This window comes from Stegostoma tigrinum, unplaced genomic scaffold, assembly GCF_030684315.1.
Source record: "Stegostoma tigrinum isolate sSteTig4 unplaced genomic scaffold, sSteTig4.hap1 scaffold_172, whole genome shotgun sequence".
In the NCBI taxonomy this organism is placed as follows: Eukaryota; Metazoa; Chordata; class Chondrichthyes; order Orectolobiformes; family Stegostomatidae; genus Stegostoma; species Stegostoma tigrinum.
Genome location: NW_026728113.1, coordinates 218,169 through 290,257, shown reverse-complemented (window position 1 = coordinate 290,257; position 72,089 = coordinate 218,169).

The window sequence follows — 72,089 nt, the reverse complement described above, 5'->3', positions numbered from 1 at the left end:
TACTCTCCATCTTCGGTCCGCCTCCCCCTCTCTCCCTGTTTATTCCAGTTCCCTCTCCCCATCCCCCTTTCTGATGAAGGGTCTAGGCCCGAAACGTCAGCTTTTGTGCTCCTGAGATGCTGCTTGGCCTGCTGTGTTCATCCAGCCTCACATTTTATTATCTTGGAATTCTCCAGCATCTGCAGTTCCCATTATCTCAGCTCTCTCTCCCCTTCCCCACCCCGGATTATTGCAAATAAAAAGGACAACACAAAATTCTCCTTGCTGTCCTCCCCCGAGAGCCTGGTGGCTGCACTAAGTACACAGCGGCGATGCCATGGTTCTTCAGTCCGTCCTCACCCCCATCGCGTTTCGCAGCCGCTGCCTCACGCTCTCTCTCTCTCTCTCCACAAGAGCTGAGATCTGCTTTCAATGCTCCTACCCTGCCGCATGGCGGAGGAAGATTGTACAGGAGCCAAATCATCACATCCCTCTCATACCAAATAGGACAGAACCTGGGCCAAGGCAGGTTTATTTCTGGAAGCGCTCTTAAAGGAAACCCCTACCAAAGAGTGCGTGTTGCGGGGGGGGTGGGGTGGGAAAGGGGTGGAACTAATCCTTTTAAAATCTCTGGTTTGTAACCATTTTCTGAAAATAACACCGCTTTGCTTTCTAACATCCCGCTAATCCTTCCCACCATTGCAATATCTGTATTTATTGGTCGATAGACAAGAATTGAACAGGTGAAACTGCACATTTAAACATTATGCTCGTCACAATATTAACTGATGGAAATGGATGCTGTAACTTCAACTTGGCCGGGACTGTTCCAAACTCTCTATCATCCTGGATTAAGAACTGCAAGGTGATGCAGCGTTGGTACCTGGTCCCTTTTCACTGGGGGTTGCCAACCTGCTGTCTCAGGAGTCAGCATAACATTTGGCGATTGCAATTTTACGCTGCAAATAGCGCCAATTTGAAAATAATACCGGCGTCTCCGGAAGTGAATTAAACTTGGACAAGAAGCAAATGTGGCTTCCATCAATCATTCCACCCGCCACCACAGCCCTCTCCCACTTCTTACGCCCCTTCAATTATACTTAACACACAAATACAGCTCAATTCCGATTAGCACGTCTCGTTATTTTTTCACTCCCTTCCCCGCCATGTTAACCAGTTATCATTGAGCACCCTGGCTGGTTCCTTATCTGGTCAATCCATAATTGTACATCCCATCTATGGTCTGGGATCAAGCTAGTTATTTGGGAATTATCTCCACACCTGTCTGAAAGGCAGTGTCTTGTTCTCCCTGGGTTATTTTTAATCTGGAAGCAATGCTAATGATGCTGTCTGACTTGGGGTCATGCTTGTCATCAAGATTTGTATGTGCACTCTGCGCAGGGTGGCAATTAACTCGGAAATGTTTTCACCTAGCGGCTGAATGGCTCTAAGTGTCTGCACCCCTCTCACGTGCGTAAATTATCACCGACATGTAAATCTCTGATGGTTCTAATTTGGGATACCACATTATCAATGAGTTATTTTCCGTGTCTTAAGATCCAATAACGTCAGTAGCCACTTGCCCACATCATTTGGATGCTTGAGATAGTCGCAGGTAACAGAGAAGGTTGAAAAGAACAAAGATGCTGTTGTGCTGTGCATGGGCTATCCAAAAGCATTTTGTACAATTTTTGAAGAAAATCTCAGAATGAAAGGGATCCAAAATTGTCTGAGGGATAAGAAAGAGAGTGTAATATAACAAAGTGTGTAGCTGGATGAACACAGCAGGCCAAGCAGCATCTCAGGAGCACCAAAGCTGACGTCAGCTGCTGTGCTCCTGAGATGCTGCTCAGCCTGCTGTGTTCATCCAGCTACACACTTTGTTATCCTGGATTCTCCAGCATCTGCAGTTCCCATTATCTCTGATCACAAGAAAGAGAGTGTGATGGGTGTTTTTCTGATTGAGAGGATGTTTGTTGTGGAGTTCCCCTGAGGCTGGTATTGAGACCCTTGCTTTCCTGATACGGACATAAATGATCTAGGCTTGGGTGTGCAGGGGACAACATTGTACTGTGCAGATGACACAAAACTCCAATGTACTGCGACCTGTTATGAGACATAGAGTCATAGAAATGTACAGCACAGTCGTTGGTCCATTTCATGGGCGCCATTAGACTTTCATTCCCGGGTGTTGTTTTTAAATTGAAATTGGATTCAAACATGCGTCATGGTGAAAGTTGATTCTGATTACCTGAATCTCCGGATTACTAGTCCAGTGATGTTGTCACAACGCCTCCATTTATGAGAATGATTCTCAGGGATGAGAAACTCAGTTATGAGGATTTTTTCAAGGTACTGGGACTGCTTTCCTTGGAAACTTGATAGAAACTTTCCAAAACCATGAGTGCTCAGGAGAAAGCAGATAGGAATAAAATGCTTCAGAGATAGTAGGAACTGCAGATGCTGGGGAATCTGAGATAACAAGGTGCTGAGCTGGATGAACGCAGCAGGCCCAGCAGCATCAGAGGAGCAGGAAGGCTGACATTTCAGGCCTAGACCCTTCTTCATTTTTCTGACGAAAGTTCAGAAAGCTCTTCATCCAGTTCTACACCTTGTTATCTAGGAATAAAATGTTCCCACTCCTAAAATGAATCTAGAACCAGAGGGCACAGTTTCAAAGATGCTAACAAAAGAAGCAAATGGGCAGTGAGAAAAAATACTTTATTCAGCCAGTGAGTGATCTGGGCCTGGAATCCACTGCCCGGAAATGTGGTGGTGGCAGATTCAGCGAAGGCACGCAAGAGGGATGGTTACTTAAACAGAAAAAAAAATACATGCAGGGTTTTTGGAAAAAGGTAGAAGATTGGCCTTAAATTAGAGTGCTCAGAGAGCTTGGCAAGTATGATGGGCTGAATGTCTTCCTTCTGCGTTGTAGCAATTCTGCGTTTCTGCCAGGTTCACTCTTCTGTTGTGGGCAGTGATGGATGGCATTTTTGCAGGCAATCACGTAGGTGCTGGATTTTGTACATGACGGGTAGAATTTAACACCCCTCTCTTTATGCGGGGTTTGAGCTGGAGAGTGTAAGTACGGACCTGACTGTCTTTCAAGTTTTACCCTGATGCAGTCTCGATTGGGAAGGCTGGTAAATGGTCTTTACTCCCCTGAGTGGGCAATTAATAACTTAGGCTGAACAAATATCACACAGAAAGTTTGAGAAGTAAAACTCTTAATTATAGAATCCCTACAGTGTACAATCAGACCCTTTGACCCAACATTGACCTTTGCAGCATTCCACCCACACCCATTCCACTATAACCCACCTAACCCACACATACCTGGACACTCTTAGCAACTTAGCATGGCCAAGCCATCTAACCTGCACATCTTTGGACTGTGGGAGGAAACTGGAGCACCCAGAGGAAACCCATGCAGACATATACAGAATGTGCAAACTCCACACAGACAGTCACCTGAGGTTGGAATTGAACCTGGGTCCCTGGAGCTGTGAGGCAGCAGTGCTAACCATTGATCCGCCATGCCATATTAGTAGCGATGGCAAACAGATAGCACCTGACTACCTTTTCTTACAACCTCCTGATTCCCTGGCCAGAAAACCTCTCCCACGACCCCAATTTGTTCATGACTCACTAATAGCATTGGATTAATTGCAGTACCAGCATCAGCCACCCTTCCTGGTGGCACCACCTGCAATGGCGAGGCACTAGTCTCTGTTTGGCCAGCATCTCTCAGTGAGTGGGGTTTTAGCCACAGACTGCCCCCGAATGGTAAGTGCTCGGTTGGCACTTCATTCACTGGAACTTTCCTGACAAGGTAACCTGGGGTTTCTGTCAGTTCTCCAAGTGCTAGGTATAATCCCTGTCATCTGATTCACATTCTGATGGAAGTATGCGTAATGCTGCTTGGATGCTAATGGTATATGTTTTGACCTCAGTATTCCAGTTACAATCCTCTCTTAATCCAGTGCAGTGAGGATAGAGATATCACCAACTACTTACAGGTTAGATGCAAGTGGATTTCCGCTGACTCTTGTAAAAGTGTTTAGTGGTTTTCAGAGCTGTTTAAGCCAACTGAAATCTCTCAGGAATGGGGAAGCATTCCCTGACTGTGAGGATACTGCACAAGTCAACAACAGGGCTACAGTAGTGGCTATCCCCTCAGACAAGCATGACTGAGAGAATGGACAGAAATCACACAGAGCAGGACAGGTGACTGGAATAAGGTGAATGATGAAGGAGACAACGATTCTCAGTGGGATACCTGAATCTCCAGAGTCTGAATGGAGCCATTTTTCCCGTCGTGAAGAACTGTGCATGAGCTTTCACCTTGGTACAGACATCCTCACTGGAATTGATCACTTCTGAAACTGTAACTACAACCTCCAAGCAGGGTCACAAGGTCATGGCCAGAGGATGGGAAGATTCCAGGCTGGCCCAAAGATTACTTGCAAAATTTTCCAGCTTGTCATTTTTCCTGTTCCCATAAGGACCTGTAATGGGAATCAAAATTACATGAAAATCAAGTACATTTCAGTTTTCCTTGTCAGAGAGCAGCAGGATACTGAACAGAAGACTTTGTAATAATTCTTCAATATTCTGCCCTGCCATCCTCATTTGAACAACTTGAAGTAATGAGGAGGTGACAAGAGCCTTTGTTTGATGACGTGGTCCATATGGGAGTGTGTATTACACACTCAGAGGGGCTGCATAAAGTACCACAGGAAATGTAATGGTGCAGACCACTGGAGTCGTTCAATGTTGTTTCTGCTGCCTGGAGAACTCTGGGGCAGTCCTGCAGTACAGAGAAGGGCCGGTGTCGTCATGATTCTTGATAGTCTCCAACCTTGGCATCATGAGGGTACGCTGTCGCTGCCAGTGATCGGGCACCAGCTGAGAAAGAGGAGGAGTTGGAAGCAGTGAGGAGGTAACCATTGCAGCTTTTTTGTTGCCAGACTTTCTGTGATCCACTCGACCAACTGTAATACAGGTAAATGTAAGCTCAAATTCCACTAACAAGGCTGAACCTTCCCTCTCCTTGGCTGTTGACTACCACTGCACCACTTGTCTACAAACAACAGTAAATGCCATCACAATATCGATATTTCAAAACAATAATGTTGAACAATCTATGCCATAATGCATGCAAATATCAACTGCCCTCATTTATTTCCTTCATACCAGTATTATAGGTGCCTTTTTCTTGCTTAATGCTCCCACAGAGTGCGATCCCTGTGACTGTGGCACTGCAGGTGAAAGCTGATGATTTTTATTGTGTTTATCCTGAGTAACTCGAGCTCCAGAAGGGCCCACCCACGACTGTACCACAACAGCTTCTGCTTTTTCTGGAGCAGAGATACCAATCATGACTCAATCTGTAACTGTTCCCATCAGGTTGGCCACAACTCAGTGCTGGAGTGGATGGGTTCCAAACACTGCGCCAGATTGAAGCCAGAGTCTTTCATGCTCCGTGACATTAATGGCAGGCTTTCTAACCTGCCAATGCACCAATCCTTCTTCTGTCGGCCACCCCATCCCCATTGCAGTTCTCATCTGAATCCCCTGTAGCTGAAATGGAGTGTGACTTCATCCTCTGGTGAACTGGCACCAATTCCTTGAGACCTCACTGCAGGTCACTCATGCTCAGTGTACGAAATGAGGAATAACTGGTTGAGGGACAGAGTGGTTGAGGAAAGAAATTCCAGTGTTAGTACCTTGGCAGCTCACAGCAATGCCACCTGTGAGCTAACTACAACTGGAAATGTTCAGGAATGAGTTAGTGTAATACTGTAGATAGCTCTGAAAACTAGGAGACTGGAGGGGATTACAGAGATTAGGGGAGGGATTCAAGACCGTGGAGGGATTTGAAACCGAAACTAGAGTTTATTAATTAATATTAAAATTGAGGATTTGCTGAACTTGGAATTGATGCAGGTCAAGGGGCACAGGATGTGCTATGAACGGTTAACATAAACAGCAGAAGACCCTGATTTTATCGAGAATAGAAAGCGGGAGGTGCGCAGGGTGCATTGGAATAATTAAGTGCAAAGGGACCAATAGCAAGAAAGTCTGTTTCAGCAACAAATAAACTGGGATTGGAACAAAGTAAGATGTTACAACAGCATTCGTTTGATCGTTCTTTGTGAAAGGGGTGGGGAGCGGTTGTGAGGAAAGAAGGGGTGAGGGCAGGACATTTCCATAATTCTTCTTTCTTTCAATTAGAGTTTCTTTATTTAGTTTTACTGTCTTCTGTCCCTGTAGAGTGCACTGGGTTAATGGCAGGAAATGTACAAGGAGAAGTCCCCTCAGTGACAGCCAACTGTGTGAGAGCTATTAAAAGAGGAATTACTAAATAATGTTTACTAAATCTGGAGAACTATGATTTTGTTTACTAATGAGATTTATCAGCTCTGGTTTCTTTCAGTTGACAGCAAGAGGTTTGTTGATGAATCTCTAACATTCACAGCTTTGACTTTCAACCAACTTTCCACAAGGGGTGGGGGGGGTGGGGTTCGTGAATGGAAGGAGCTGCCAACAGATGTGGTCGAGGCAGATAAAATTGCTGTATTTAAAAGACATTTGGACAGGTACACAATTAGGAAAGGTTTAGACGGATACCAAACACAGGCAAATGGGACCGGTTAAGTTTGGGACACCTGATCAGTACAGATGATTGGGACTGAAGGTCCTCATTCTGTGCTGTATGACTCTATGAATCTATGATTGAAGAGCTAACTAGGTGTGTGCATGAGGGCAATGCATTTGATACAGTCTACTTGGGCATCAGCAAAGCTTTTGACAAGATCCCCCATTTGGAGACTGTTCGAACAGGAAACAGTCCATGGGATCCGAGGACACATGTGCACAGGAAATCATAACTCATGTAATTTGATTGAGTTTTTTAAAGTAGTAATCAAGAGCATTGACGAAGGCAGAAAGATGGACGCATACGGGCTTCAGTAAGGCGTTCAAGGTGGTTCCTCACGGTACTCCAAGAGGGAAGTTAAATCACACGGAGCACAGGGAGAGCTAGCCATAGAACATAGAACATTACAGCACAGTACAGGCCCTTCGGCCCTCGATCTTGTGCCGACCTGTCATGCCGATCTCAAGCCCATCTAACCTGCACTATTCCATGTACGCCCATATGCTTATCCAATGGCGACTTAAATATACCTAAAGTTGGCAAATCTACGACCGTTGCAGGCAAAGCGTTCCATTCCCTTACTACTCTCTGAGTAAACAAACTACCTCTGACACCTGTCCTATATCTTTCACCCCTCAATTTAAAGCTATGCCCCCTCGTGTTCGCCGTCACCATCCGAGGAAAAAGGCTCTCCCTATCCACCCTATCTAACCCTCTGATTATTTTATATGTCTCAATTAAGTCACCTCTCAACCTTCTTCTCTCGAATGAAAACAGCCTCAAGTCCCTCAGCCATTCATTCTAAGACCTTCCCTCTATACCAGGCAACATCCCAGTAAATCTCCTCTGCACCCTTTTCAAAGCTTCCACATCCTTCTTATAATGCGGTGACCAGAACTGTACGCAATACTCCAAGTGCGGCCGCACCAGAGTTTTGTACAGCTTCACCATAACCTCTTGGTTCCGGAACTCGATCCCTCTATTAATCAAAGCTAAAACACTGTATGCCTTCTTAACAGCCCTGTCACCCTGGGTGGCAACTTTCAAGGATCTGTGTTCATGGACACCAAGATCTCTCTGCTCATCTATACTACTAAGCATCTTACCATTAGCCCTGTACTTTGCCTTCTGGTTACTCCTACCAAAGTGCATCACCTCACACTTGTCTGCATTAAACTCCATTTGTCACCTCTCAGACCAGCTCTGCAGCTTATCTATGTCCCTCTGCAACCAATCCTTTGTCACTATCCACAACTCCACCGATCTTAGTGTCGTCTGCAAATTTACTAACCCATCCTTCTACGCCCTCATCCAGGTCATTTATAAAAATGACAAACAGCAGTGGACCCAACACCCACCCTTGCGGTGCACCACCAGTAACTGGTCTCCAGGATGAACGTTTCCCATCAACTACCACCCTCTGTCTTCTTTCAGCAAGCTAATTTCCGATCCAAACTGCTATATCTCCCACAATTCCATTCCTCTGCATTTTGTACAATAGTCTGTTATGGGGAACCCTATCGAACGCCTTGCTGAAATCCATATACTCCACATCAACCGGTTTACTCTCATCTATCTGTTTGGTCACCTTCTCAAAGAACTCAATAAGGTTTGTGAAGCACGACCTTCCCTTCACAAAACCGTGCTGACTATCCCGAATCAATTTATTCTTTTCTAGATGATTGTAAATCCTATCCCTCAGAACCTTTTTCAACACTTTACCGACAACTGAGGTAAGGCTCACTGGCCGATAATTACCAGGGTTGTCTCTACTCCCCTTCTTGAACAGGGGAACCACAATTGCTATCCTCCAGTCATCTGGCACTATTCCTGTAGACAATGATGAGTTAAAGATCAATGCCAAAGGCTCGGCAATCTCCTCCCTGGATTCTCAGAGGATCCGAGGATAAATCCCATCCGGCCCAGGGGACATAGCTATCTTCACCCTCTGTAGGATTTCAAAAACCTCTTCCTTGTGAACCTCAATCCCACTTAGTCCAGTAGCCTGTATGTCTGTATTCTCCTCGACAACATTGTGGTTTTCTAGAGAGAATACTGTTGAAAAATATTCATTTAGCGCTTCCCCTATCTCATCTGACTCCACACACAACTTACCACTACTATCCTTGATTGGGCCTCATCTTACTTTTGTCATTCTTTTATTCCTTAAATACCGAGAGAAAGCCTGAGGGTTTACCCTGATCCTATCCGCCAACAACTTCTCATGTCTCCTCCTGGATCTTCTGAGCTCTCTCTTTCGGTCTTTCCTGGCTACCTTGTAACCCTCAATCACCCTAACTGAGCCTTCACATCTGAAAGTAACAGAAGCATTCTTCTTCCTCTTGACCAGAGATTCCACTTCCTTCGTAAACCACGGCTCCCGCACCCTACAGCTTACTCCCTGCCTGACAGGTACATACTTACCTAGGACACACAGGAGCTTTCCCTTGAATAAGCTCCACATTTCTATTGTGCCCATCCACTGCAGTTTCCTTCCCCATCCTATGCTCCCTAAATCTTGCATAATCTCTTCGTAATTGCCTTTCCGCCAGCTATAACTCTTGCACAGTGGTGTACACCTATCCCTTTCCATCACTGAAGTAAACATAACAGAATTGTGATCGCTATCACCAAGGTGATCAACGACTTTGAAATCTAACACCTGGCCAGGATCATCACCCAGTACTGATGTGGTCACTGCACCCCAATTCCATCAGTCACTGCATCCCATTTCACTCAGTCACTGTATCCCGTTTCTCACTGAGGCTGCATTCAATTTCCGTCAATCACTGCATCCCATTTCCGTCAGTCAAGGCATCCCATTTCCCATAGTCACTGCATCCCATTTCACTCAGTCACTGCATCTCCTTCACCATAGTCACTGCATTCCATTTCCATCAGTCACTGTTTCCCGTATCTCACAGGCGCTGCATTCAATTTCCCACACTCACTGCATCCCATTTCCCATAGTCACAGCATCTCCTTTCCCTCAGTCTCTGCATCGCATTTCACTCAGTCAATGCTTCCCATGTCCCACAGTCACTGCATCCCATTTCTCTCTGTCACTGCATCTCATTTCACTCAGTCACTGCATCCCATTTCCCTCAGTCACTGCATCTCATTTCACTCAGGCACTGTATCCCATTTCCCTCACTCACTGGACCCCAAGTCCGCTTGGGCACTGCATCCCCATGAACTCAGTCACTCCTTCCCAGTACCTCAGTCACTGCATCCCATTTCCATCAGGTACTGCATCACATTTCCATCAGACACTACAGCTCATGTCACTCTGTCACTGCATCCCATTTCCCTCAGTCACTGCATCTCCTTCACCACAGTCACTGCATCCCATTTCACGCAGTCACTGCATCACATTTCACTCAGTCACTGCATCGTATTTTACTCAGTCACTGCATCCCATTTCACTCAATCACTGCGTCTCCTTCACCACAGTCACTGCGTCCAATTTCCATCAGTCACTGTTTCCCGTATCTCACAGACGCTGCTTTCAATTTCACACCCTCACTGCATCCCATTTCCCATCGTCACAGCATCACCTTTCCCTCAGTCTTTGCATTGCAATTCACTCAGTGATTGCATCCCATTTCCCTCAGTCACTGCATCCCATTTCCGTCAGTCACTGCATTCCATTTCACTCAGCCACTGCATCGCATTTCACTCGGTGACTGCATCACAGTTTTCTCAGTGACTGAATCACAGTACACTCAGTGAGTGCATCATATTTCACTCAGTGATGGAATCACATTTCACTCAGTGACTGAATCACATTTCACTGAGTCACTGTGTCCCATTTCACGCAGTCACTGCATCCCATTTCACGCAGTCACTGCATCGCAGTTCATGCAGTCACTGCATCGCAATTCACGCAGTCACTGCATCACATTTCACTCAGTCACTGCATCCCAATTCACTCCATCACTGCATCTCCTTCACCACAGTCACAGCGTCCCATTTCCATCAGTCACTGGTTCCCGTATCTCACAGACGCTGCATTCAATTTCCGACACTCAATGTATCCCATTTCCCATAGACACAGCATCTCCTTTCCCACAGTCTCTGCATCTCATTTCAATCAGTGATTGCATCCTACTTCCCAAAAATAGTGCATCCCATTTTGCTCAGTCACTGCATCTCATTTCACTCGGTCACTGCATCCCATTTCCCTCAGTCACTGCATCCAATTTCCCTCAGTCACTGCATCTCATTTCACTCAGTCACTGCATCCCATTTCCATTAAACAATGCATCTCATTTCACTCAGTGACTGCAGCTCATGTCACTCTGTCACTGCATCCAATTTCCATCAGTCACAGCATCCCATTTCACTCAGTCACTGCATCCCATTTCACTCAGTCGCTGCATCCGATTTCACTCAGTCAGCGCGTCACATTTCACTCAGGCACTGTATCCCATTTCCCTCACTCACTGCACCCCAAGTCCGCTTGGGCACTGCATCCCCATGAACTCAGTCACTCCTTCCCTGTACCTCAGTCACCGCATCCCATTTCCCTCTGGTACTGCATCACATTTCCATCAGACACTGCAGCTCATGTCACTCTGTCACTGCATCCAATTTCCCTAAGTCACTGCATCTCATTTAACTCATTCACTGCATCAAATTTCCCTCAATCACTGCATCCCATTTCACTCAGTCACTTCATCCCATGTCCCTCAGTCACTGCATCCCATGTCCCTCAGTCACTGCATCCCATGTCCCTCAGTCACTGCATCCCATGTCCCTCAGTCACTGCGTCCCATTTCACTCAGTCACTGCATCCCATTTCACTCAGTCACTGCATCCCATTTCACACAATCACTGCATCTCCTTCACCACAGTCACTGCATCCCATTCCCCACAGACACGGCATCCCATTCACTTGAGTCTCAGAATCCCAGTTCACACAGCCACTGCATCCCATTTCACACAGTGACTGCATCCCATTTCACACAGCCAGTGCATCCCATTTCACACAGCCACTGCATCCCATTTCACACAGCCACTGCATCCCATTTCACACAGCCACTGCATCCCATTTCACTCAATGCTTCACTTTACACACAGTCAAGGCATCCCTTTCCATCAGTCACTGCGTCCCATTTCCTCAGTCACTGCATCTCCTTTCCACAGTCACGGCAATCCCATTTCACTCAGTCACTGCATCCCATTTCACAGAGTCACTGCATCTCCTTTCCATCAGTCACTGCGTCCCATTTCACTCAGTCACTGCGTCCCATTTCCATCAGTCACTGCATCCTATTTCACTCAGTAACTGCATCCCATTACCCTCAGTCACTGCATCCCATTTCACTCAGTCACTGCATTCCATTTCACTCAGTCACTGCATTCCATTTCACTCAGTCACTGCATCCCATTACCCTCAGTCACTGTATCCCATTAACTTCAGTCGCAGGATCCCATTTCAAACAGACACTGCATCCCATTTCCGTCAGTCACTGCATACCATTTCCATCAGTCACTGCATCCCAGTTCACTCAGTCTCGGCATCTCATTTCCCTCAGTCACTGCATCCCCTTTCCACAGTCACGGCAATCCCGTTTCACTCAATCACTGCATCCCATTTCACAGAGTCACTGCATCTCCTTTCCATCAGTCACTGCGTCCCATTTCACTCAGTCACTGCATCCCATTTCCCACTGTCACTGCATCCCATTTCCCAGTCACTGCATCCGATTTCCCTCAGTCACTGCATACCATTGCCCTCAGTCACTGCATCCCATTTCACTCAGTCACTGCATCCCATTACCCTCAGTCACTGCATCCCATTAACTTCAGTCGCGGGATCCAATTTCAAACAGACACTGCATCACATTTCCGTCAGTCACTGCATCCCATTTCCTTCATTCACTGCATGCCATTTACATCAGTCACTGCATCCCATTTCCCTCAGACACTGCATCCCATTTCCCTCAGTCACTGCCTCCCATTTCACTCAGTCACTGCATCCCATTACCCTCAGTCACTGCATCCCATTAACTTCAGTCGCAGGATCCAATTTCAAACAGACACTGCATCCCATTTCCGTCAGACACTGCATGCCATTTCCATCAGTCACTGCATCCCATTTCCCTCAGTCACTGCAACCCATTTCCCTCAGTCAATGTATCCCATTTGCATCAGTCACTGCATCCCATTTCACACAATCACTGCATCCCATTTCACTCAGACACTGCATCTCATTTCCTTCAGTCACTGCATCCCATTTCTCTCAGTCACTGCGTCCCATTTCCATCAGTCACTGCATCACATTTCCGTCAATCACTGCATCCCATTCCCGTCAGTCAAGGCATCCCATTTCCGTGTGTCACTGCATTCCAATTCACTCAGTCACTGCATCGCATTTCCCACAGTCACTGTATCCCATTTCCATCAGTCACTATATCCCATTTCCATCAGTCATTGCAACCCATTTTCCCTCAGTCACTGCATCCCATTTCACACAATCAGTGCATCCCATTTCATTCAGTCACTGCATCCCATTACCCTCAGTCACTGTATCCCATTAACTTCAGTCGCAGGATCCCATTTCAAACAGACACTGCATCCCATTTCCGTCAGTCACTGCATACCATTTCCATCAGTCACTGCATCCCAGTTCACTCAGTCTCGGCATCTCATTTCCCTCAGTCACTGCATCCCCTTTCCACAGTCACGGCAATCCCATTTCACTCAGTCACTGCATCCCATTTCACAGAGTCACTGCATCTCCTTTCCATCAGTCACTGCGTCCCATTTCACTCAGTCACTGCGTCCCATTTCCTCAGTCACTGCAACTCCTTTCCACAGTCACGGCAATCCCATTTCACTCAGTCACTGCATCCCGTTTCACTCAATCACTGCATCCCATTTCACAGAGTCACTGCATCTCCTTTCCATCAGTCACTGCGTCCCATTTCACTCAGTCACTGCATCCCATTTCCCACTGTCACTGCATCCCATTTCCCAGTCACTGCATCCGATTTCCCTCAGTCACTGCATACCATTGCCCTCAGTCACTGCATCCCATTTCACTCAGTCACTGCATCCCATTACCCTCAGTCACTGCATCCCATTAACTTCAGTCGCGGGATCCAATTTCAAACAGACACTGCATCACATTTCCGTCAGTCACTGCATCCCATTTCCCTCATTCACTGCATGCCATTTACATCAGTCACTGCATCCCATTTCCCTCAGACACTGCATCCCATTTCCCTCAGTCACTACATCCCATTTCACTCAGTCACTGCATCCCATTACCCTCAGTCACTGCATCCCATTAACTTCAGTCGCAGGATCCAATTTCAAACAGACACTGCATCCCATTTCCGTCAGACACTGCATGCCATTTCCATCAGTCACTGCATCCCATTTCCCTCAGTCACTGCAACCCATTTCCCTCAGTCAATGTATCCCATTTGCATCAGTCACTGCATCCCATTTCACACAATCACTGCATCCCATTTCACTCAGACACTGCATCTCATTTCCTTCAGTCACTGCATCCCATTTCTCTCAGTCACTGCGTCCCATTTCCATCAGTCACTGCATCACATTTCCGTCAATCACTGCATCCCATTCCCGTCAGTCAAGGCATCCCATTTCCGTGTGTCACTGCATTCCAATTCACTCAGTCACTGCATCGCATTTCCCACAGTCACTGTATCCCATTTCCATCAGTCACTATATCCCATTTCCATCAGTCATTGCAACCCATTTTCCCTCAGTCACTGCATCCCATTTCACACAATCAGTGCATCCCATTTCATTCAGTGACTGCATCACATTTCCGTCAGTCACTGCATCACATTTCCGTCAGTCACTGCATCCCATTTCACTCAGTCACTGCATCCCATTTGCATCCGTCACTGCATCCCATTTCACTCAGTCACTGCATCCCATTTCACTCTGTCACTGCATCCCATTTCACGCAGTCACTGCATCCCATTTCACTCAGTCGCTGCATCCCCTTCACCATAGTCACTGCATCCCATTTCCATCAGTCACTGTTTCCCGTATCTCACAGACAGTGCATTCAATGCTTCTCATTTTACTCAGTCTCTGCACCTCATGTTGCTCTGTCACTGCATCCAATTTCCATCAGTCAGTGCATCTCATTTCACTCAGTCACTGCATCGCATTTCACTCAGTCACTGCATCGCATTTCACTCAGTCACTACTTCCCAGTACCTCAGTCACTGCATCCCATTTCCCTCAGTCACTGCATCACATTTCAATCAGACACTGCATCTCATTTCACTCAGTCACTGCACCTCATGTCACTCTGTCACTGCATCCAATTTCCATCAGTCACTGCATCCCAATTCACTCAGTGACTGCATCCCAATTCACTCAGTCACTGCATCCCATTGTCCTCAGTCACTGCATCCCATTCCACTCAGTCACTGCATCCCATTGTCCTCAGTCACTGCATCCCATTTCACTCAGTCTCTACATCCCATTTCACTCAGTCTCTACATCCCATTTCACTCATTCACTGCATCCCATTACCCTCAGTCACTGCATCCCATTAACTTCAGTCGCAGGATCCCATTTCAAACAGACACTGCATACCATTTCCATCAGTCACTGCATCCCATTTCACTCAGTCACTGCATCCCATTTCACTCAGTCATTGCATCCCATTTCAGTCAGCCACTGCATCCCAGTTCACATAGTCACCGCATCCCACTTCACACAGTCACCACATCCCAGTTCACAAAGTCACCGCATCCCAGTTCCGTCAGTCACTGCATCCCAGTTCCATCAGTCACTGTATCCGATTTCTATCAGTCACTGCGCGCATTTCACTCAGTCACTGCATCTCATTTCACTCATTCACTGCATCCCATTTCACTCAGTCACTGCATCCCATTTCACTCAGTCACTGCATCCCATTTCACTCAGTCACTGCATCCCATTCCACATAGTCACTGCATCCCATTTCACTCAGTCAGTGCGTCGCATTTCACTCAGGCACTGTATCCCATTTCCCTAAGTCAGTGCACCCCAAGCCCGCTCAGGGACTGCATCCCTATTAACTCAGTCACTCCTTCCCAGTACCTACGTCACTGCATCCCATTTCACTCAGTCACTGCTTCCATTTCCATCAGTCACTGCATCCCATTACCCTCAGTCACTGCATCCCATTCCACTCAGTCACTGCATCCCATTCCACTCAGTCACTGCATCCCATTCCACTCAGTCACTGCATCCCATTCCACTCAGTCACTACATCCCATTTCCCACTGTCACTGCATCCCTTTTCACTCAGGCACTGTATCCCATTTCCCTAAGTCACTGCACCCCAAGCCCGCTCGGGCACTGCATCCCGATTAACTCAGTCACACCTTCCCAGTACCTCCGACACTGCATCCCATTTCACTCAGTCACTGCTTCCATTTCCATCAGTCACTGCATCCCATTACCCTCAGTCCCAGCATCCCATTTCCCACAGACACTGCATTTCATTTCCCAAAGACACTGCATCTTATTTCCACCAGTCACTGCTTCCCGTTTCATTCCCCAATGCATCTCATTTCACGCAGTCACTGCATCGCATTTCACTCAGTCACTGCATCCCATTTCACTCAGTCGCTGCATCCCATTCCACTCAGTCACTGCATCCCATTCCACTCAGTCACTGCAGCCCATTCAACTCAGTCACTGCAGCCCATTCAACTCAGTCACTGCAGCCCATTCAACTCAGTCACTGCATACCATTTCACTCAGTGAGTGCATCACATTTGCCTCAGTCACTGCATCCTATTTCCTCAGTCACTGCATCTCCTTTCCACAGTCACGGCAATTCCATTTCACTCAGTCACTGCGTCCCATTTCCATCAGTCACTGCATCCCATTTCCCACTGTCACTGCATCCCATTTCACTCAGTCACTGCATCCCATTTCACTCAGTCACTGCATCCCATTTCACTCAGTCACTGCATCCCATTTCACTCAGTCACTGCATCCCATTCCACTCAGTCACTGCATCCCATTTCACTCAGTCAGTGCGTCGCATTTCACTCAGGCACTGTATCCCATTTCCCTCACTCACTGCACCCCAAGTCCGCTTGGGCACTGCATCCCCATGAACTCAGTCACTCCTTCCCTGTACCTCAGTCACCGCATCCCATTTCCCTCTGGTACTGCATCACATTTCCATCAGACACTGCAGTTCATGTCACTCTGTCACTGCATCCAATTTCCCTAAGTCACTGCATCTCATTTAACTCATTCACTGCATCAAATTTCCCTCAATCACTGCCTCCCATTTCACTCAGTCACTTCATCCCATGTCCCTCAGTCACTGCATCCCATGTCCCTCAGTCACTGCATCCCATGTCCCTCAGTCACTGCATCCCATGTCCCTCAGTCACTGCATCCCATGTCCCTCAGTCACTGCATCCCATGTCCCTCAGTCACTGCATCCCATTTCACTCAGTCACTGCATCCCATTTCACACAATCACTGCAACTCCTTCACCACAGTCACTGCATCCCATTCCCCACAGACACGGCATCCCATTCACTTGAGTCTCAGAATCCCAGTTCACACAGCCACTGCATCCCATTTCACACAGTGACTGCATCCCATTTCACACAGCCAGTGCATCCCATTTCACACAGCCACTGCATCCCATTTCACACAGCCACTGCATCCCATTTCACACAGCCACTGCATCCCATTTCACTCAATGCTTCACTTTACACACAGTCAAGGCATCCCTTTCCATCAGTCACTGCGTCCCATTTCCTCAGTCACTGCATCTCCTTTCCACAGTCACGGCAATCCCATTTCACTCAGTCACTGCATCCCATTTCACAGAGTCACTGCATCTCCTTTCCATCAGTCACTGCGTCCCATTTCACTCAGTCACTGCGTCCCATTTCCATCAGTCACTGCATCCTATTTCACTCAGTAACTGCATCCCATTACCCTCAGTCACTGCATCCCATTTCACTCAGTCACTGCATTCCATTTCACTCAGTCACTGCATTCCATTTCACTCAGTCACTGCATTCCATTTCACTCAGTCACTGCATCCCATTACCCTCAGTCACTGTATCCCATTAACTTCAGTCGCAGGATCCCATTTCAAACAGACACTGCATCCCATTTCCGTCAGTCACTGCATACCATTTCCATCAGTCACTGCATCCCAGTTCACTCAGTCTCGGCATCTCATTTCCCTCAGTCACTGCATCCCCTTTCCACAGTCACGGCAATCCCATTTCACTCAGTCACTGCATCCCATTTCACAGAGTCACTGCATCTCCTTTCCATCAGTCACTGCGTCCCATTTCACTCAGTCACTGCGTCCCATTTCCTCAGTCACTGCAACTCCTTTCCACAGTCACGGCAATCCCATTTCACTCAGTCACTGCATCCCGTTTCACTCAATCACTGCATCCCATTTCACAGAGTCACTGCATCTCCTTTCCATCAGTCACTGCGTCCCATTTCACTCAGTCACTGCATCCCATTTCCCTCATTCACTGCATGCCATTTACATCAGTCACTGCATCCCATTTCCCTCAGACACTGCATCCCATTTCCCTCAGACACTGCATCCCATTTCCCTCAGTCACTACATCCCATTTCACTCAGTCACTGCATCCCATTACCCTCAGTCACTGCATCCCATTAACTTCAGTCGCAGGATCCAATTTCAAACAGACACTGCATCCCATTTCCGTCAGACACTGCATGCCATTTCCATCAGTCACTGCATCCCATTTCCCTCAGTCACTGCAACCCATTTCCCTCAGTCAATGTATCCCATTTGCATCAGTCACTGCATCCCATTTCACACAATTACTGCATCCCATTTCACTCAGACACTGCATCTCATTTCCTTCAGTCACTGCATCCCATTTCTCTCAGTCACTGCGTCCCATTTCCATCAGTCACTGCATCACATTTCCGTCAATCACTGCATCCCATTCCCGTCAGTCAAGGCATCCCATTTCCGTGTGTCACTGCATTCCAATTCACTCAGTCACTGCATCGCATTTCCCACAGTCACTGTATCCCATTTCCATCAGTCACTATATCCCATTTCCATCAGTCATTGCAACCCATTTTCCCTCAGTCACTGCATCCCATTTCACACAATCAGTGCATCCCATTTCATTCAGTGACTGCATCACATTTCCGTCAGTCACTGCATCACATTTCCGTCAGTCACTGCATCCCATTTCACTCAGTCACTGCATCCCATTTGCATCCGTCACTGCATCCCATTTCACTCAGTCACTGCATCCCATTTCACTCTGTCACTGCATCCCATTTCACGCAGTCACTGCATCCCATTTCACTCAGTCGCTGCATCCCCTTCACCATAGTCACTGCATCCCATTTCCATCAGTCACTGTTTCCCGTATCTCACAGACAGTGCATTCAATGCTTCTCATTTTACTCAGTCTCTGCACCTCATGTTGCTCTGTCACTGCATCCAATTTCCATCAGTCAGTGCATCTCATTTCACTCAGTCAGTGCATCTCATTTCACTCAGTCCGTGCATCGCATTTCACTCAGTCACTGCATCGCATTTCACTCAGTCACGGCATCGCATTTCACTCAGTCACTACTTCCCAGTACCTCAGTCACTGCATCCCATTTCCCTCAGTCACTGCATCACATTTCAATCAGACACTGCATCTCATTTCACTCAGTCACTGCACCTCATGTCACTCTGTCACTGCATCCAATTTCCATCAGTCACTGCATCCCAATTCACTCAGTGACTGCATCCCAATTCACTCAGTCACTGCATCCCATTGTCCTCAGTCACTGCATCCCATTCCACTCAGTCACTGCATCCCATTCCACTCAGTCACTGCATCCCATTGTCCTCAGTCACTGCATCCCATTTCACTCAGTCTCTACATCCCATTTCACTCAGTCTCTACATCCCATTTCACTCAGTCTCTACATCCCATTTCACTCAGTCTCTACATCCCATTTCACTCAGTCTCTACATCCCATTTCACTCATTCACTGCATCCCATTACCCTCAGTCACTGCATCCCATTAACTTCAGTCGCAGGATCCCATTTCAAACAGACACTGCATACCATTTCCATCAGTCACTGCATCTCATTTCACTCAGTCACTGCATCCCATTTCACTCAGTCACTGCATCCCATTTCACTCAGTCATTGCATCCCATTTCAGTCAGCCACTGCATCCCAGTTCACATAGTCACCGCATCCCACTTCACACAGTCACCACATCCCAGTTCACAAAGTCACCGCATCCCAGTTCCGTCAGTCACTGCATCCCAGTTCCATCAGTCACTGTATCCGATTTCTATGAGTCACTGCGCGCATTTCACTCAGTCACTGCATCTCATTTCACTCATTCACTGCATCCCATTTCACTCATTCACTGCATCCCATTTCACTCATTCACTGCATCCCATTTCACTCATTCACTGCATCCCATTTCACTCAGTCACTGCATCCCATTTCACTCAGTCACTGCATCCCATTTCACTCAGTCACTGCATCCCATTCCACATAGTCACTGCATCCCATTTCACTCAGTCAGTGCGTCGCATTTCACTCAGGCACTGTATCCCATTTCCCTAAGTCAGTGCACCCCAAGCCCGCTCAGGGACTGCATCCCTATTAACTCAGTCACTCCTTCCCAGTACCTACGTCACTGCATCCCATTTCACTCAGTCACTGCTTCCATTTCCATCAGTCACTGCATCCCATTACCCTCAGTCACTGCATCCCATTCCACTCAGTCACTGCATCCCATTCCACTCAGTCACTGCATCCCATTCCACTCAGTCACTGCATCCCATTCCACTCAGTCACTACATCCCATTTCCCACTGTCACTGCATCCCTTTTCACTCAGGCACTGTATCCCATTTCCCTAAGTCACTGCACCCCAAGCCCGCTCGGGCACTGCATCCCGATTAACTCAGTCACTCCTTCCCAGTACCTCCGACACTGCATCCCATTACCCTCAGTCCCAGCATCCCATTTCAAACAGACACTGCATTTCATTTCCCAAAGACACTGCATCTTATTTCCACCAGTCACTGCTTCCCGTTTCATTCCCCAATGCATCTCATTTCACGCAGTCACTGCATCGCATTTCACTCAGTCACTGCATCCCATTTCACTCAGTCGCTGCATCCCATTCCACTCAGTCACTGCATCCCATTCCACTCAGTCACTGCAGCCCATTCAACTCAGTCACTGCAGCCCATTCAACTCAGTCACTGCAGCCCATTCAACTCAGTCACTGCATACCATTTCACTCAGTGAGTGCATCACATTTGCCTCAGTCACTGCATCCTATTTCCTCAGTCACTGCATCTCCTTTCCACAGTCACGGCAATTCCATTTCACTCAGTCACTGCGTCCCATTTCCATCAGTCACTGCATCCCATTTCCCACTGTCACTGCTTCCCATTTCACTCAGTCACTGCATCCCATTTCACTCAGTCACTGCATCCCATTTCACTCAGTCACTGCATCCCATTTCACTCAGTCACTGCATCCCATTTCACTCAGTCACTGCATCCCATTCCACTCAGTCACTGCATCCCATTTCACTCAGTCACTGCATCCCATTTCACTCAGTCAGTGCGTCGCATTTCACTCAGGCACTGTATCCCATTTCCCTCACTCACTGCACCCCAAGTCCGCTTGGGCACTGCATCCCCATGAACTCAGTCACTCCTTCCCTGTACCTCAGTCACCGCATCCCATTTCCCTCTGGTACTGCATCACATTTCCATCAGACACTGCAGTTCATGTCACTCTGTCACTGCATCCAATTTCCATCAGTCAGTGCATCTCATTTCACTCAGTCAGTGCATCTCATTTCACTCAGTCACTTCATCGCATTTCACTCAGTCACTGCATCGCATTTCACTCAGTCACTGCATCGCATTTCACTCAGTCACTACTTCCCAGTACCTCAGTCACTGCATCCCATTTCCCTCAGTCACTGCATCACATTTCAATCAGACACTGCATCTCATTTCACTCAGTCACTGCACCTCATGTCACTCTGTCACTGCATCCAATTTCCATCAGTCACTGCATCCCAATTCACTCAGTGACTGCATCCCAATTCACTCAGTCACTGCATCCCATTGTCCTCAGTCACTGCATCCCATTCCACTCAGTCACTGCATCCCATTCCACTCAGTCACTGCATCCCATTGTCCTCAGTCACTGCATCCCATTTCACTCAGTCTCTACATCCTATTTCACTCAGTCTCTACATCCCATTTCACTCAGTCTCTACATCCCATTTCACTCATTCACTGCATCCCATTACCCTCAGTCACTGCATCCCATTAACTTCAGTCGCAGGATCCCATTTCAAACAGACACTGCATACCATTTCCATCAGTCACTGCATCTCATTTCACTCAGTCACTGCATCCCATTTCACTCAGTCACTGCATCCCATTTCACTCAGTCATTGCATCCCATTTCAGTCAGCCACTGCATCCCAGTTCACATAGTCACCGCATCCCACTTCACACAGTCACCACATCCCAGTTCACAAAGTCACCGCATCCCAGTTCCGTCAGTCACTGCATCCCAGTTCCATCAGTCACTGTATCCGATTTCTATGAGTCACTGCGCGCATTTCACTCAGTCACTGCATCTCATTTCACTCATTCACTGCATCCCATTTCACTCATTCACTGCATCCCATTTCACTCATTCACTGCATCCCATTTCACTCAGTCACTGCATCCCATTTCACTCAGTCACTGCATCCCATTTCACTCAGTCACTGCATCCCATTCCACATAGTCACTGCATCCCATTTCACTCAGTCAGTGCGTCGCATTTCACTCAGGCACTGTATCCCATTTCCCTAAGTCAGTGCACCCCAAGCCCGCTCAGGGACTGCATCCCTATTAACTCAGTCACTCCTTCCCAGTACCTACGTCACTGCATCCCATTTCACTCAGTCACTGCTTCCATTTCCATCAGTCACTGCATCCCATTACCCTCAGTCACTGCATCCCATTCCACTCAGTCACTGCATCCCATTCCACTCAGTCACTGCATCCCATTCCACTCAGTCACTGCATCCCATTCCACTCAGTCACTGCATCCCATTCCACTCAGTCACTACATCCCATTTCCCACTGTCACTGCATCCCTTTTCACTCAGGCACTGTATCCCATTTCCCTAAGTCACTGCACCCCAAGCCCGCTCGGGCACTGCATCCCGATTAACTCAGTCACTCCTTCCCAGTACCTCCGACACTGCATCCCATTACCCTCAGTCCCAGCATCCCATTTCAAACAGACACTGCATTTCATTTCCCAAAGACACTGCATCTTATTTCCACCAGTCACTGCTTCCCGTTTCATTCCCCAATGCATCTCATTTCACGCAGTCACTGCATCGCATTTCACTCAGTCACTGCATCCCATTTCACTCAGTCGCTGCATCCCATTCCACTCAGTCACTGCATCCCATTCCACTCAGTCACTGCAGCCCATTCAACTCAGTCACTGCAGCCCATTCAACTCAGTCACTGCAGCCCATTCAACTCAGTCACTGCATACCATTTCACTCAGTCAGTGCATCACATTTGCCTCAGTCACTGCATCCTATTTCCTCAGTCACTGCATCTCCTTTCCACAGTCACGGCAATTCCATTTCACTCAGTCACTGCGTCCCATTTCCATCAGTCACTGCATCCCATTTCCCACTGTCACTGCTTCCCATTTCACTCAGTCACTGCATCCCATTTCACTCAGTCACTGCATCCCATTTCACTCAGTCACTGCATCCCATTTCACTCAGTCACTGCATCCCATTTCACTCAGTCACTGCATCCCATTTCACTCAGTCAGTGCGTCGCATTTCACTCAGGCACTGTATCCCATTTCCCTCACTCACTGCACCCCAAGTCCGCTTGGGCACTGCATCCCCATGAACTCAGTCACTCCTTCCCTGTACCTCAGTCACCGCATCCCATTTCCCTCTGGTACTGCATCACATTTCCATCAGACACTGCAGTTCATGTCACTCTGTCACTGCATCCAATTTCCCTAAGTCACTGCATCTCATTTAACTCATTCACTGCATCAAATTTCCCTCAATCACTGCATCCCATTTCACTCAGTCACTTCATCCCATGTCCCTCAGTCACTGCATCCCATGTCCCTCAGTCACTGCATCCCATGTCCCTCAGTCACTGCATCCCATGTCCCTCAGTCACTGCATCCCATGTCCCTCAGTCACTGCATCCCATGTCCCTCAGTCACTGCATCCCATTTCACTCAGTCACTGCATCCCATTTCACACAATCACTGCATCTCCTTCACCACTGTCACTGCATCCCATTCCCCACAGACACGGCATCCCATTCACTTGAGTCTCAGAATCCCAGTTCACACAGCCACTGCATCCCATTTCACACAGTGACTGCATCCCATTTCACACAGTGACTGCATCCCATTTCACACAGCCAGTGCATCCCATTTCACACAGCCACTGCATCCCATTTCACACAGCCACTGCATCCCATTTCACACAGCCACTGCATCCCATTTCACTCAATGCTTCACTTTACACACAGTCAAGGCATCCCTTTCCATCAGTCACTGCGTCCCATTTCCTCAGTCACTGCATCTCCTTTCCACAGTCACGGCAATCCCATTTCACTCAGTCACTGCATCCCATTTCACAGAGTCACTGCATCTCCTTTCCATCAGTCACTGCGTCCCATTTCACTCAGTCACTGCGTCCCATTTCCATCAGTCACTGCATCCTATTTCACTCAGTAACTGCATCCCATTACCCTCAGTCACTGCATCCCATTTCACTCAGTCACTGCATTCCATTTCACTCAGTCACTGCATTCCATTTCACTCAGTCACTGCATCCCATTACCCTCAGTCACTGTATCCCATTAACTTCAGTCGCAGGATCCCATTTCAAACAGACACTGCATCCCATTTCCGTCAGTCACTGCATACCATTTCCATCAGTCACTGCATCCCAGTTCACTCAGTCTCGGCATCTCATTTCCCTCAGTCACTGCATCCCCTTTCCACAGTCACGGCAATCCCATTTCACTCAGTCACTGCATCCCATTTCACAGAGTCACTGCATCTCCTTTCCATCAGTCACTGCGTCCCATTTCACTCAGTCACTGCGTCCCATTTCCTCAGTCACTGCAACTCCTTTCCACAGTCACGGCAATCCCATTTCACTCAGTCACTGCATCCCGTTTCACTCAATCACTGCATCCCATTTCACAGAGTCACTGCATCTCCTTTCCATCAGTCACTGCGTCCCATTTCACTCAGTCACTGCATCCCATTTCCCACTGTCACTGCATCCCATTTCCCAGTCACTGCATCCGATTTCCCTCAGTCACTGCATACCATTGCCCTCAGTCACTGCATCCCATTTCACTCAGTCACTGCATCCCATTACCCTCAGTCACTGCATCCCATTAACTTCAGTCGCGGGATCCAATTTCAAACAGACACTGCATCACATTTCCGTCAGTCACTGCATCCCATTTCCCTCATTCACTGCATGCCATTTACATCAGTCACTGCATCCCATTTCCCTCAGACACTGCATCCCATTTCCCTCAGTCACTACATCCCATTTCACTCAGTCACTGCATCCCATTACCCTCAGTCACTGCATCCCATTAACTTCAGTCGCAGGATCCAATTTCAAACAGACACTGCATCCCATTTCCGTCAGACACTGCATGCCATTTCCATCAGTCACTGCATCCCATTTCCCTCAGTCACTGCAACCCATTTCCCTCAGTCAATGTATCCCATTTGCATCAGTCACTGCATCCCATTTCACACAATCACTGCATCCCATTTCACTCAGACACTGCATCTCATTTCCTTCAGTCACTGCATCCCATTTCTCTCAGTCACTGCGTCCCATTTCCATCAGTCACTGCATCACATTTCCGTCAATCACTGCATCCCATTCCCGTCAGTCAAGGCATCCCATTTCCGTGTGTCACTGCATTCCAATTCACTCAGTCACTGCATCGCATTTCCCACAGTCACTGTATCCCATTTCCATCAGTCACTATATCCCATTTCCATCAGTCATTGCAACCCATTTTCCCTCAGTCACTGCATCCCATTTCACACAATCAGTGCATCCCATTTCATTCAGTGACTGCATCACATTTCCGTCAGTCACTGCATCACATTTCCGTCAGTCACTGCATCCCATTTCACTCAGTCACTGCATCCCATTTGCATCCGTCACTGCATCCCATTTCACTCAGTCACTGCATCCCATTTCACTCAGTCACTGCATCCCATTTCACTCTGTCACTGCATCCCATTTCACGCAGTCACTGCATCCCATTTCACTCAGTCGCTGCATCCCCTTCACCATAGTCACTGCATCCCATTTCCATCAGTCACTGTTTCCCGTATCTCACAGACAGTGCATTCAATGCTTCTCATTTTACTCAGTCTCTGCACCTCATGTTGCTCTGTCACTGCATCCAATTTCCATCAGTCAGTGCATCTCATTTCACTCAGTCACTGCATCGCATTTCACTCAGTCACTGCATCGCATTTCACTCAGTCACTACTTCCCAGTACCTCAGTCACTGCATCCCATTTCCCTCAGTCACTGCATCACATTTCAATCAGACACTGCATCTCATTTCACTCAGTCACTGCACCTCATGTCACTCTGTCACTGCATCCAATTTCCATCAGTCACTGCATCCCATTTCACTCAGTGATGCATCCCATTTCACTCAGTGACTGCATCCCAATTCACTCAGTGACTGCGTCACAATTCACTCAGTCACTGCATCCCATTGTCCTCAGTCACTGCATCCCATTCCACTCAGTCACTGCATCCCATTGTCCTCAGTCACTGCATCCCATTTCACTCAGTCTCTACATCCCATTTCACTCAGTCTCTACATCCCATTTCACTCATTCACTGCATCCCATTACCCTCAGTCACTGCATCCCATTAACTTCAGTCGCAGGATCCCATTTCAAACAGACACTGCATACCATTTCCATCAGTCACTGCATCCCATTTCACTCAGTCACTGCATCCCATTTCACTCAGTCATTGCATCCCATTTCAGTCAGCCACTGCATCCCAGTTCACATAGTCACCGCATCCCACTTCACACAGTCACCACATCCCAGTTCACAAAGTCACCGCATCCCAGTTCCGTCAGTCACTGCATCCCAGTTCCATCAGTCACTGTATCCGATTTCTATCAGTCACTGCGCGCATTTCACTCAGTCACTGCTTCTCATTTCACTCATTCACTGCATCCCATTCCACTCAGTCACTGCATCCCATTTCACTCAGTCACTGCATCCCATTTCACTCAGTCACTGCATCCCATTCCACATAGTCACTGCATCCCATTTCACTCAGTCAGTGCGTCGCATTTCACTCAGGCACTGTATCCCATTTCCCTAAGTCAGTGCACCCCAAGCCCGCTCAGGGACTGCATCCCTATTAACTCAGTCACTCCTTCCCAGTACCTACGTCACTGCATCCCATTTCACTCAGTCACTGCTTCCATTTCCATCAGTCACTGCATCCCATTCCCCTCAGTCACTGCATCCCATTCCACTCAGTCACTGCATCCCATTTCACGCAGTCACTGCATCCCATTTCACTCAGTCGCTGCATCCCCTTCACCATAGTCACTGCATCCCATTTCCATCAGTCACTGTTTCCCGTATCTCACAGACAGTGCATTCAATGCTTCTCATTTTACTCAGTCTCTGCACCTCATGTTGCTCTGTCACTGCATCCAATTTCCATCAGTCAGTGCATCTCATTTCACTCAGTCACTGCATCGCATTTCACTCAGTCACTGCATCGCATTTCACTCAGTCACTACTTCCCAGTACCTCAGTCACTGCATCCCATTTCCCTCAGTCACTGCATCACATTTCAATCAGACACTGCATCTCATTTCACTCAGTCACTGCACCTCATGTCACTCTGTCACTGCATCCAATTTCCATCAGTCACTGCATCCCATTTCACTCAGTGATGCATCCCATTTCACTCAGTGACTGCATCCCAATTCACTCAGTGACTGCATCCCAATTCACTCAGTCACTGCATCCCAATTCACTCAGTCACTGCATCCCATTGTCCTCAGTCACTGCATCCCATTGTCCTCAGTCACTGCATCCCATTTCACTCAGTCTCTACATCCCATTTCACTCAGTCTCTACATCCCATTTCACTCATTCACTGCATCCCATTACCCTCAGTCACTGCATCCCATTAACTTCAGTCGCAGGATCCCATTTCAAACAGACACTGCATACCATTTCCATCAGTCACTGCATCTCATTTCACTCAGTCACTGCATCCCATTTCACTCAGTCACTGCATCCCATTTCACTCAGTCATTGCATCCCATTTCACTCAGTCATTGCATCCCATTTCAGTCAGCCACTGCATCCCAGTTCACATAGTCACCGCATCCCACTTCACACAGTCACCACATCCCAGTTCACAAAGTCACCGCATCCCAGTTCCGTCAGTCACTGCATCCCAGTTCCATCAGTCACTGTATCCGATTTCTATCAGTCACTGCGCGCATTTCACTCAGTCACTGCATCCCATTTCACTCAGTCACTGCATCCCATTTCACTCAGTCACTGCATCCCATTTCACTCAGTCACTGCATCCCATTTCACTCAGTCACTGCATCCCATTCCACATAGTCACTGCATCCCATTTCACTCAGTCAGTGCGTCGCATTTCACTCAGGCACTGTATCCCATTTCCCTAAGTCAGTGCACCCCAAGCCCGCTCAGGGACTGCATCCCTATTAACTCAGTCACTCCTTCCCAGTACCTACGTCACTGCATCCCATTTCACTCAGTCACTGCTTCCATTTCCATCAGTCACTGCATCCCATTACCCTCAGTCACTGCATCCCATTCCACTCAGTCACTGCATCCCATTCCACTCAGTCACTGCATCCCATTCCACTCAGTCACTGCATCCCATTCCACTCAGTCACTGCATCCCATTCCACTCAGTCACTACATCCCATTTCCCACTGTCACTGCATCCCTTTTCACTCAGGCTCTGTATCCCATTTCCCTAAGTCACTGCACCCCAAGCCCGCTCGGGCACTGCATCCCGATTAACTCAGTCACTCCTTCCCAGTACCTCCGACACTGCATCCCATTTCACTCAGTCACTGCTTCCATTTCCATCAGTCACTGCATCCCATTACCCTCAGTCCCAGCATCCCATTTCCCACAGACACTGCATTTCATTTCCCAAAGACACTGCATCTTATTTCCACCAGTCACTGCTTCCCGTTTCATTCCCCAATGCATCTCATTTCACGCAGTCACTGCATCGCATTTCACTCAGTCACTGCATCCCATTTCACTCAGTCGCTGCATCCCATTCCACTCAGTCGCTGCATCCCATTCCACTCAGTCGCTGCATCCCATTCCACTCAGTCACTGCATCCCATTCCACTCAGTCACTGCAGCCCATTCAACTCAGTCACTGCAGCCCATTCAACTCAGTCACTGCATACCATTTCACTCAGTCAGTGCATCACATTTGCCTCAGTCACTGCATCCTATTTCCTCAGTCACTGCATCTCCTTTCCACAGTCACGGCAATTCCATTTCACTCAGTCACTGCGTCCCATTTCACTCAGTCACTGCGTCCCATTTCCATCAGTCACTGCATCCCATTTCCCACTGTCACTGCATCCCATTTCACTCAGTCACTGCATCCCATTTCCGTCAGTCACTGCATCCCATTTCCGTCAGTCACTGCATCCCATTTCACTCAGTCACTGCATCCCATTCCACTCAGTCACTGCATCCCATTTCACTCAGTCAGTGCGTCGCATTTCACTCAGGCACTGTATCCCATTTCCCTCACTCACTGCACCCCAAGTCCGCTTGGGCACTGCATCCCCATGAACTCAGTCACTCCTTCCCTGTACCTCAGTCACCGCATCCCATTTCCCTCTGGTACTGCATCACATTTCCATCAGACACTGCAGCTCATGTCACTCTGTCACTGCATCCAATTTCCCTAAGTCACTGCATCTCATTTAACTCATTCACTGCATCAAATTTCCCTCAATCACTGCATCCCATTTCACTCAGTCACTTCATCCCATGTCCCTCAGTCACTGCATCCCATGTCCCTCAGTCACTGCATCCCATGTCCCTCAGTCACTGCATCCCATGTCCCTCAGTCACTGCATCCCATGTCCCTCAGTCACTGCATCCCATGTCCCTCAGTCACTGCATCCCATTTCACTCAGTCACTGCATCCCATTTCACACAATCACTGCATCTCCTTCACCACAGTCACTGCATCCCATTCCCCACAGACACGGCATCCCATTCACTTGAGTCTCAGAATCCCAGTTCACACAGCCACTGCATCCCATTTCACACAGTGACTGCATCCCATTTCACACAGCCAGTGCATCCCATTTCACACAGCCACTGCATCCCATTTCACACAGCCACTGCATCCCATTTCACACAGCCACTGCATCCCATTTCACACAGCCACTGCATCCCATTTCACTCAATGCTTCACTTTACACACAGTCAAGGCATCCCTTTCCATCAGTCACTGCGTCCCATTTCCTCAGTCACTGCATCTCCTTTCCACAGTCACGGCAATCCCATTTCACTCAGTCACTGCATCCCATTTCACAGAGTCACTGCATCTCCTTTCCATCAGTCACTGCGTCCCATTTCACTCAGTCACTGCGTCCCATTTCCATCAGTCACTGCATCCTATTTCACTCAGTAACTGCATCCCATTACCCTCAGTCACTGCATCCCATTTCACTCAGTCACTGCATTCCATTTCACTCAGTCACTGCATTCCATTTCACTCAGTCACTGCATCCCATTACCCTCAGTCACTGTATCCCATTAACTTCAGTCGCAGGATCCCATTTCAAACAGACACTGCATACCATTTCCATCAGTCACTGCATCCCAGTTCACTCAGTCTCGGCATCTCATTTCCCTCAGTCACTGCATCCCCTTTCCACAGTCACGGCAATCCCATTTCACTCAGTCACTGCATCCCATTTCACAGAGTCACTGCATCTCCTTTCCATCAGTCACTGCGTCCCATTTCACTCAGTCACTGCGTCCCATTTCCTCAGTCACTGCAACTCCTTTCCACAGTCACGGCAATCCCATTTCACTCAGTCACTGCATCCCGTTTCACTCAATCACTGCATCCCATTTCACAGAGTCACTGCATCTCCTTTCCATCAGTCACTGCGTCCCATTTCACTCAGTCACTGCATCCCATTTCCCACTGTCACTGCATCCCATTTCCCAGTCACTGCATCCGATTTCCCTCAGTCACTGCATACCATTGCCCTCAGTCACTGCATCCCATTTCACTCAGTCACTGCATCCCATTACCCTCAGTCACTGCATCCCATTAACTTCAGTCGCAGGATCCAATTTCGAACAGACACTGCATCACATTTCCGTCAGTCACTGCATCCCATTTCCCTCATTCACTGCATCCCATTAACTTCAGTCGCAGGATCCAATTTCAAACAGACACTGCATCCCATTTCCGTCAGACACTGCATCCCATTTCCCTCAGTCACTGCAACCCATTTCCCTCAGTCAATGTATCCCATTTGCATCAGTCACTGCATCCCATTTCACACAATCACTGCATCCCATTTCACTCAGACACTGCATCTCATTTCCTTCAGTCACTGCATCCCATTTCTCTCAGTCACTGCGTCCCATTTCCATCAGTCACTGCATCACATTTCCGTCAATCACTGCATCCCATTCCCGTCAGTCAGGGCATCCCATTTCCGTGTGTCACTGCATTCCAATTCACTCAGTCACTGCATCGCATTTCCCACAGTCACTGTATCCCATTTCCATCAGTCACTATATCCCATTTCCATCAGTCATTGCAACCCATTTTCCCTCAGTCACTGCATCCCATTTCACACAATCAGTGCATCCCATTTCATTCAGTGACTGCATCACATTTCCGTCAGTCACTGCATCACATTTCCGTCAGTCACTGCATCCCATTTCCGTCAGTCACTGCATCCCATTTGCATCCGTCACTGCATCCCATTTCACTCAGTCACTGCATCCCCTTTCACTCAGTCACTGCATCCCCTTTCACTCTGTCACTGCATCCCATTTCACGCAGTCACTGCATCCCATTTCACTCAGTCGCTGCATCCCCTTCACCATAGTCACTGCATCCCATTTCCATCAGTCACTGTTTCCCGTATCTCACAGACAGTGCATTCAATGCTTCTCATTTTACTCAGTCTCTGCACCTCATGTTGCTCTGTCACTGCATCCAATTTCCATCAGTCACTGCATCGCATTTCACTCAGTCACTGCATCGCATTTCACTCAGTCACTGCATCGCATTTCACTCAGTCACTGCATCGCATTTCACTCAGTCACTACTTCCCAGTACCTCAGTCACTGCATCCCATTTCCCTCAGTCACTGCATCACATTTCAATCAGACACTGCATCTCATTTCACTCAGTCACTGCACCTCATGTCACTCTGTCACTGCATCCAATTTCCATCAGTTACTGCATCCCATTTCACTCAGTGATGCATCCCATTTCACTCAGTGACTGCATCCCAATTCACTCAGTGACTGCATCACATTTCACTCAATCACTGCATCGCATTTCACGCAGTCACTGCATCCAATTTCACTCAGTCACTGCATCTCCTTCAACACAGTTACTGCATCCCATTTCCATCAGTCACTGTTTCCCGTATCTCACAGACGCTGCATTCAATTTCCCACACTCAGTGCATCCCATTTCCCATAGTCACAGCATCTCATTTCACTCAGTGATTGCATCCTTCTTCCCACAAATAATGCACCCCATTTCCCTCAGTCACTGCATCCCATTTCCGTCAGTCACTGCATCTCATTTCACTCGGTCAGTGCATCCCATTTCCCTCAGTCACTGCATCCGATTTCACTCAGTCACTGCATCCCATTTCACCCAGTCACTGCATCCCATTGTACTCAGACACTGCATCCCATTTCACTCAGTGATGCATCCCGTTTCACTGAGCGACTGCATCCAATTTCACTCAGTGACGAAATCACATTTCCGTCAGTCACTGCATCCGATTTCACTCAGTCACTGCATCACATTTCCCTCAGTCACTGCATCCCATTTCAAGCAGTCACTGCATCACATTTCACTCAGTCACTGCATCCCATTTCACTCAATCACTGCATCTCCTTCACCACAGTCACTGCATCACATTCCCATCAGTCACTGTTTCCCGTATCTCACAGACGATGCATTCCATTTCCCACACTCACTGCATCCCTTTTCCCATAGTCAGAGCATCTCCTTTCCCTCAGTCTCTGCATCGCATTTCACTCAGTGATTGCATCCTCCTTCCTACAAATACTGCATCCCATTTCCCTCAGTCACTGCATCGCATTTCACTCAGTCACTGCATCGCATTTCACTCAGTCACTGCATCGCATTTCACTCAGTCACTGCATCCCATTTCACTCAGTGACTGAATCACATTTCACTCAGTCAGTGCATCACATTTCACTCAGTCAGTGCATCCCATTTCCCTCAGTCACTGCATCCTACGTCCGTGTGTCACTGCATCCCATGTCTCTCAGTCACTGCATCTCATGTCCCTCAGTCACTGCATCCCATGTCCCTCAGTCACTGCATCCCATTTCATTCAGTCAGTGCGTCCCTTTTCGGTCAGGCACTGTATCCCATTTCCCTCAGTCACTGTGCCCCAAGCCCGCTCGGGCACTGATTCCCTATTAACTCAGTCACTCCTTCCCAGTACCTCTGTCACTGCAGCTCATGTCACTCTGTCACTGCATCACATTTCCATCATACAGTGCATCTCATTTCACTCAGTCACTGCGTCCCATTTCACGCAGTCACTGCCTCCCATTTCACTCAATCACTGCATCCCATTTCACTCAATCACTGCATCCCATTTCCCTCAGTCACTGCATCCCATTTCACACAATCAGTGCATCCCATTTCATTCAGTGACTGCATCACATTTCACTCAGTCACTGCATCCCATTTCCCTCAGTCACTGCATCACATTTCCGTCAGTCACTGCATCCCATTTCACTCAGTCACTGCATCCCATTAGCATCCGTCACTGCATCCCATTTCACTCAGTCACTGCATCCCATTTCACTCTGTCACTGCATCCCCTTTCACTCTGTCACTGCATCCCATTTCACGCAGTCACTGCATCCCATTTCACTCAGTCACTGCATCCCCTTCACCATAGTCACTGCATCCCATTTCCATCAGTCACTGTTTCCCGTATCTCTCAGACAGTGCATTCAATGCTTCTCATTTTACTCAGTCTCTGCACCTCATGTCACTCTGTCACTGCATCCAATTTCCATCAGTCACTGCATCCCATTTCACTCAGTGATGCATCCCATTTCACTCAGTGACTGCATCCCAATTCACTCAGTGACTGAATCACATTTCACTCAGTCACTGCATCGCATTTCATGCAGTCACTGCATCCAATTTCACTCAGTCACTGCATCTCCTTCAACACAGTTACTGCATCCCATTTCCATCAGTCACTGTTTCCCGTATCTCACAGACGCTGCATTCAATTTCCCACACTCAGTGCATCCCATTTCCCATAGTCACAGCATGTCCTTGCCCTCAGTCTCATCATCTCATTTCACTCAGTGATTGCATCCTTCTTCCCACAAATAATGCACCCCAATTCTCTCAGTCACTGCATCCCATTTCCGTCAGTCACTGCATCTCATTTCACTCGGTCAGTGCAACCCATTTCCCTCAGTCACTGCATCCGATTTCACTCAGTCACTGCCTCCCATTTCACCCAGTCACTGCATCCCATTGCACTCAGTGATGCATCCCGTTTCACTGAGCGACTGCATCCAATTTCACTCAGTGACGAAATCACATTTCCGTCAGTCACTGCATCCGATTTCACTCAGTCACTGCATCACATTTCCCTCAGTCACTGCATCCCATTTCAAGCAGTCACTGCATCACATTTCACTCAGTCACTGCATCCCATTTCACTCAATCACTGCATCTCCTTCACCACAGTCACTGCATCACATTCCCATCAGTCACTGTTTCCCGTATCTCACAGACGATGCATTCCATTTCCCACACTCACTGCATCCCATTTCCCATAGTCAGAGCATCTCCTTTCCCTCAGTCTCTGCATCGCATTTCACTCAGTGATTGCATCCTCCTTCCTACAAATACTGCATCCCATTTCCCTCAGTCACTGCATCCCATTTCACTCTGACACTGCGTCCCATTTCCCTCAGACACTGCTTCCCATTTCCGTCAGTCACTACATCCCATTTCCCTCAGTCGCAGCATCCTATACCCCTCAGACACTGCATTTCCTTTCCTTAAGACACTGCAGCCATTTCCATCAGTCACTGCATCCCATTACCCTCAGTCACTGCATCCCATCACCCTCAGTCACAGCATCCCATTTCCCACAGACACAGCATTTCCTTTCCCTTAGTCACTGCATCTCATTTTCACCAGTCACTGCATCCCATTTTATTCCCCACTGGATCTCATTTCACGCAGTCACTGCATCGCATTTCACTCAGTCACAGCATCACATTCCACTCAGTCACTGCATCCCATTCCACTCAGTCACTGCATCCCATTCCACTCAGTCACTGCATCACATTTCCCTCAGTCACTGCATCCAATTTCCTCAGTCACTGCATCTCCTTTACACAGTCACGGCAATTCCATTTCACTCAGTTACTGTGTCCCATTTCACTCAGTCACTGCATCCCATTTCCATCAGTCACTGCGTCCCATTTCCCACTGTCACTGCATCCCATTTCCCAGTCACTGCATCCCATTTCCCTCAGTCACTGCATCCCATTTCCATCAGTCACTGCATCCCATTTCCATCAGTCACTGCATCCCATTTCCCAGTCACTGCATCCCATTTCCCTCAGTCACTGCATCCCATTTCCCTCAGTCACTGCATGCCATTTCCTCAGTCACTGCATCTCCTTTCCACAGTCACGGCAATTATATTTCACTCAGTCACTGCGTCCAATTTCCATCAGTCACAGCATCCCATTGCCGTCAGTCACTGCATCCCATTGTCCTCAGTCACTGCATCCCATTTCCCTCAGTCACTGCATCCCATTTCCCTCAGTCACTGCATCCCATTTCCCTCAGTCACTGCATCCCAGTTCACAAAGTCACTGCATCCCAGTTCACAAAGTCACCGCATCCCATTTCACTCAGTCAGTGCATCCCATTTCACATAGGCACTGTATCCCATTTCCCTAAGTCAGTGCATCCCAAGCCCGCTCAGGCACTGCATCCCTATTAACTCAGTCACTCCTTCCCAGTACCTCCGTCACTGCGTCCCATTTCACTCAGTCACTGCGTCCCATTTCCATCAGTCACTGCATCCCATTTCCTACAGTCACTGCATCCCATTTCCCAGTCACTGCATCCCATTTCCTCAGACACTGCATCCCATTGCCCTCAGTCACTGCATCCCATTGCCCTCAGTCACTGCATCCCATTGTCCTCAGTCACTGCATCCCATTTCCCTCAGTCACTGCATCCCATTTCGCTCAGTCACTGCATCCCATTTCGCTCAGACACTGCATCCCATTTCCGTCAGTAATTCCATCCCATTTCCCTCAGTCGCAGCATCCTATACCCCTCAGACACTGCATTTCCTTTCCTTAAGACACTGCATCGCATTTCACTCAGTCACTGCATCCCATTTCACTCAGTCACTGCATCCATTTCCATCAGTCACTGCATCCCACTACCCGGACACTGCATCCCATCACCCTCAGTCGCAGCATACCATTTTCCACAGACACTGCATTTCCTTTCCCTTAGTCACTGCATCTCATTTCCACCAGTCACTGCATCCCATTTCACTCCCCACTGCATCCCATTTCACTCAGCCACTGCATCCCAGTTCACATAGTCACCGCATCCCACTTCACACAGACACCACATCCCAGTTCACAAAGTCACCGCATCCCAGTTCCATCAGTCAATGTATCCGATTTCTATCAGTCACTGCGCGCATTTCACTCAGTCACTGCATCGCATTTCACTCAGTCACAGCATCACATTCCACTCAGTCACTGCATCCCATTGTCCTCAGTCACTGCATCCCATTTCACTCAGTCTCTACATCCCATTTCACTCATTCACTGCATCCCATTACCCTCAGTCACTGCATCCCATTAACTTCAGTCGCAGGATCCCATTTCAAACAGACACTGCATACCATTTCCATCAGTCACTGCATCTCATTTCACTCAGTCACTGCATCCCATTTCACTCAGTCATTGCATCCCATTTCAGTCAGCCACTGCATCACCGTTCACATAGTCACCGCATCCCAGTTCACACAGTCACCACATCCCAGTTCACAAAGTCACCGCATCCCATTTCCGTCAGTCACTGCATCACAGTTCCATCAGTCACTGTATCCGATTTCTATCAGTCACTGCGCGCATTTCACGCAGTCACTGCATCCCATTCCACTCAGTCACTGCATCCCATTCCACTCAGTCACTGCATCCCATTTCCCACTGTCACTGCATCCCATTTCACTCAGGCTCTGTATCCCATTTCCCTAAGTCACTGCACCCCAAGCCCGCTCGGGCACTGCATCCCTATTAACTCAGTCACTCCTTCCCAGTACCTCCGATACTGCATCCCATTTCACTCAGTCACTGCTTCCATTTCCATCAGTCACTGCATCCCATTACCCTCAGTCCCAGCATCCCATTTCCCACAGACACTGCATTTCATTTCCCAAAGACACTGCATCTTATTTCCACCAGTCACTGCTTCCCGTTTCATTCCCCAATGCATCTCATTTCACGCAGTCACTGCATCGCATTTCACTCAGTCACTGCATCCCATTTCACTCAGTCACTGCATCCCATTCCACTCAGTCACTGCATCCCATTCCACTCAGTCACTGCATCCCATTCCACTCAGTCACTGCAGCCCATTCAACTCAGTCACTGCATACCATTTCACTCAGTGAGTGCATCACATTTGCCTCAGTCACTGCATCCTATTTCCTCAGTCACTGCATCTCCTTTCCACAGTCACGGCAATTACATTTCACTCAGTCACTGCGTCCCATTTCACTCAGTCACTGCGTCCCATTTCCATCAGTCACTGCATCCCATTTCCCACTGTCACTGCATCCCATTTCCCACTGTCACTGCATCCCATTTCCCAGTCACTGCATCCCATTTCCCTCAGTCACTGCATCCCATTTCCCTCAGTCACTGCATCCCATTTCCTCAGTCACTGCATCTGCTTTCCACAGTCACGGCAATTACATTTCACTCAGTCACTGCGTCCCATTTCACTCAGTCACTGCATTCCATTTCACTCAGTCACTGCATCCAGTTCCATCAGTCACTGCATCCCATTACCCTCAGTCACTGCATCCCATTACCCTCAGTCGCAGCATCCCGTTTTCCACAGACACTGCATTTCCTTTCCCTTAGTCACTGCATCTCATTTCCACCAGTCACTGCATCCCATTTCACTCCCCACTGCATCCCATTTCACTCAGCCACTGCATCCCATTTCACTCAGCCACTGCATCCCAGTTCACATAGTCACCGCATCCCACTTCACACAGTCACCACATCCCAGTTCACAAAGTCACCGCATCCCAGTTCCGTCAGTCACTGCATCCCAGTTCCGTCAGTCACTGCATCCCAGTTCCATCAGTCACTGTATCCGATTTCTATCAGTCACTGCGCGCATTTCACTCAGTCACTGCATCTCATTTCACTCATTCACTGCATCCCATTTCACTCAGTCACTGCATCCCATTTCACTCAGTCACTGCATCCCATTTCACTCAGTCACTGCATCCCATTTCACTCAGTCACTGCATCCCATTTCACTCAGTCACTGCATCCCATTTCACTCAGTCAGTGCGTCGCCTTTCACTCAGGCACTGTATCCCATTTCCCTAAGTCAGTGCACCCCAAGCCCGCACAGGGACTGCATCCCTATTAACTCAGTCACTCCTTCCCAGTACCTCCGTCACTGCATCACATTTCACTCAGTCACTGCTTCCATTTCCATCAGTCACTGCATCCCATTCCACTCAGTCACTGCATCCCATTCCACTCAGTCACTGCATCCCATTCCACTCAGTCAGTGCGTCACATTTCACTCAGGCACTGTATCCCATTTCCCTAAGTCACTGCACCCCAAGCACGCTCGGGCACTGCATCCCGATTAACTCAGTCACTCCTTCCCAGTACCTCCGAACTGCATCCCATTTCACTCAGTCACTCCTTCCATTTCCATCAGTCACTGCATCCCATTACCCTCAGTTCCAGCATCCCATTTCCCACAGACACTGCATTTCATTTCCCAAAGACACTGCATCTTATTTCCACCAGTCACTGCTTCCCGTTTCATTCCCCAATGCATCTCATTTCACGCAGTCACTGCATCGCATTTCACTCAGTCACTGCATCCCATTTCACTCAGTCGCTGCATCCCATTCCACTCAGTCACTGCATCCCATTCCACTCAGTCACTGCAGCCCATTCAACTCAGTCACTGCATACCATTTCACTCAGTGAGTGCATCACATTTGCCTCAGTCACTGCATCCTATTTCCTCAGTCACTGCATCTCCTTTCCACAGTCACGGCAATTCCATTTCACTCAGTCACTGCGTCCCATTTCACTCAGTCACTGCGTCCCATTTCCATCAGTCACTGCATCCCATTTCCCACTGTCACTACATCCCATTTCACTCAGTCACTGCATCCCATTTCACTCAGTCACTGCATCCCATTTCACTCAGTCACTGCATCCCATTCCACTCAGTCACTGCATCCCATTTCACTCAGTCAGTGCGTCGCATTTCACTCAGGCACTGTATCCCATTTCCCTAAGTCAGTGCACCCCAAGCCCGCTCAGGGACTGCATCCCGATTAACTCAGTCACTCCTTCCCAGTACCTCCGTCACTGCATCCCATTTCACTCAGTCACTGCTTCCATTTCCATCAGTCACTGCATCCCATTACCCTCAGTCACTGCATCCCATTCCACTCAGTCACTGCATCCCATTTCACTCAGTCACTGTATCACATTTCCCTCAGTCACTGCATCCCATTTCCACCAGTCACTGCATCCCATTTTATTCCACACTGCATCTCATTTCACTCATTCACTGCATCCCATTTCACTCAGTCAGTGCGTCACATTTCACTTGGGCACTATATCCCATTTCCCTAAGTCACTGCACCCCAAACCCGCTCGGGCACTGCAACCCTATTAACTCAGTCACTCCTACTCAGTACCTCCGTCACTGCAGCCCATTTCACTCAGTCACTGCAGCCCATTTCACTCAGTCACTGCATCCAATTACCCTCAGTCCCAGCATCCCCTTTCCCACAGACACTGCATTTCATTTCCCTAAGACACTGCATCTTATTTCCACCAGTCAATGTATCCCATTTCATTCCCCACTGCATCTCATTTCCACGAGTCACTGCATCCCATTTTATTCCACACTGGATCTCATTTCACGCAGTCACTGCATCGCATTTCACTCAGTCACTGCATCGCATTTCACTCAGTCACAGCATCACATTCCACTCAGTCAATGCATCCCATTTCCCTCAGTCACTGCATCCCATTTCCTCAGTCACTGCATCTCCTTTCCACAGTCACGGCAATTCCATTTCACTCAGTCACTGCGTCCCATTTCCATCAGTCACTGCATCCCATTTCCCACTGTCACTGCATCCCATTCCACTCAGTCACTGCATCACATTTCCCTCAGTCACTGCATCTCATTTCCTCCAGTCACTGCATACCATTTCATTCCCCACTGGATCTCATTTAACGCAGTCACTGCATCACATTTCCCTCAGTCACAGCATCCCATTGCTCTCAGTCACTGCATCCCATTGTCCTCAGTCAGTGCATCCCATTTCACTCAGTCTCTACATCCCATTTCACTCAGTCACTGCATCCCATTACCCTCAGACACTGCATCCCGTTAACTTCAGTCGCAGGATCCCATTTCAATAAGACACTCCATCCCATTTCCGTCAGTCACTGCATCCCATTTCCCTCAGTCACTGCATACCATTTCCATCAGTCACTGCATCTCATTTCACTCAGTCACTGCATCTCATTTCACTCAGTCACTGCATCTCATTTCACTCAGTCACTGCATCCCATTTCACTCAGTCACTGCATCCCATTTCACTCAGCCACTGCATCCCATTTCACAAAGTCACCGCATCCCAGTTCACACAGTCACCACATCCCAGTTCACAAAGTCATCGCATCCCATTTCCGTCAGTCACTGCATACCCGTTCCATCAATCACTGTATCCGATTTCTATCAGTCACCGCGCATTTCACTCAGTCACTGCATCTCATTTCACTCATTCACTGCATCCAATTTCACGCAGTCACTGCATCGCATTTCACTCAGTCACTGCATCCCATTTGACTCAGTCACTGCATCCCATTCCACTCAGTCACTGCATCCCATTTCACTCAGTCACTGCATCCCATTTCACTCAGTCACTGCATCCCATTTCACTCAGTCAGTGCGTCACATTTCACTTGGGCACTGTATCACATTTCTCTAAGTCACTGCACCCCAAACCCGCTCCGGCACTGCATCCCTATTAACTCAGTCACTCCTTCCCAGAACTTCCGTCACTGCAGCCCATTTCACTCAGTCACTGCTTCCATTTCCATCAGTTACTGCATCCCATTACCCTCAGTCCCAGCATCCCCTTTCCCACAGACACTGCATTTCATTTCCCTAAGACACTGCATCTTATTTCCACCAGTCAATGCATCCCATTTCATTCCTCAATGGATCTCATTTCACGCAGTCACTGCATCGCATTTCACTCAGTCACTGCATCCCATTTCACTCAGTCACTGTCTCCCATTTCCCTCAGTCACTGCATCCCATTCCACTCAGTCACTGCATCCCATTTCACTCAGCCACTGCATCCCATTTCACTCAGCCACTGCATCCCATTTCACTCAGCCACTGCATCCCATTTCACTCAGCCACTGCATCCCATTTCACTCAGCCACTGCATCCCAGTTCACATAGTCACCGCATCCCAGTTCACATAGTCACCGCATCCCAGTTCACACAGTCACCGCATCCCAGTTCACAAAGTCACCGCATCCCATTTCCCTCAGTCACTGCATCCCATTTCACTCAGTCACTGCATCCCATTCCACTCAGTCACTGCATCCCATTACCCTCAGTCCCAGCATCCCCTTTCCCACAGACACTGCATTTCATTGCCCGAAGACACTGCATCTTATTTCCACCAGTCAATGCATCCCATTTCATTCCCCACTGCATCTCATTACACGCAGTCACTGCATCTCCTTTCCACAGTCACGGCAATTCCATTTCACTCAGTCACTGCGTCCCATTACCCTCAGTCACTGCATCCCATTAACTTCAGTGGCAGGATCCCATTTCAAACAGACACTGCATCCCATTTCCGTCAGTCACTGCATCCCATTTCCCTCAGTCAATGTCTCCCATTTCCCTCAGTCACTGCATCCCACTTCCCTCAGTCAGTGCACACCATTCCACTCAGCCACTGCATCCCATTTCACTCAGCCACTGCATCCCAGTTCACATGGTCACCGCATCCCAGTTCACATAGTCACCGCATCCCAGTTCACACAGTCACCACATCCCAGTTCACAAAGTCACCGCATCCCATTTCTGACAGTCACTGCATCCCAGTTCCATCAGTCACTGTATCCGATTTCTATCAGTCACAGCGCGCATTTCAAGCAGTCACTGCATCGCATTTCACTCAGTCACTGCATCCCATTTCACTCAGTCACTGCATCCCATTCCACTCAGTCACTGCATCCCATTCCACTCAGTCACTGCATCCCATTTCACTCAGTCACTGCATCCCATTTCACTCAGGCACTGCATCCCATTTCACTCAGGCACTGTATCCCATTTCCCTCAGTCACTGCATCCCATTTCACTCAGTCACTGCATCCCATTTCGCTCAGACACTGCATCCCATTTCCGTCAGTCACTCCATCCCATTTCCCTCAGTCGCAGCATCCTATACCCCTCAGACACTGCATTTCCTTTCCTTAAGACACTGCATCCCATTTCACTCCCCACTGCATCCCATTTCACTCTGCCACTGCATCCCAGTTCACACAGTCACCGCATCCCACTTCACACAGTCACCGCATCCCACTTCACACAGTCACCGCATCCCAGTTCCGTCAGTCACTGCATCCCAGTTCCATCAGTCACTGTATCCGATTTCTATCAGTCACTGCGCGCATTTCACTCAGTCACTGCATCCCATTCCACTCAGTCACTGCATCCCATTTCACTCAGTCAGTGCGTCGCATTTCACTCAGGCACTGTATCCCATTTCCCTAAGTCAGTGCACCCCAAGCCCGCTCAGGGACTGCATCACTATTAACTCAGTCACTCCTTCCCAGTACCTCCGTCACTGCATCCCATTTCACTCAGTCACTGCTTCCATTTCCATCAGTACACTGCATCCCATTACTCTCAGTCACTGCATCACATTCCACTCAGTCACTGCATCCCATTCCACTCAGTCACTGCATCACATTTCCCTCATTCACTGCATCCTATTTCCTCAGTCACTGTATCTCCTTTCCACAGTCACGGCAATTCCATTTCACTCAGTCACTGCGTCCCATTTCACTCAGTCACTGCGTCCCATTTCCATCAGTCACTGCATTCCATTTCCCACTGTCACTACATCCCATTTCACTCAGTCACTGCATCCCATTTCACTCAGTCACTGCATCCCATTTCACTCAGTCACTGCATCCCATTCCACTCAGTCACTGCATCCCATTTCCCTCAGTCACTGCATCCCATTCCCTCAGTCACTGCATCTCCTTTCCACAGTCACGGCAATTCCATTTCACTCAGTCACTGTGTCCCATTTCACTCAGTCACTGCGTCCCATTTCCATCAGTCACTGCGTCCCATTTCCCACGGTCACTGCATCCCATTTCACTCAGTCACTGCATCCCATTTCACTCAGTCACTGCATCCCATTTCCCTCAGTCACTGCATCCCATTGCCCTCAGTCACTGCATCCCATTGCCCTCAGTCACTGCATCCCATTGTCCTCAGTCACTGCATCCCATTTCACTCAGTCTCTACATCCCATTTCACTCATTCACTGCATCCCATTACCCTCAGTCAGTGCATCCCATTAACTTCAGTCGCAGGATCCCATTTCAAACAGACACTGCATACCATTTCCATCAGTCACTGCATCTGATTTCACTCAGTCACTGCATCCCATTTCACTCAGCCACTGCATCCCATTTCACTCAGCCACTGCATCCCAGTTCACATAGTCAGCGCATCCCAGTTCACACAGTCACCACATCCCAGTTCACAAAGTCACCGCATCCCATTTCCGTCAGTCACTGTATCCGATTTCTATCAGTCGCCGCGCATTTCACTCAGTCACTGCATCTCATTTCACTCATGCACTGCATCCCATTTCACGCAGTCACTGCATCGCAATTCACTCAGTCACTGCATCCCATTTGACTCAGTCACTGCATCCCATTCGACTCAGTCACTGCATCCCATTCGACTCAGGCACTGCATCCCATTTCACTCAGTCAGTGCATCCCATTTCACATAGGCACAGTATCCCATTTCCCTAAGTCAAAGCATCCCAAGCCCGCTCAGGCACTGCATCCCTATTAACTCAGTCACTCCTTCCCAGTACCTCCGTCACTGCGTCCCATTTCACTGAGTGACTGCGTCCCATTTCCATCAGTCACTGCATCCCATTTCCGACTGTCACTGCATCCCATTTCCCAGTCACTGCATCCCATTTCCCTCAGACACAGCATCCCATTTCCCTCAGTCACTGCATCCCATTGCCCTCAGTCACTGCATCCCATTGTCCTCAGTCACTGCATCCCATTTCCCTCAGTCACTGCATCCCATTTCACTCAGTCACTGCATCCCATTTCACTCAGTCACTGCATCCCATTCCACTCAGTCACTGCATCCCATTTCACTCAGTCACTGCATCCCATTTCCGTCAGTCACTGCATCCCATTTCCCTCAGTCACTGTATCCCATTTCCCTCAGTCACTGCATCCCACTTCCCTCAGTCACTGCATCCCATTTCACTCAGCCACTGCATCCGAGTTCACATAGTCACCGCATCCCAGTTCACACAGTCACCGCATCCCAGTTCACAAAGTCACCGCATCCCATTTCCGTCAGTCACTGCATCACAGTTCCATCAGTCACTGTATCCGATTTCTATCAGTCACTGCGCGCATTTCACGCAGTCACTACATCGCATTTCACTCAGTCACTGCATCCCATTCCACTCAGTCACTGCATCCCATTCCACTCAGTCACTGCATCCCATTCCACTCAGTCAGTGCGTCACATTTCACTTGGGCACTGTATCACATTTCTCTAAGTCACTGCACCCCAAACCCGCTCCGGCACTGCATCCCTATTAACTCAGTCACTCCTTCGCAGTACCTCCGTCACTGCAGCCCATTTCACTCAGTCACTGCTTCCATTTCCATCAGTCACTGCATCCCATTACCCTCAGTCCCAGCATCCCCTTTCCCACAGACACTGCATTTCATTTCACTAAGACACTGCATCTTATTTCCACCAGTCAATGCATCCCATTTCATTCCCCACTGCATCTCATTACACGCAGTCACTGCATCTCCTTTCCACAGTCACGGCAATTCCATTTCACTCAGTCACTGCGTCCCATTTCAAACAGACACTGCATCCCATTTCCGTCAGTCACTGCATCCCATTTCCCTCAGTCACTGTCTCCCATTTCCCTCAGTCACTGCATCCCACTTCCCTCAGTCACTGCATCCCATTTCACTCAGCCACTGTATCCCATTTCACTCAGCCACTGCATCCCAGTTCACATAGTCACCGCATCCCAGTTCACATAGTCACCGCATCCCAGTTCACACAGTCACCACATCCCAGTTCACAAAGTCACCGCATCCCATTTCCGTCAGTCACTGCATCCCAGTTCCATCAGTCACTGTATCCGATTTCTATCAGTCACAGCGCGCATTTCACTCAGTCACTGCATCCCATTCCACTCAGTCACTGCATCCCATTCCACTCAGTCACTGCATCCCATTTCACTCAGGCACTGTGTCCCATTTCCCTCAGTCACTGCACCCCAAGCCCGCTCCGGCACTGCATCCCTATTAACTCAGTCACTCCTTCCCAGTACCTCCGACACTGCATCACATTTCACTCAGTCACTGCTTCCATTTCCATCAGTCACTGCATCCCATTACCCTCAGTCCCAGCATCCCATTTCCCACAGACACTGCATTTCATTTCCCAAAGACACTGCATCTTATTTCCACCAGTCACTGCATCCCGTTTCATTCCCCAATGCATCTCATTTCACGCAGTCACAGCATCGCATTTCACTCAGTCACTGCATCCCATTTCACTCAGTCGCTGCATCCCATTCCACTCAGTCACTGCAACCCATTCCACTCAGTCACTGCATCCCATTCAACTCAGTCACTGCATACCATTTCACTCAGTGAGTGCATCACATTTGCCTCAGTCACTGCATCCTACTTCCTCAGTCACTGCATCTCCTTTCCACAGTCACGGCAATTCCATTTCACTCAGTCACTGCGTCCCATTTCACTCAGTCACTGCGTCCCATTTCCATCAGTCACTGCAACCCATTTCCCACTGTCACTGCATCCCATTTCCCACTGTCACTGCATCCCATTTCCCTCAGTCACTGCATCCCATTTCCCTCAGTCAATGCATCCCATTTCCTCAGTCACTGCATCTCCTTTCCACAGTCACAGCAATTACATTTCACTCAGTCACTGCGGCCCATTTCACTCAGTCACTGCGTCCAATTTCCATCAGTCACAGCATCCCACTGCCGTCAGTCACTGCATCCCATTGTCCTCAGTCACTGCATCCCATTTCCCTCAGTCACTGCATCCCATTTCCATCAGTCACTGCATCCCATTTCCATCAGTCACTCCATCCCATTTCCCTCAGTCGCAGCATCCTATACCCCTCAGACACTGCATTTCCTTTCCTTAGAAACACTGCATCGCATTTCACTCAGTCACTGCATCCCATTTCACTCAGTCACTGCATCCATATCCATCAGTCACTGCATCCCATTACCCTCAGTCACTGCATCCCATTACCCTCAGTCGCAGCATCCCATTTCCCACAGACACTGCATTTCCTTTCCCTTAGTCACTGCATCTCATTTTCACCAGTCACTGCATCCCAGTTCCATCAGTCACTGTATCCGATTTCTATCAGTCACTGCATCCCATTTCACTCAGTCACTGCATCCCATTCCACTCAGTCACTGCATCCCATTCCACTCAGTCACTGCATCCCATTCCACTCAGTCACTGCATCCCATTTCACTCAGTCACTGCATCCCATTTCACTCAGTCACTGCATCCCATTTCACTCAGTCACTGCATCACATTTGACTCAGGCACTGTATCCCATTTCCCTAAGTCAGTGCACCCCAAGCCCGCACAGGGACTGCATCCCTGTTAAGTCAATCACTCCTTCCCAGTACCTCGGTCACTGCATCCCATTTCGCTCAGTCACTGCTTCCATTTCCATCAGTCACTGCATCCCTTTACCCTCAGTCACTGCATCCCATTCCACTCAGTCACTGCATCCCATTTCACTCAGTCACTGCATCCCATTTCACTCAGTCACTGCATCCCATTTCCCTCAGTCACTGCATCTCATTTCCACCAGTCACTGCATCCCATTTTATTCCCCACTGGATCTCATTTCACGCAGTCACTGCATCGCATTTTACTCAGTCACAGCATCACATTCCACTCAGTCACTGCATCGCATTTTACTCAGTCACAGCATCACATTCCACTCAGTCACTGCATCCCATTTCACTCAGTCACTGCATCCCATTTCCCTCAGTCACTGCATCCCATTTCCCTCAGTCACTGCATGCCATTTCCTCAGTCACTGCATCTCCTTTCCACAGTCACGGCAATTCCATTTCACTCAGTCACTGTGTCCCATTTCACTCAGTCACTGCGTCCCATTTCCCACTGTCACTGCATCCCATTTCCCAGTCACTGCATCCCATTTCCCTCAGTCACTGCATCCCATTTCCCACTGTCACCGCATTCCATTTCCCAGTCACTGCATCCCATTTCCCTCAGTCACTGCATCCCATTTCCCTCAGTCACTGCATGCCATTTCCTCAGTCACTGCATCTCCTTTCCACAGTCACGGCAATTACATTTCACTCAGTCACTGCGTCCCATTTCACTCAGTCACTGCGTCCAATTTCCATCAGTCACAGCATCCCATTGCCGTCAGTCACTGCATCCCATTGTCCTCAGTCACTGCTTCCCATTTCCCTCAGTCACTGCATCCCATTTCACTCAGTCACTGCATCCCATTTCACTCAGTCACTGCATCCCATTTCACTCAGTCACTGCATCCCATTTCGCTCAGACACTGCATCCCATTTCGCTCAGACACTGCATCCCATTTCCGTCAGTCACTCCATCCCATTTCCCTCAGTCGCAGCATCCTATACCCCTCAGACACTGCATTTCCTTTACTTAAGACACTGCATCGCATTTCACTCAGTCACTGCATCACATTTCCCTCAGTCACTGCATCTTATTTCCATCAGTCACTGCATCCCATTACCCTCAGTCACTGCATCCCATTACCCTCAGTCGCAGCATCCCATTTCCAACAGACACTGCATTTCCTTTCCCTTAGTCACTGCATCTCATGTCCACCAGTCACTGCATCCCATTTCACTCCCCACTGCATCCCATTTCACTCTGCCACTGCATCCCAGTTCACATAGTCACCGCATCCCACTTCACACAGTCACCACATCCCAGTTCACAAAGTCACCGCATCCCATTTCACTCAGTCACTGTTTCCATTTCCATCAGTCACTGCATCCCATTCCACTCAGTCACTGCATCACATTTACCTCAGTCACTGCATCACAGTTCCCTCAGTCACTGCATCACATTTCCACCAGTCACTGCATCCCATTTTATTCCCCACTGGATCTCATTTCACGCAGTCACAGCATCGCATTTCACTCACTCACAGCATCACATTCCACTCAGTCACTGCATCCCATTTCACTCAGTCACTGCATCCCATTTCACTCAGTCACTGCATCCCATTTCACTCAGTCACTGCATCCCATTTCCCTCAGTCACTGCATCCCATTTCCTCAGTCACTGCATCTCCTTTCCACAGTCACGGCAATTCCATTTCACTGAGTCACTGTGTCCCATTTCACTCAGTCACTGCGTCCCATTTCCATCAGTCACTGCGTCCCATTTCCCACGGTCACTGCATCCCATTTCCCTCAGTCACTGCATCCCATTTCCCTCAGTCACTGCATCCCATTTCCCTCAGTCACTGCATCCCATTGCCCTCAGTCACTGCATCCCATTGTCCTCAGTTACTGCATCCCATTGTCCTCAGTTACTGCATCCCATTGTCCTCAGTCACTGCATCCCATTTCACTCAGTCTCTACATCCCATTTCACTCATTCACTGCATCCCATTACCCTCAGTCAGTGCATCCCATTAACTTCAGTCGCAGGATCCCATTTCAAACAGACACTGCATACCATTTCAATCAGTCACTGCATCTGATTTCACTCAGTCACTGCATCCCATTTCACTCAGCCACTGCATCCCAGTTCACATAGTCACCGCATCCCAGTTCACACAGTCACCACATCCCAGTTCACAAAGTCACCGCATCCCATTTCCGTCAGTCACTGTATCCGATTTCTATCAGTCACCGCGCATTTCATTCAGTCACTGCATCTCATTTCACTCATGCACTGCATCCCATTTCACGCAGTCACTGCATCGCAATTCACTCAGTCACTGCATCCCATTTGACTCAGTCACTGCATCCCATTCGACTCAGTCACTGCATCCCATTCGACTCAGTCACTGCATCCCATTCGACTCAGTCACTGCATCCCATTCGACTCAGTCACTGCATCCCATTTCACTCAGTCACTGCATCCCATTCCACTCAGTCACTGCATCCCATTTCCCTCAGTCACTGCATCACATTTCCCTCAGTCACTGCATCCCATTTCCTCAGTCACTGCATCTCCTTTCCGCAGTCAGGGCAATTCCATTTCACTCAGTCACTGCGTCCCATTTCACTCATTCACTGCGTCCCATCACCCTCAGTCACTGCATCCCATTAACATCAGTGGCAGGATCCCATTTCAAACAGACACTGCATCCCATTTCCGTCAGTCACTGCATCCCATTTCCCTCAGTCACTGTATCCCATTTCCCTCAGTCACTGCATCCCACTTCCCTCAGTCACTGCATCCCATTTCACTCAGCCACTGCATCCCAGTTCACATAGTCACCGCATCCCAGTTCACATAGTCACCGCATCCCAGTTCACACAGTCACCACATCCCAGTTCACACAGTCACCACATCCCATTTCCGTCAGTCACTGCATCCCAGTTCCATCAGTCACTGTATCCGATTTCTATCAGTCACAGCGCGCATTTCACTCAGTCACTGCATCCCATTCCACTCAGTCACTGCATCCCATTCCACTCAGTCACTGCATCCCATTTCACTCAGTCACTGCATCCCATTTCACTCAGTCACTGCATCCCATTTCACTCAGGCACTGTATCCCATTTCCCTAAGTCACTGCACCCCAAGCCCGCTCCGGCACTGCATCCCTATTAACTCAGTCACTCCTTCCCAGTACCTCCGACACTGCATCCCATTTCACTCAGTCACTGCTTCCATTTCCATCAGTCACTGCATCCCATTACCCTCAGTCCCAGCATCCCATTTCCCACAGACACTGCATTTCATTTCCCAAAGACACTGCATCTTATTTCCACCAGTCACTGCATCCCGTTTCATTCCCCAATGCATCTCATTTCACGCAGTCACTGCATCGCATTTCACTCAGTCACTGCATCCCATTTCACTCAGTCGCTGCATCCCATTCCACTCAGTTACTGCAACCCATTCCACTCAGTCACTGCATCCCATTCAACTCAGTCACTGCATACCATTTCACTCAGTCAGTGCATCACATTTGCCTCAGTCACTGCATCCTATTTCCTCAGTCACTGCATTTCCTTTCCACAGTCACGGCAATTCCATTTCACTCAGTCACTGCGTCCCATTTCACTCAGTCACAGCGTCCCATTTCCATCAGTCACTGCATCCCATTTCCCACTGTCACTGCATCCCATTTCCCACTGTCACTGCGTCCAATTTCCATCAGTCACAGCATCCCACTGCCGTCAGTCACTGCATCCCATTGTCCTCAGTCACTGCATCCCATTTCCCTCAGTCACTGCATCCCATTTCCATCAGTCACTCCATCCCATTTCCCTCAGTCGCAGCATCCTATACCCCTCAGACACTGCATTTCCTTTCCTTAGAAACACTGCATCGCATTTCACTCAGTCACTGCATCCATATCCATCAGTCACTGCATCCCATTACCCTCAGTCACTGCATCCCATTACCCTCAGTCGCAGCATCCCATTTCCCACAGACACTGCATTTCCTTTCCCTTAGTCACTGCATCTCATTTTCACCAGTCACTGCATCCCAGTTCCATCAGTCACTGTATCCGATTTCTATCAGTCACTGCGCGCATTTCACTCAGTCACTGCATCTCAATTCACTCAGTCACTGCATCCCATTTCACTCAGTCACTGCATCCCATTCCACTCAGTCACTGCATCCCATTCCATTCAGTCACTGCATCCCATTTCACACAGTCACTGCATCACATTTGACTCGGGCACTGTATCCCATTTCCCTAAGTCAGTGCAACCCAAGCCCGCTCAGGGACTGCATCACATTTCCCTCAGTCACTGCATCACATTTCCCTCAGTCACTGCATCTCATTTCCACCAGTCACTGCATCCCATTTTATTCCCCACTGGATCTCATTTCACGCAGTCACTGCATCGCATTTTACTCAGTCACAGCATCACATTCCACTCAGTCACTGCATCCCATTTCACTCAGTCACTGCACCCATTCCACTCAGTCACTGCATCCCATTTCCCTCAGTCACTGCATCCCATTTCCCTCAGTCACTGCATCCCATTTCCTCAGTCACTGCATCTCCTTTCCACAGTAACGGCAATTCCATTTCACTCAGTCACTGTGTCCCATTTCACTCAGTCACTGCGTCCCATTTCCCACTGTCACTGCATCCCATTTCCCAGTCACTGCATCCCATTTCCCTCAGTCACTGCATCCCATTTCCCACTGTCACTGCATCCCATTTCCCAGTCACTGCATCCCATTTCACTCAGTCACTGCATCCCATTTCCCCCAATCACTGCATGCCATTTCCTCAGTCACTGCATCTCCTTTCCACAGTCACGGCAATTACATTTCACTCAGTCACTGCATCCCATTTCACTCAGTCACTGCATCCCATTCCACTCAGTCACTGCATCCCATTTCCCTCAGTCACTGCATCCCATTTCCCTCAGCCACTGCATGCCATTTCCTCAGTCACTGCATCTCCTTTCCACAGTCACGGCAATTCCATTTCACTCAGTCACTGTGTCCCATTTCACTCAGTCACTGCGTCCCATTTCCCACTGTCACTGCATCCCATTTCCCAGTCACTGCATCCCATTTCCCTCAGTCACTGCATCCCATTTCCCACTGTCACTGCATCCCATTTCCCAGTCACTGCATCCCATTTCCCTCAGTCACTGCATCCCATTTCCCTCAGTCACTGCATGCCATTTCCTCAGTCACTGCATCTCCTTTCCACAGTCACGGCAATTACATTTCACTCAGTCACTGCGTCCCATTTCACTCAGTCACTGCGTCCAATTTCCATCAGTCACAGCATCCCATTGCCGTCAGTCACTGCATCCAATTGTCCTCAGTCACTGCTTCCCATTTCCCTCAGTCACTGCATCCCATTTCACTCAGTCACGGCATCCCATTTCACTCAGTCACGGCATCCCATTTCACTCAGTCACTGCATCCCATTTCACTCAGTCACTGCATCCCATTTCGCTCAGACACTGCATCCCATTTCGCTCAGACACTGCATCCCATTTCCGTCAGTCACTCCATCCCATTTCCCTCAGTCGCAGCATCCTATACCCCTCAGACACTGCATTTCCTTTACTTCAGACACTGCATCGCATTTCACTCAGTCACTGCATCACATTTCCCTCAGTCACTGCATCTTATTTCCATCAGTCACTGCATCCCATTACCCTCAGTCACTGCATCCCATTACCCTCAGTCGCAGCATCCCATTTCCAACAGACACTGCATTTCCTTTCCCTTAGTCACTGCATCTCATGTCCACCAGTCACTGCATCCCATTTCACTCTGCCACTGCATCCCAGTTCACATAGTCACCGCATCCCACTTCACACAGTCACCACATCCCAGTTCACAAAGTCACCGCATCCCATTTCACTCAGACACTGTTTCCATTTCCATCAGTCACTGCATCCCATTCCACTCAGTCACTGCATCGCATTTCACTCAGTCACAGCATCACATTCCACTCAGTCACTGCATCCCATTTCACTCAGTCACTGCATCCCATTTCACTCAGTCACTGCATCCCATTCCACTCAGTCACTGCATCCCATTTCCCTCAGTCACTGCATCCCATTTCCTCAGTCACTGCATCTCCTTTCCACAGTCACGGCAATTCCATTTCACTCAGTCACTGTGTCCCATTTCACTCAGTCACTGCGTCCCATTTCCATCAGTCACTGCGTCGCATTTCCCACGGTCACTGCATCCCATTTCCCTCAGTCACTGCATCCCATTTCCCTCAGTCACTGCATCCCATTGTCCTCAGTTACTGCATCCCATTGTCCTCAGTCACTGCATCCCATTTCACTCAGTCTCTACATCCCATTTCACTCATTCACTGCATCCCATTACCCTCAGTCAGTGCATCCCATTAACTTCAGTCGCAGGATCCCATTTCAAACAGACACTGCATACCATTTCCATCAGTCACTGCATCTCATTTCACTCAGTCACTGCATCCCATTTCACTCAGCCACTGCATCCCAGTTCACATAGTCACCGCATCCCAGTTCACATAGTCACCGCATCCCAGTTCACACAGTCACCACATCCCAGTTCACACAGTCACCACATCCCAGTTCACAAAGTCACCGCATCCCATTTCCGTCAGTCACTGTATCCGATTTCTATCAGTCACCGCGCATTTCATTCAGTCACTGCATCTCATTTCACTCATGCACTGCATCCCATTTCACGCAGTCACTGCATCGCAATTCACTCAGTCACTGCATCCCATTTGACTCAGTCACTGCATCCCATTCGACTCAGTCACTGCATCCCATTCGACTCAGTCACTGCATCCCATTCGACTCAGTCACTGCATCCCATTCCACTCAGTCACTGCATCCCATTTCCCTCAGTCACTGCATCACATTTCCCTCAGTCACTGCATCCCATTTCCTCAGTCACTGCATCTCCTTTCCACAGTCACGGCAATTCCATTTCACTCAGTCACTGCGTCCCATTTCACTCATTCACTGCGTCCCATCACCCTCAGTCACTGCATCCCATTAACTTCAGTGGCAGGATCCCATTTCAAACAGACACTGCATCCCATTTCCGTCAGTCACTGCATCCCATTTCCCTCAGTCACTGCATCCCATTTCACTCAGCCACTGCATCCCAGTTCACGTAGTCACCGCATCCCAGTTCACACAGTCACCACATCCCAGTTCACAAAGTCACCGCATCCCATTTCCGTCAGTCACTGCATCACAGTTCCATCAGTCACTGTATCCGATTTCTATCAGTCACTGCGCGCATTTCACGCAGTCACTGCATCGCATTTCACTCAGTCACTGCATCCCATTCCACTCAGTCACTGCATCCCATTGCACTCAGTCACTGCATCCCATTCCACTCAGTCACTGCATCCCATTTCACTCAGTCAGTGTGTCACATTTCACTCAGGCACTGTATCCCATTTCCCTAAGTCACTGCACCCCAAGCCCGCTCCGGCACTGCATCCCTATTAACTCAGTCACTCCTTCCCAGTACCTCCAACACTGCATCCCATTTCACTCAGTCACTGCTTCCATTTCCATCAGTCACTGCATCCCATTACCCTCAGTCCCAGCATCCCATTTCCCACAGACACTGCATTTCATTTCCCAAAGACACTGCATCTTATTTCCACCAGTCACTGCTTCCCGTTTCATTCCCCAATGCATCTCATTTCACGCAGTCACTGCATCACATTTGCCTCAGTCACTGCATCCTATTTCCTCAGTCACTGCATCTCCTTTCCACAGTCACGGCAATTCCATTTCACTCAGTCACTGCGTCCCATTTCACTCAGTCACTGCGTCCAATTTCCATCAGTCACAGCATCCCATTGCCGTCAGTCACTGCATCCCATTGTCCTCAGTCACTGCATCCCATTTCCCTCAGTCACTGCATCCCATTTCACTCAGTCACTGCATCCCATTTCACTCAGTCACTGCATCCCATTTCACTCAGTCACTGCATCCCATTTCACTCAGTCACTGCATCCCATTTCACTCAGTCACTGCATCCCATTTCGCTCAGACACTGCATCCCATTTCCGTCAGTCGCTCCATCCCATTTCCCTCAGTCGCAGCATCCTATACCCCACAGACACTGCATTTCCTTTCCTTAAGACACTGCATCGCATTTCACTCAGTCACTGCAACCCATTTCACTCAGTCACTGCATCCCATTTCACTCAGTCACTGCATCCATTTCCATCAGTCAATGCATCCCATTACCCTCAGTCACTGCATCCCATTACACTCAGTCAGCATCCCATTTCCCACAGACACTGCATTTCCTTTCCCTTAGTCACTGCATCTCATTTCCACCAGTCACTGCATCCCATTTCACTCCCCACTGCATCCCATTTCACTCAGCCACTGCATCCCATTTCACTCAGCCACTGCATCCCAGTTCACATAGTCACTGCATCCCAGTTCACACAGTCACCACATCCCAGTTCACAAAGTCACCGCATCCCAGTTCCGTCAGTCACTGCATCCCAGTTCCATCAGTCACTGTATCCGATTTCTATCAGTCACTGCGCGCATTTCACTCAGTCACTGCATCCCATTTCACTCAGTCACTGCATCCCATTCCACTCAGTCACTGCATCCCATTCCACTCAGTCACTGCATCCCATTCCACTCAGTCACTGCATCCCATTTCACTCAGTCAGTGCGTCGCATTTCACTCAGGCACTGTATCCCATTTCCCTAAGTCAGTGCACCCCAAGCCCGCTCAGGGACTGCATCCCTATTACCTCAGTCACTCCTTCCCAGTACCTCCGTCACTGCATCCCATTTCACTCAGTCACTGCTTCCATTTCCATCAGTCACTGCATCCCATTACCCTCAGTCACTGCATCCCATTCCACTCAGTCACTGCATCCCTTTTCACTCAGTCACTGTATCACATTTGCCTCAGTCACTGCATCCTATTTCCTCAGTCACTGCATCTCCTTTCCACAGTCACGGCAATTCCATTTCACTCAGTCACTGCGTCCCATTTCACTCAGTCACTGCGTCCAATTTCCATCAGTCACAGCATCCCATTGCCGTCAGTCACTGCATCCCATTGTCCTCAGTCACTGCATCCCATTTCCCTCAGTCACTGCATCCCATTTCACTCAGTCACTGCATCCCATTTCACTCAGTCACTGCATCCCATTTCACTCAGTCACTGCATCCCATTTCACTCAGTCACTGCATCCCATTTCACTCAGTCACTGCATCCCATTTCGCTCAGACACTGCATCCCATTTCCGTCAGTCGCTCCATCCCATTTCCCTCAGTCGCAGCATCCTATACCCCACAGACACTGCATTTCCTTTCCTTAAGACACTGCATCGCATTTCACTCAGTCACTGCAACCCATTTCACTCAGTCACTGCATCCCATTTCACTCAGTCACTGCATCCATTTCCATCAGTCAATGCATCCCATTACCCTCAGTCACTGCATCCCATTACACTCAGTCAGCATCCCATTTCCCACAGACACTGCATTTCCTTTCCCTTAGTCACTGCATCTCATTTCCACCAGTCACTGCATCCCATTTCACTCCCCACTGCATCCCATTTCACTCAGCCACTGCATCCCATTTCACTCAGCCACTGCATCCCAGTTCACATAGTCACTGCATCCCAGTTCACACAGTCACCACATCCCAGTTCACAAAGTCACCGCATCCCAGTTCCGTCAGTCACTGCATCCCAGTTCCATCAGTCACTGTATCCGATTTCTATCAGTCACTGCGCGCATTTCACTCAGTCACTGCATCCCATTTCACTCAGTCACTGCATCTCATTTCCACCAGTCACTGCATCCCATTTTATTCCCCACTGGATCTCATTTCACGCAGTCACTGCATCGCATTTCACTCAGTCACTCCATCGCATTTCACTCAGTCACTGCATCACATTCTACTCAGTCACTGCATCCCATTTCCCTCAGTCACTGCATCACATTTCCCTCAGTCACTGCATCCCATGTCCTCAGTCACTGCATCTCCTTTCCACAGTCACGGCAATTCCATTTCACTCAGTCACTGCGTTCCATTTCACTCAGTCACTGCGTCCCATTTCCATCAGTCACTGCGTCCCATTTCCCACTGTCACTGCATCCCATTTCCCAGTCACTGCATCCCATTTCCCTCAGTCACTGCATCCCATTTCCTCAGTCACTGCATCCCATGTCCTCAGTCACTGCATCTCCTTTCCACAGTCACGGCAATTCCATTTCACTCAGTCACTGCGTCCCATTTCACTCAGTCACTGCGTCCCATTTCCATCAGTCACTGCGTCCCATTTCCCACTGTCACTGCATCCCATTTCCCAGTCACTGCATCCCATTTCCCTCAGTCACTGCATCCCATTTCCCTCAGTCACTGCATCCCATTTCCTCAGTCACTGCATCTCCTTTCCACAGTCACAGCAATTACATTTCACTCAGTCACTGCGTCCCATTTCACTCAGTCACTGCGTCCAATTTCCATCAGTCACAGCATCCCATTGCCGTCAGTCACTGCATCCCATTGTCCTCAGTCACTGCATCCCATTTCCGTCAGTCACTGCATCCCATTGCCCTCAGTCACTGCATCCCATTGCCCTCAGTCAGTGCATCCCATTGTCCTCAGTCAGTGCATCCCATTGTCCTCAGTCAGGGCATCCCATTGTCCTCAGTCAGTGCATCCCAATGTCCTCAGTCACTGCATCCCATTTCACTCAGTCTCTACATCCCATTTCACTCATTCACTGCATCCCATTACCCTCAGTCACTGCATTCCATTAACTTCAGCCACTGCATCCCATTTCACTCAGCCACTGCATTGCAGTTCACATAGTCACCGCATCCCAGTTCACACATTCACCACATCCAGGTTCACAAAGTCACCGCATCCCATTTCCGTCAGTCACTGCATCCCAGTTCCATCAGTCACTGTATCCGATTTCTATCAGTCACTGCGCGCATTTCACTCAGTCACTGCATCCCATTTCACTCAGTCACTGCATCCCATTCCACTCAGTCACTGCATCCCATTCCACTCAGTCACTGCATCCCATTCCACTCAGTCACTGCATCCCATTTCACTCAGTCACTGCATCCCATTTCACTCAGTCAGTGCGTCGCATTTCACTCAGGCACTGTATCCCATTTCCCTAAGTCAGTGCACCCCAAGCCCGCTCAGGGACTGCATCCCTATTACCTCAGTCACTCCTTCCCAGTACCTCCGTCACTGCATCCCATTTCACTCAGTCACTGCTTCCATTTCCATCAGTCACTGCATCCCATTACCCTCAGTCACTGCATCCCATTCCACTCAGTCACTGCATCCCTTTTCACTCAGTCACTGTATCACATTTCCCTCATCACTGCATCTCATTTCCACCAGTCACTGCATCCCATTTTATTCCCCACTGGATCTCATTTCACGCAGTCACTGCATCGCATTGCACTCAGTCACTCCATCGCATTTCACTCAGTCACTGCATCACATTCTACTCAGTCACTGCATCCCATTTCCCTCAGTCACTGCATCACATTTCCCTCAGTCACTGCATCCCATGTCCTCAGTCACTGCATCTCCTTTCCACAGTCACGGCAATTCCATTTCACTCAGTCACTGCGTCCCATTTCACTCAGTCACTGCGTCCCATTTCCATCAGTCACTGCGTCCCATTTCCCACTGTCACTGCATCCCATTTCCCAGTCACTGCATCCCATTTCCCTCAGTCACTGCATCCCATTTCCTCAGTCACTGCATCCCATGTCCTCAGTCACTGCATCTCCTTTCCACAGTCACGGCAATTCCATTTCACTCAGTCACTGCGTTCCATTTCACTCAGTCACTGCGTCCCATTTCCATCAGTCACTGCGTCCCATTTCCCACTGTCACTGCATCCCATTTCCCAGTCACTGCATCCCATTTCCCTCAGTCACTGCATCCCATTTCCCTCAGTCACTGCATCCCATTTCCTCAGTCACTGCATCTCCTTTCCACAGTCACAGCAATTACATTTCACTCAGTCACTGCGTCCCATTTCACTCAGTCACTGCGTCCAATTTCCATCAGTCACAGCATCCCATTGCCGTCAGTCACTGCATCCCATTGTCCTCAGTCACTGCATCCCATTTCCGTCAGTCACTGCATCCCATTGCCCTCAGTCACTGCATCCCATTGCCCTCAGTCAGTGCATCCCATTGTCCTCAGTCAGTGCATCCCATTGTCCTCAGTCAGTGCATCCCATTGTCCTCAGTCAGGGCATCCCATTGTCCTCAGTCAGTGCATCCCAATGTCCTCAGTCACTGCATCCCATTTCACTCAGTCTCTACATCCCATTTCACTCATTCACTGCATCCCATTACCCTCAGTCACTGCATTCCATTAACTTCAGCCACTGCATCCCATTTCACTCAGCCACTGCATTCCAGTTCACATAGTCACCGCATCCCAGTTCACACATTCACCACATCCAGGTTCACAAAGTCACCGCATCCCATTTCCGTCAGTCACTGCATCCCAGTTCCATCAATCACTGTATCCGATTTCTATCAGTCACCGCGCATTTCACTCAGACACTGCATCTCATTTCACTCATGCACTGCATCCCATTTCACGCAGTCACTGCATCGCATTTCACTCAGTCACTGCATCCCATTTGACTCAGTCACTGCATCCCATTCGACTCAGTCACTGCATCCCATTTCACTCAGGCAGTGTATCCCATTTCCCTCAGTCAGTGCACCCCAAGCCCGCTCAGGCACTGCATCCCTATTAACTCAGTCACTCCTTCCCAGTACCTCCGTCACTGCGTCCCATTTCACTCAGACACTGCATCCCCTTTCCCACTGTCACTGCATCCCATTTCCCAGTCACTGCATCCCATTTCCCTCAGACACTGCATCCCATTGCCCTCAGTCACTGCATCCCATTGCCCTCAGTCACTGCATCCCATTGTCCTCAGTCACTGCATCCCATTTCACTCAGTCACTGCATCCCATTTCACTCAGTCACTGCATCCCATTACCCTCAGTCACTGCATCCCATTAACTTCAGTCGCAGGATCCCATTTCAAACAGACACTGCATCCCATTTCCGTCAGTCACTGCATCCCATTTACCTCAGTCACTGCATACCATTTCCATCAGTCACTGCAGCTCATTTCCCTCAGTCACTGCATCCCATTTCCCTCAGTCACTGCATCCCATTTCCCTCAGTCACTGCATCCCATTTCCCACGGTCACTGCATCCCACTTCCCTCAGTCACTGCATCCCATTTCACTCAGTCACTGCATCCCATTTCACTCAGCCACTGCATCCCATTTCACTCAGCCACTGCATCCCAGTTCACATAGTCACCGCATCCCAGTTCACACAATCACCACATTCCAGTTCACAAAGTCACCGCATCCCATTTCCGTCAGTCACTGCATCCCAGTTCCATCAATCACTGGATCCGATTTCTATCAGTCACTGCGCACATTTCACACAGTCACTGCGCGCATTTCACGTAGTCACTGCATCGCATTTCACTCAGTCACTGCATCCCATTTCCGTCAGTCACTGCATCCCAGTTCCATCAATCACTGTATCCGATTTCTATCAGTCACTGCGCGCATTTCACACAGTCACTGCGCGCATTTCACGCAGTCACTGCATCACATTTCACTCAGGCACTGTATCCCATTTCCCGAAGTCACTGCACCCCAAGCCCGCTCGGGCACTGCATCCCTATTAACTCAGTCACTCCTTCCCAGTACCTCCGTCACTGCATCCCATTTCACTCAGTCACTGCTTCCATTTCCATCAGTCACTGCATCCCATTACCCTCAGTCCCAGCATCCCATTTCCCACAGACACTGCATTTCATTTCCCAAAGATACTGCATCTTATTTCCACCAGTCACTGCTTCCCGTTTCATTCGTCAATGCATCTCATTTCACGCAGTCACTGCATCGCATTTCACTCAGTCACTGCATCCCATTTCACTCAGTCACTGCATCCCATTTCACTCAGTCACTGCATCCCATTTCACTCAGTCACTGCATCCCATTTCACTCAGTCGCTGCATCCCATTCCACTCAGTCACTGCATCCCATTCCACTCAGTCACTGCATCCCATTCCACTCAGTCACTGCATACCATTTCACTCAGTCAGTGCATCCCATTTCACAAAGTCACCGCATCCCATTTCCTTCAGTCACTGCATCCCAGTACCTTCAGTCACTGTATCCGATTTCTATCAGTCACTGCGTGCATTTCTCTCAGTCACTGCATCTCATTTCACTCCTTCACTGCATCCCATTTCACGCAGTCAATGCATCCCATTCCACTCAGTCACTGCATCCCATTCCACTCAGTCACTGCATACCATTCCACACAGTCACTGCATACCATTTCCCTCAGTCACTGCATCCCATTTCCATCAGTTACTGCATCCCATTTCCCACTGTCACTGCATCCCATTTCCCAGTCACTGCATCCCATTTCCCTCAGTCACTGCATCCCATTTCCCTCAGTCACTGCATCCCATTTCCTCAGTCAATGCATCTCCTTTCCACAGTCACGGCAATTACATTTCACTCAGTCACTGCGTCCCATTTCCATCAGTCACTGCTTCCCATTTCCCACTGTCACTGCATCCCATTTTCCACTGTCACTGCATCCGATTTCCCAGTATCTGCATCCCATTTCCCTCAGTCACTGCATCCCATTGCCCTCAGTCACTGCATCCCATTGTCCTCAGTCATTGCATCCCATTTCACTCAGTCACTGCATACAATTACCCTCAGTCACTGCATCCCATTAACTTCTGTCGCAGGATCCCATTTCAAACAGAGACTGCATCCCATTTCCGTCAGTCACTGCATCCCATTTCCCTCAGTCACTGCATACCATTTCCATCAGTCACTGCAACCCACTTCCCTCAGTCACTGCATCCCATTTCACTCAATCACTGCATCCCATTTCGCTCAGACACTGCATCCAATTTCCGTCAGTCACTCCATCCCAATTCCCTCAGTCGCAGCATCCTATATCGCACAGACACTGCATTTCCTTTCCTGAAGTCACTGCATCCCATTTCACTCAGTCACTGCATCCATTTCCATCAGTCGCAGCATCCCATTTCCCACAGACACTGCATTTCCTTTCCCTTCGTCACTGCATCTCATTTCCACCAGTCACTGCATCCCATTTCACGCCCCACTGCATCCCATTTCCCAGTTACTGCATCCCATTTCACTCAGTCACTGCATCCCATTTCACTCAGTCACTGCATCCCATTTCACTGAGTCACTGCATCACATTTCCCTCAGTCACTGCATCACATTTCCCTCAGTCACTGCATCACATTTCCCTCAGTCACTGCATCTCATGTCCACCAGTCACTGCATCCCATTTTATTCCCCACTGGATCTCATTTCACGCAGTCACTGCATCGCATTTTACTCAGTCACAGCATCACATTCCACTCAGTCACTGCATCCCATTCCACTCAGTCACTGCATCCCATTTCCCTCAGTCAGTGCATCCCATTTCCCTCAGTCACTGCATCCCATTTCCTCAGTCACTGCATCTCCTTTCCACAGTCACGGCAATTCCATTTCACTCAGTCACTGTGTCCTATTTCACTCAGTCACTGCGTCCCATTTCCCACTGTCACTGCATCCCATTTCCCAGTCACTGCATCCCATTTCCCTCAGTCACTGCATCCCATTTCCCACTGTCACTGCATCCCATTTCCCAGTCACTGCATCCCATTTCCCTCAGTCACTGCATCCCATTTCCCTCAGTCACTGCATCCCATTTCCCACTGTCACTGCATCCCATTTCCCAGTCACTGCATCCCATTTCCCTCAGTCACTGCATCCCATTGTCCTCAGTCACTGCTTCCCATTTCCCTCAGTCACTGCATCCCATTTCACTCAGTCACTGCATCCCATTTCGCTCAGACACTGCATCCCATTTCCGTCAGTCACTCCATCCCATTTCCCTCAGTCACTGCATCTTATTTCCATCAGTCACTGCATCCCATTACCCTCAGTCACTGCATCCCATTACCCTCAGTCACTGCATCCCATTTCCAACAGACACTGCATTTCCTTTCCCTTAGTCACTGCATCTCATGTCCACCAGTCACTGCATCCCATTTCACTCCCCACTGCATCCCATTTCACTCCCCACTGCATCCCATTTCACTCCCCACTGCATCCCATTTCACTCCCCACTGCATCCCATTTCACTCTGCCACAGCATCCCAGTTCACATAGTCACCGCATCCCACTTCACACAGTCGCCACATCCCAGTTCACAAAGTCACCGCATCCCAGTTCCGTCAGTCACTGCATCCCAGTTCCATCAGTCACTGTATCCGATTTCTATCAGTCACTGCGCGCATTTCACTCAGTCACTGCGCGCATTTCACTCAGTCACTGCATCCCATTCCACTCAGTCACTGCATCCCATTTCACTCAGTCAGTGCGTCGCATTTCACTCAGGCACTGTATCCCATTTCCCTAAGTCAGTGCGTCGCATTTCACTCAGGCACTGTATCCCATTTCCCTAAGTCAGTGCGTCGCATTTCACTCAGGCACTGTATCCCATTTCCCTAAGTCAGTGCACCCCAAGCCCGCTCAGGGACTGCATCCCTATTAACTCAGTCACTCCTTCCCAGTACCTCCGTCACTGCATCCCATTTCACTCAGTCACTGCATCACATTTCCCTCAGTCACTGCATCCCATTTCCACCAGTCACTGTATCCCATTTCACTCAGTCACTGCACCCCATTTCACTCAGTCAGTGCGTCGCATTTCACTCAGGCACTGTATCCCATTTCCCTAAGTCAGTGCACCCCAAGCCCGCTCAGGGACTGCATCACTATTAACTCAGTCACTCCTTCCCAGTACCTCCGTCACTGCATCCCATTTCACTCAGTCACTGCTTCCATTTCCATCAGTCACTGCATCCCATTACCCTCAGTCACTGCATCCCATTCCACTCAGTCACTGCATCACATTTCCCTCAGTCACTGCATCTCATTTCCACCAGTCACTGCATCCCATTTTATTCCCCACTGGATCTCATTTCACGCAGTCACTGCATCACATTTCACTCAGTCACAGCATCACATTCCACTCAGTCACTGCATCCCATTTCACTCAGTCACTGCATCCCATTCCACTCAGTCACTGCATCCCATTTCCCTCAGTCACTGCATCCCATTTCCTCAGTCACTGCATCTCCTTTCCACAGTCACGGCAATTCCATTTCACTCAGTCACTGTGTCCCATTTCACTCAGTCACTGCGTCCCATTTCCATCAGTCACTGCGTCCCATTTCCCACGGTCACTGCATCCCATTTCCCAGTCACTGCATCCCATTTCCCTCAGTCACTGCATCCCATTTCCCTCAGTCACTGCATCCCATTGCCCTCAGTCACTGCATCCCATTGCCCTCAGTCACCGCATCCCATTGTCCTCAGTCACTGCATCCCATTTCACTCAGTCTCTACATCCCATTTCACTCATTCACTGCATCCCATTACCCTCAGTCAGTGCATCCCATTAACTTCAGTCGCAGGATCCCATTTCAAACAGACACTGCATACCATTTCCATCAGTCACTGCATCTGATTTCACTCAGTCACTGCATCCCATTTCACTCGGCCACAGCATCCCATTTCACTCAGCCACTGCATCCCAGTTCACATAGTCACCGCATCCCATTTCACGCAGTCACTGCGTCGCAATTCACTCAGTCACTGCATCCCATTCGACTCAGTCACTGCATCCCATTCGACTCAGTCACTGCATCCCATTCGACTCAGTCACTGCATCCCATTCGACTCAGTCACTGCATCCCATTTCACTCAGTCAGTGCATCCCATTTCACATAGGCACAGTATCCCATTTCCCTAAGTCAATGCATCCCAAGCCCGCTCAGGCACTGCATCCCTATTAACTCAGTCACTCCTTCCCAGTACCTCCGTCACTGCGTCCCATTTCACTCAGTCACTGCGTCCCATTTCCATCAGTCACTGCATCCCATTTCCGACTGTCACTGCATCCCATTTCCCAGTCACTGCATCCCATTTCCCTCAGACACAGCATCCCATTTCCCTCAGTCACTGCATCCCATTTCCCTCAGTCACTGCATCCCATTTCCTCAGTCACTGCATCTCCTTTCCACAGTCACGGCAATTCCATTTCACTCAGTCACTGTGTCCCATTTCACTCAGTCACTGCGTCCCATTTCCCACTGTCACTGCATCCCATTTCCCAGTCACTGCATCCCATTTCCCTCAGTCACTGCATCCCATTTCCCACTGTCACTGCATCCCATTTCCCAGTCACTGCATCCCATTTCCCTCAGTCACTGCATCCCATTTCGCTCAGTCACTGCATCCCATTTCGCTCAGACACTGCATCCCATTTCCGTCAGTCACTCCATCCCATTTCCCTCAGTCGCAGCATCCCATTTCTCACAGACACTGCATTTCCATTCCTTAAGTCACTGCAGCCCATTTCACTCAGTCAGTGCTCCCATTTCACTCAGTCACTGCTCCCATTTCCCTCAGTCACTGCATCCCATTTCACTCAGTCACTGCATCCCATTACCCTCAGTCACTGCATCCCATTACTTTCAGTCGCAGCATCCCATTTCCCACAGACACTGCATTTCCTTTCCCTCAGTCACTGCATCTCATTTCCACCAGTCACTGCATCCCATTTCACTCCCCACTGCATCCCATTTCACTCAGCCACTGCATCCCATTTCATTCAGCCACTGCATCTCAGTTCACATAGTCACCGCATCCCAGTTCACACAGGCACCACATCCCAGTTCACAAAGTCACCGCATCCCAGTTCCGTCAGTCACTGCATCCCAGTTCCATCAGTCACTGTATCCGATTTCTATCAGTCACTGCGTGCATTTCACTCAGTCACTGCATCCCATTTCACTCAGTCACTGCATCCCATTACCCTCAGTAACTGCATCCCATTACCCTCAGTAACTGCATCCCATTAACTTCAGTCACAGGATCCCATTTCAAACAGACACTGCATCCCATTTCCGTCAGTCACTGCATCCCATTTCCCTCAGTCACTGCATACCATTTCCATCAGTCACTGCATACCATTTCCATCAGTCACTGCATACCATTTCCATCAGTCACTGCATCCCATTTCGCTCAGACACTGCATCCCATTTCCGTCAGTCACTCCATCCCATTTCCCTCAGTCGCAGCATCCCATTTCCCACAGACACTCCATTTCCATTCCTTAAGTCACTGCAGCCCATTTCACTCAGTCACTGCTCCCATTTCAATCAGTCACTGCTTCCATTTCCATCAGTCACTGCATCCCATTTCACTCAGCCACTGCATCCCATTTCACTCAGCCACTGCATCCCATTTCACTCAGCCACTGCATCCCATTTCACTCAGCCACTGCATCCCATTTCGCTCAGTCACTGCATCCCAAATCACTCAATCACTGCCGGCCATTTCACTCATTGACTGCATCCTATTTCACTCTGACACTGCGTCCCGTTTCCCTCAGTCACTGCATCCCATTATCGTCCGTCACTCCATCCAATTACTGTCAGTCACTGCATCCCATTTTGATCAGTCACTGGATCCCATTTCCACCAGTTACTGCATCCCATTTCTCTAGGCCACTGTACTCCAAGCCCGCTCGGGCACTGCCTCCCCATTAACTCAGTCACTCCTTCCCAGGACCTCAGTCACTGCATCTCATTTCACTCATTAACTGCTTCCCATTTCAATCAGACACTGCATCCCATTCCACTCAGTCACTGCATCCCATTCCATTCAGTCACAGCATCCCATTTCACTCAGTCAGTGCATCACATTTCACTCACGCACTGTATCCAATTTCCCTCAGTCACTGCACACCAAGCCCGCTCGGGCACTGCATCCCTGTTAACGCAGTCACTCCTTCCCAGTACCTCAGTCACTGCATCGCATTTCACTCAGTCACTGCATCCATTTTCACTCAGTCACTGCATTGGTTTCCATCAGTCACTGCATCCCATTACCCTCAGTCGCAGCATCCCATTTCCATTGGACACTGCATTTCCTTTCCCTAAGTCACTGCATCTCATTTCCAACAGTCACTGCATCCCATTTCACTCCCCACTGCATCCCATTTCACTCAGCCACTGCATCCCATTTCACTCAGCCACTGCATCCCATTTCACTCGGCCACTGCATCCCAGTTCACACAGTCACCGCATCCCAGTTCACACAGTCACCACATCCCAGTTCACACAGTCACCGCATCCCAGTTCCGTGGGTCACTGCATCCCAGTCACTGCATCCCATTTCCACCAGTCACTGCATCCCATTTCACTCAGTCACTGCATCCAATTTCACTCAGTCACTGCAGGCCATTTCCCTCAGTCATTGCATCCCATTACCATCAGTCACTGCATACCATTTCCATCAGTCACTGCATCCCATTACCCTCAGTCGCAGCATCCCATTTCCCATAGACACTGCTTTTCCTTTCCCTAAGTCACTGCATCTCATTTCCACCAGTCACTGCATCCCATTTCACTCCCCACTGCATCCCATTTCACTCAGCCACTGCATCCCATTTCACTCGGCCTCTGCATCCCAGTTCACATAGTCACCGCATCCCAGTTCACACAGTCACCACATCCCAGTTCCGTCAGTCACTGTATCCCAGTCACTGCATCCCATTTCCATCAGTCACCGCATCCCAGTTCACACAGTCACCGCATCCCAGTTCCGTCAGTCACTGCATCCCATGTCCATCACTCACTGCATCCCATTTCACGCAGTCACTGCATCCCATTTCGTTCAGTCACTGCATCCCATTTCCGTCAGTCACTGCATCCCATTTCCCTCAGTCGCAGCATCCCATTTCCCTCAGTCGCAGCATCCCATTTCCCCCAGACACTGCATTTGCTTTCCTTAAGTCACTGCATCCCATTTCACTCAGTCACTGCACCCCAAGTCCGCTTGGGCACTGCATCCCCATGAACTCAGTCACTCCTTCCCTGTACCTCAGTCACCGCATCCCATTTCCCTCTGGTACTGCATCACATTTCCATCAGACACTGCAGCTCATGTCACTCTGTCACTGCATCCAATTTCCCTAAGTCACTGCATCTCATTTAACTCATTCACTGCATCAAATTTCCCTCAATCACTGCATCCCATTTCACTCAGTCACTTCATCCCATTTACCTCAGTCACTGCATCCCATGTCCCTCAGTCACTGCATCCCATTTCACTCAGTCACTGCATCCCATTTCACTCAGTCACTGCATCCCATTTCACTCAGTCACTGCATCCCATTTGAAGCAGTCACTGCATCCCATTTCACTCAATCACTGCATCTCCTTCACCACAGTCACTGCATCCCATTCCCCACAGACACGGCATCCCATTCACTTGAGTCTCAGAATCCCAGTTCACACAGCCACTGCATCCCATTTCACACAGTGACTGCATCCCATTTCACACAGCCAGTGCATCCAATTTCACACAGCCACTGCATCCCATTTCACACAGCCACTGCATCCCATTTCACACAGCCACTGCATCCCATTTCACTCAATGCTTCACTTTACACACAGTCAAGGCATCCCTTTCCATCAGTCACTGCGTCCCATTTCCTCAGTCACTGCATCTCCTTTCCACAGTCACGGCAATCCCATTTCACTCAGTCACTGCATCCCATTTCACAGAGTCACTGCATCTCCTTTCCATCAGTCACTGCGTCCCATTTCACTCAGTCACTGCGTCCCATTTCCATCAGTCACTGCATCCCATTGCCCTCAGTCACTGCATCCTATTTCACTCAGTAACTGCATCCCATTACCCTCAGTCACTGCATCCCATTTCACTCAGTCACTGCATTCCATTTCACTCAGTCACTGCATCCCATTACCCTCAGTCACTGTATCCCATTAACTTCAGTCGCAGGATCCCATTTCAAACAAACACTGCATCCCATTTCCGTCAGTCACTGCATACCATTTCCATCAGTCACTGCATCCCAGTTCACTCAGTCTCGGCATCTCATTTCCCTCAGTCACTGCATCCCCTTTCCACAGTCACGGCAATCCCATTTCACTCAGTCACTGCATCCCATTTCACAGAGTCACTGCATCTCCTTTCCATCAGTCACTGCATCCCATTTCCTACAGTCACTGCATCCCATTTCCCAGTCACTGCATCCCATTTCCCTCAGACACTGCATCCCATTGCCCTCAGTCACTGCATCCCATTGTCCTCAGTCACTGCATCCCATTTCCCTCAGTCACTGCATCCCATTTCACTCAGTCACTGCATCCCATTTCACTCAGTCACTGCATCCCATTTCGCTCAGACACTGCATCCCTTTTCCGTCAGTCACTCCATCCCATTTCCCTCAGTCGCAGCATCCTATACCCCTCAGACACTGCATTTCCTTTCCTTAAGACACTGCATCGCATTTCACTCAGTCACTGCATCCCATTTCACTCAGTCACTGCATCCATTTCCATCAGTCACTGCATCCCATTACCCGGACACTGCATCCCATCACCCTCAGTTGCAGCATCCCATTTCCCACAGACACTGCATTTCCTTGCCCTTAGTCACTGCATCCCATTTCCACCAGTCACTGCATCCCATTTCACTCCCCACTGCATCCCATTTCACTCAGCCACTGCATCCCAGTTCACATAGTCACCGCATCCCAGTTCACACAGTCACCACATCCCAGTTCACAAAGTCACCGCATCCCAGTTCCGTCAGTCACTGTATCCGATTTCTATCAGTCACTGCGGGCATTTCACTCAGTCACTGCATCTCATTTCACTCATTCACTGCATCCCATTTCACTCAGTCACTGCATCCCATTCCACTCAATCACTGCATCCCATTCCACTCACTCACTGCATCCCATTCCACTCAGTCACTGCATCCCATTCCACTCAGTCACTGCATCCCATTCCACTCAGTCACTGCATCCCATTTCACTCAGTCAGTGCGTCGCATTTCACTCAGGCACTGTATCCCATTTCCCTAAGTCAGTGCACCCCAAGCCCGCTCAGGGACTGCATCACTATTAACTCAGTCACTCCTTCCCAGTACCTACGTCACTGCATCCCATTTCACTCAGTCACTGCTTCCATTTCCATCAGTCACTGCATCCCATTCCACTCAGTCACTGCATCCCATTCCACTCAGTCACTGCATCCCATTCCACTCAGTCAGTGCGTCACATTTCACTCAGGCACTGTATCCCATTTCCCTAAGTCAGTGCACCCCAAGCCCGCTCAGGGACTGCATCACTATTAACTCAGTCACTCCTTCCCAGTACCTCCGTCACTGCATCCCATTTCCATCAGTCACTGTTTCCCGTATCTCACAGACGCTGCATTCAATTTCCCACACTCAGTGCATCCCATTTCCCATAGTCACAGCATCTCCTTGCCCTCAGTCTCATCATCTCATTTCACTCAGTGATTGCATCCTTCTTCCCACAAATAATGCACCCCATTTCCCTCAGTCACTGCATCCCATTTCCGTCAGTCACTGCATCTCATTTCACTCGGTCAGTGCATCCCATTTCACCCAGTCACTGCATCCCATTGTACTCAGACACTGCATCCCATTTCACTCAGTGATGCATCCCGTTTCACTGAGCGACTGCATCCAATTTCACTCAGTGACGAAATCACATTTCCGTCAGTCACTGCATCCGATTTCACTCAGTCACTGCATCACATTTCCCTCAGTCACTGCATCCCATTTCAAGCAGTCACTGCATCACATTTCACTCAGTCACTGCATCCCATTTCACTCAATCACTGCATCTCCTTCACCACAGTCACTGCATCACATTCCCATCAGTCACTGTTTCCCGTATCTCACAGACGATGCATTCCATTTCCCACACTCACTGCATCCCTTTTCCCATAGTCAGAGCATCTCCTTTCCCTCAGTCTCTGCATCGCATTTCACTCAGTGATTGCATCCTCCTTCCTACAAATACTGCATCCCATTTCCCTCAGTCACTGCATCGCATTTCCCTCGGTCACTGCATCGCATTTCACTCAGTCACTGCATCGCATTTCACTCAGTCACTGCATCGCATTTCACTCAGTCACTGCATCCCATTTCACTCAGTGACTGAATCACATTTCACTCAGTCACTGAATCCCAATTCCCTAAGTCACTGCATCCCACGTCCGTGTGTCACTGCATCCCATGTCCGTGTGTCACTGCATCCCATGTCTCTCAGTCACTGCATCTCATGTCCCTCAGTCACTGCATCCCATGTCCCTCAGTCACTGCATCCCATTTCATTCAGTCAGTGCGTCCCTTTTCGGTCAGGCACTGTATCTCATTTCCCTCAGTCACTGTGCCCCAAGCCCGCTCGGGCACTGATTCCCTATTAACTCAGTCACTCCTTCCCAGTACCTCTGTCACTGCAGCTCATGTCACTCTGTCACTGCATCACATTTCCATCATACAGTGCATCTCATTTCACTCAGTCACTGCATCCCATTTCACGCAGTCACTGCATCCCATTTCACTCAATCACTGCATCCCATTTCACTCAATCACTGCATCCCATTTC